Source organism: Hippocampus bargibanti, linkage group LG07, assembly GCF_051943395.1.
Source record: "Hippocampus bargibanti isolate YZ-2025 linkage group LG07, ASM5194339v1, whole genome shotgun sequence".
NCBI lineage: Eukaryota > Metazoa > Chordata > Actinopteri > Syngnathiformes > Syngnathidae > Hippocampus > Hippocampus bargibanti.
This window is the reverse complement of record NC_142740.1, coordinates 18669915-18739641: the sequence shown is the minus strand read 5'-3', so window position 1 is coordinate 18739641 and position 69727 is coordinate 18669915. Positions and strand designations below refer to the sequence as shown.

The 69727-nt window shown below is 39.8% G+C and overlaps 7 protein-coding genes across 17 annotated transcripts in view; 3 read left to right on the top strand and 4 right to left on the bottom strand.

Annotated features, from left to right (window-relative positions):
* Nucleotides 1–662, top strand: part of LOC148895694 (uncharacterized) — a 13895-nt gene extending 13233 nt beyond the window's left edge. The window contains exon 3 of the mRNA XM_089000909.1: nt 1–662. This exon is cut by the window's left edge and continues 1805 nt beyond it. The gene's annotated coding sequence lies outside the window, so the exon portion shown is untranslated.
* A 1200-nt stretch (nt 663–1862) lies between these two features.
* mydgf (myeloid-derived growth factor) lies at nt 1863–10689 on the bottom strand. Of its 3 annotated transcripts, XM_089001503.1 has the most exons (7): nt 10438–10687; nt 8987–9037; nt 8856–8917; nt 6384–6465; nt 5159–5234; nt 3744–3863; nt 1863–2949 (listed from the first exon to the last, which is right to left on the bottom strand). In XM_089001503.1, exons 1-6 carry the CDS (start codon nt 10597–10599, stop codon nt 3784–3786), a joined length of 513 nt encoding a protein of 170 aa, XP_088857629.1. In that variant the 5' UTR covers nt 10600–10687; the 3' UTR covers nt 1863–2949; nt 3744–3783. The 3 variants fall into 3 exon arrangements, with proteins under 3 accessions (XP_088857629.1, XP_088857630.1, XP_088857628.1); XM_089001504.1 differs by lacking the exon at nt 1863–2949 and having other exon boundaries at nt 3609–3863; nt 5159–5228; nt 10438–10689; XM_089001502.1 differs by lacking the exon at nt 1863–2949 and having other exon boundaries at nt 3609–3863; nt 10438–10686.
* A 6687-nt stretch (nt 10690–17376) lies between these two features.
* Nucleotides 17377–23361, bottom strand: loxl5a (lysyl oxidase-like 5a). 2 transcript variants are annotated; one of them, XM_089000886.1, is made up of 7 exons: nt 22495–23361; nt 21458–21566; nt 19803–19940; nt 18164–18320; nt 17986–18081; nt 17804–17919; nt 17377–17717 (listed from the first exon to the last, which is right to left on the bottom strand). In XM_089000886.1, exons 1-7 carry the CDS (start codon nt 23255–23257, stop codon nt 17711–17713), a joined length of 1386 nt encoding a protein of 461 aa, XP_088857012.1. In that variant the 5' UTR covers nt 23258–23361; the 3' UTR covers nt 17377–17710. The 2 variants fall into 2 exon arrangements, with proteins under 2 accessions (XP_088857012.1, XP_088857013.1); XM_089000887.1 differs by lacking the exon at nt 17377–17717 and having other exon boundaries at nt 17800–17919.
* A 2340-nt stretch (nt 23362–25701) lies between these two features.
* mibp (muscle-specific beta 1 integrin binding protein) lies at nt 25702–32344 on the bottom strand. Of its 3 annotated transcripts, none has more exons than XM_089000890.1 (8): nt 32187–32344; nt 31019–31109; nt 30255–30303; nt 29924–30098; nt 28817–28888; nt 28623–28729; nt 28402–28487; nt 25702–26757 (listed from the first exon to the last, which is right to left on the bottom strand). In XM_089000890.1, exons 1-7 carry the CDS (start codon nt 32210–32212, stop codon nt 28402–28404), a joined length of 606 nt encoding a protein of 201 aa, XP_088857016.1. In that variant the 5' UTR covers nt 32213–32344; the 3' UTR covers nt 25702–26757. The 3 variants fall into 3 exon arrangements, with proteins under 3 accessions (XP_088857016.1, XP_088857017.1, XP_088857015.1); XM_089000891.1 differs by lacking the exon at nt 25702–26757 and adding an exon at nt 26771–27478 and having other exon boundaries at nt 28441–28487; XM_089000889.1 differs by lacking the exon at nt 25702–26757 and adding an exon at nt 28043–28265.
* A 626-nt stretch (nt 32345–32970) lies between these two features.
* Nucleotides 32971–44472, bottom strand: atcaya (ATCAY kinesin light chain interacting caytaxin a). 3 transcript variants are annotated; one of them, XM_089001564.1, is made up of 14 exons: nt 43907–44472; nt 43385–43484; nt 42247–42319; nt 40900–40958; nt 40572–40820; nt 40168–40341; nt 39973–40075; nt 39758–39889; nt 38289–38375; nt 36867–36965; nt 36682–36717; nt 36547–36603; nt 36377–36437; nt 32971–35938 (listed from the first exon to the last, which is right to left on the bottom strand). In XM_089001564.1, exons 4-13 carry the CDS (start codon nt 40934–40936, stop codon nt 36404–36406), a joined length of 1008 nt encoding a protein of 335 aa, XP_088857690.1. In that variant the 5' UTR covers nt 40937–40958; nt 42247–42319; nt 43385–43484; nt 43907–44472; the 3' UTR covers nt 32971–35938; nt 36377–36403. The 3 variants fall into 3 exon arrangements, with proteins under 3 accessions (XP_088857690.1, XP_088857687.1, XP_088857689.1); XM_089001561.1 differs by lacking the exon at nt 42247–42319; XM_089001563.1 differs by lacking the exons at nt 42247–42319; nt 43385–43484; nt 43907–44472 and adding an exon at nt 42686–42913 and having other exon boundaries at nt 32972–35938.
* Nucleotides 44473–45401: 929 nt separating this feature from the next.
* Nucleotides 45402–63617, top strand: zfr2 (zinc finger RNA binding protein 2). Of its 4 annotated transcripts, XR_016115551.1 has the most exons (22): nt 45402–45504; nt 46216–46471; nt 47437–47554; nt 48048–48275; nt 50462–50799; nt 50936–51124; nt 51309–51525; nt 52688–52827; nt 52914–53033; nt 53107–53246; nt 53428–53554; nt 53652–53848; nt 54160–54328; nt 55204–55378; nt 58306–58394; nt 58730–58825; nt 59128–59239; nt 60187–60284; nt 60358–61660; nt 61738–61779; nt 62540–62682; nt 63498–63617. XR_016115551.1 is itself a non-coding variant. In XM_089000902.1 (19 exons), the coding sequence occupies exons 1-19, from the start codon at nt 45452–45454 to the stop codon at nt 60529–60531; spliced, it is 3036 nt and encodes a 1011-aa protein (XP_088857028.1). In that variant the 5' UTR covers nt 45402–45451; the 3' UTR covers nt 60532–61726. The 4 variants fall into 4 exon arrangements, 1 of the variants encoding a protein (XP_088857028.1); XR_016115552.1 differs by having other exon boundaries at nt 47440–47554; nt 62540–63586; XR_016115550.1 differs by lacking the exon at nt 63498–63617 and having other exon boundaries at nt 62540–63232.
* On the top strand, nt 61836–64111 carry matk (megakaryocyte-associated tyrosine kinase). The gene is given in 5 exon segments (XM_089001065.1): nt 61836–62521; nt 63166–63226; nt 63311–63397; nt 63500–63577; nt 63580–64111. Coding segments are annotated over 5 exon segments (492 nt in total). The 5' UTR covers nt 61836–62371; the 3' UTR covers nt 63696–64111.
* Nucleotides 64112–69727: the final 5616 nt, after the last annotated feature.

Sequence of the window (69727 nt, the reverse complement as noted above, 5' to 3'; positions counted from 1 at the left end):
CCATTGGAATATAATGGGAACTAAATCGCAGCTCAGACTACTTTAGCTCAGTGGTACACAAAAGTACGTGCAGCAGAGGGGCAAAGAAGTGACAAATGGCATCCAGGCCAGATAAGACGAGAGCAGCGTCCAGCGGCTTTGAGCTGACAGGGTTGGCGTACCCCCAACAGGGGGCAGGCAGCTGGCCATTGGCTGGTTGAGTCCTTCAAGGACCCCCGGTGTTACCAAAAAAATCCTATTGCCTTTGCTGCCTATGGTTTGATTGACCCGGGCCACAGTCTCCATCTGTTCCATTTTAACTATCAGGAGATGCAAAATAGGGGTGGGTGGGGGCGTGTGTGCATATGTGAGGAGACTGTGGAATGCAGTCCTGATTGACTACAGCACAGCAACTCCATGTTTTATTCATTGCGGTTGCTCATTGCCCACACCCGAGGTGTTTATACAGTTTATTTCAAGTAGTTTGTTTATTTATTTATTTATTTTAAAGATGAACTTGCTTGGTGACTTCTTTCGTATCACTTAAACCCAAATCCTGTTTGGTCATGCTGAAAAAGGTAAATTGGTTTTCCCATTGACAAAACACCAGCTGGGCTTTATAGTTTGAAAGGAATATAAAACAACAGTGTAATCTAACAAAATTAAATCAATAAAAACATTTGGTGAATTCAAAATATGTCAAAAGTAATTCCTGCACACTAATCTGTCCAATTTAAGGTGCATTTTATTTGAGATGCTCCACCGTTTGAGGCATATAAGTAGAATGGAGAACATACTTATTTATTTATTTATTTATGGATTGGATTGGATTTGCCTTTATTAGTCTCACAGTGGAGAAATTTACATTTCACAGCAGCAAAGTGTGCAATGTGTGCAGTCAATCTACCGTTTTGACCTTTTAGACTCAAAACCCCAAAGTCAAGTTGAGCTCATCAAAAGTGGAACATGAAAGTATTTAACAACATCTCATGACAGCCTTTATCAGATGGCCGCCGAGATATTTTGGAGGGAGCAGGAGAGAGGCGGACCAGCTGGCAAACAAAGTCATGTCTGCCCAGCAGCAACATCATGGGTGGACTTTTATAGCACGCCATCACAATCTGCCCCTCTTCTTGCCAACGTGGAGTGTATTTAGAAGAAGAAGAAAAAAATCTATTCTGTTCATGGAGAGGGTAGCGGTGGGGGTTGGACGGGAATGTTAGAAGTGCAAAAGAGTGGTGATGTCAACATAAAGGCTGCCTGGAGTGTCATAAAAAGGACACGAGTGAAGTGATAGTGATATTCAGAGCATCAGGAAGGCTTTGATGCTTTTATTACAGGGAGGATGTCTCGTGGGTGCCGTGACTGTAGTCAACATCAACTGGTCAGGTGTTTCAGGTCAATGTGACATTTTTAATAGATTTTAACAGCTTGAGGGGTGTGGGGGGGGCAGTGGAGATGAGCTGCTATCTGTAGGCTTAACATGAAATGAATTAATCCCCCCCGACGCTCTTCTATATAATGTATATGCATGAGATCATAATGATCAGCGTCATATATGTTCCCATATGTGCTTGCGGGATTTAGTCCATCGCAGCAAAGCCTTTCCCGCATGAAATGAAGATGAAACAATGAAAGTCCTTTATCTCATGGAAAAAAACATGTATCCCGGGACGATATATGCTTATGGTGCAAATACATTTTGAAACATTTATTTCAATGGAGTCCTATTTGCCGGGCAACCGTCTCGCACTGTTGCATCAATGCAGAGAGGAAATTTAGATTTGAGTGTAAAATTTGGATTCGCTTGGAGATGATAAGCGTAAAAGATTTGATAGTGATTCGTTGGGAGACACAATTTACATAGAAAATTGCATTCACAAGTTCCATTGGAGCAGTGTTTCCCAAACTTTATTGAGTGGAGGCACATATTTTATATAAATCCAAAAGAACAGCATACCAACAACAGACACAAAATTGAACTAATGATCAACTCCTCTCAATTTGCTTCCAAGTGTTGCTACGTAGTGTGAAATCTGGCCATTCTTACATGAAACATGATACTATTATTCCGTTGGCTCAGACGCAGGGTAATTGTACCTTCTGCTATCTCTTGGATTTTTTTTGGGGGGCATCTTGCACCACATATCTAATATTTCAACCAAATCAATCAAATTGGATAATTTCCGGATAATCTAACGCCACACGAATACCATCGGTGTTGGGTGAGAGATCGCACGGTAAGCTGTCGCAAATTGGATCACCATCACACAATTTGGTTGACTATTGAATTTCCAACACATCATTGTTAAGTGCTTTCTACTAAGGTGACAAGCGGAACAAACAAATGCTGTTTCATAATAGATGACGATTAATTAAGCTTTGTGTCCACTTTTATTTTTAAGCCGAGCCGTCAAATGTAAAATATAATTTATCGGTTCAACAGATGTTGAGAAATGCTACATTTCCAGAGCGATTGGAAATCGTTGCTCTAGTTGGCATCAAAATGCTGAATATTTTGTCTGAGAAATGGATCAAAAAGCTGACTTTTCAAAGCAGACGAACTCATCGAGTTGTAGCGGTATATCAAAACAGTCATCAACTGTCAAAGCGAATCAAGATGATGGTGTTTTCCCCGCGTCTGCGGAGTCAAAGAGCAAACAACAAAGTGTGAACATAGAAAAATTCTGCAAAAATATTTTGGAGCATGTGAGCGTGCAACGACACCCAAGGTTTGGATTATTTTGTTTGAATTTAATTCAACCAACCGATCAACGTGGGAGGATTACCAAATCCAAAAACAACAGAATTTTTGGTGACAGCTCAAATTTATTGAATTGGGGTTTACAAGTCGTTGGGGGGGAGAAAAAAAGCATCTTTGTACAAAATGAAGCGACATCTTATTGACTTTTCTTTTCCCAGCCCTCACGAAGATGCGGCTTACATCCTGTTGGGAACAGCGAGGAACGCCTGGCAAAAAAAAAGAAAAATCCCTCCTAAAGCCATTTCCTCAACCGAGATGAGCCGCCACCAGAGCTGATCCAGCAAAGCATACAAGGTATGAGCACCATAACGGGGGTGTTGTCTTTAGCTTATAGGTGAGATTAATATTCATCATAGAGGGACTGGGAATCCTGAACAAATTTTTTTTCAAAATGTTTTGGCTTGTTTGCTGTGCAGAATGTTAAGAATATTAAGTTCACATGAAAGAAAAAAATGAAAAGCCACCCGCCCCGTTTCAGAAAAAAAGCCTCTACCATTCTAAAAATACCTACAGACAAAAATCAACCCTTCCTGTCACCAACGTCCTCCAACCAAAATAAAATAAAATAAATCACACAGGTCGGGATTTATGAAATGGGGTGCAAGTATTCTTGAAGAAAATGTTTGTGAATATGATGCCATGAGACTGAGGATAAAAGTACAATGGAGGCTTTTTCAGTCGTCCTGAGAAGACCAGACTGAAATTGTCAAAGTAAAATAAAATAAAAACAATGATATGATTGTGATGATTAGAATTTCTCATCAGTGATTCCAAATGGCATAGCCTCACTCATTATGCCGCAAAAAAAGATAATAAGTGAAGGAGGAATGGTCTTTTGTAGAAAAAACAGTGAATATACAAAGGCTCTTGTTGATGGTATTTATTACCGGGAGAGGCAAATGCTTTGCCACTTATATTGTCGCCATCATCTTTAGTCCTTCAACCATTCTTCAAAATGCCCCTAGACCATTGACGAATGAGCTTAAAGTCAAAAGCTCACCCGGGAAGGACGCTTGACGCAGCTTCCGAGCGCCAGGCACTTAGAGCTCTAAATGTCTTGTGCGTCCGATCGCCACCACTTTGGACAGTTGAGCCTTGAACTTGCCTTCGGTGTGGGTCACTGTGGGGTCACAAATCAATACAAGATGATTGGGTTTTATAACTACAGTACCGATTCACTTTTTGAACGACTGCAATCCCAATTTCTTAAGATGAACACACAGTGTCTGAAGTTAAACATTCCATACGGAAGCGACAGTACAAAGGCTCCTCTACTTACAAACAGTTACGAACAACGGTATATACGAACATTTTTGTAGTATCATATGTAGCATTCTCTCCAGTTGTACATGTACATATCTTTATAGAGCATATATTTTATTAAATGTTTTTTTTTCAGTACACACCAATATAGGTTACTTATACAAGACTTAAACATACTTATATAAACCTTAAACCTACTTATATACGCCATAAACATACATTCCATGCAAAATATAGGACTCAACTGAATCAACTTACGAACGAATTCACCATATGAACAACCTTTCGGAACGTATCTCGTTCCTAAGTTGGGGAGTGTCTGTACTCATCGACTAGAGTTGCAACTTGGAGATGTGCTCTCCATTTTGGCAGATATACAGAGATAAGCGTTCAATGTCAGAGATGAGAAACTTCAAACCTTTCCTTCCTATAAGAACCTACCAGTATGTCAACTGAGTCTAAGAGTGACTCAACAGTGCTACCTTTTGGAGACTCTATGACAGCACTCAGTAACCTTATATAAGGCATCTCTGAAAAGAGAGCATCCCTACCTCACAGTGTATTTATTTATTTATTTATCTATTTATGGGTAATTAATTAATAAATTGACATGTGTATTTACTAATTATCTAATTACAGTAAAGTCTCGTTATATCGATATTCAAGGGAGTCCGAAAAAATATCGATATAACCGGGACTATCGATATATCCGACCCTGTTTGCATGTAATTTTCTCCGTGCGTGCATAGAAATAGTATCGATATAACCGGGACTATCGATATATCCGATATCGATATAACGAGACTTTACTGTAATTAAATGATCGACTGTTTGTTTAATGAATTAATATTTGAATTATATACATGTATATATAACAGATTATTGTTTTTAATAATCTGTCTGTGACTAACCAGTTGAGATTGACTGCATTCGATGCATTTAATTATCTGCTGTAATGCAACCATCTTTAGACAGACCAAAAAAATGGGATCAGTCTCAGGTCCGGATGGTTGTTGGGTTTTAATTAATTGACATTCTGCACAGCAAACAAGCCAAAAATGTTGATTAAAGTGAATTCTAATGTAGTCCGCTCACATGAGAGATGAGGGTGACCCTGGATGCAATAACCAATGGGAGATGATTAAAGCTCACCTGCAGACTCTTGAATTGTGTATTCCTCTGGATTAAGCTCTGTGTCCCTCTGTCCTGCTCCCGTTGCCACCTGCGACTGGAAATATACACACACACACACACGCACACACGCGCACACACACACACACACACACACACGCACGCACGCACACACACACACACGCACACACACACACACACACACACACACACACACACACACACACACACACACACACACACACACACACACACACACACACACACACACATACACTAATATGTTCATGTCCATTTTCACTTTATAGTCATATTGTTAATTTCCCCATTGTGGGACTATTAAAGGGTTTCTGATGTGCAACATACAGCACATGTCGCACAGATGATTTTTTTTCCTCAGGAGAGGAGCTTCTGCATGCCATCAAAAGACCAGTTAGCAAAATGGCAAATAATAAAACACAACTCATAAGACACTGACAGTCATGCAATCTTAATCACGTTTCTTCATACACTTTGTTGTTTAAAGCAATTATAGATGAATGCGAATATGAAGGAGAAAAAAGAAAGATGAGGTTGAAGTTCAAGGGGATGCTACATGGGGTTTTAGAGTTCTTGTTTGGTAATTTATTTCTTGTTTTGCATATTTGTGTGCGTGTGAAGCAGGTGGAGGGAGTGCCAAGAGAACATCCTTCAATGTTGGAAGGAGGCGTGGCCACCACGATCGCTCAGGAAGACTGTCCAAACACAACTCGCCCTCCTTGAAACTAAAATAAAGTTTCTACTTATTATTTTTTGCCCTCACCCTTCTCTCTCTTCATGTTTTTGTTTCTGAATGTGTGGTGGCTGCAAGCCTGATGTAGATAAAATACATTTCCAAGGAGACAAATGGTGGAAGGTAAATTGCAAAATGAAACAATAAATCCAAGGGAAAGAAAAAATGGTGTGCGTCATTCCATTTGGTTCAGTAATGTTGATACAACCCGTCAGAAGCTTGATCTTATCCCGCTTCAAAAATGAATTATGTACAAGTCCAAAAAAATTTCATTTTGTTGGATTTACAGTTTAGCATGAGCTAACAGCCATAGCTTCAAAAAAGTCCAAATTTGTTTGACTAATTTCAAGTGCGATATTAATGGGAAAATATTAGTGGGTGTGTAAAGTGAGTGTGCAATAATTCGGAGGCTTTATGTTTGTGAAATTAAAAGGACAACCACGATGACAAAAAAAGTAGTATGTTCATACTTACGGATGCATTTGCATATTCAATTTTGATTCCCTTCATCTCCACTTTGAACGAGGTGAAAAACAAGTATGATTTCCCTGTGGGCCTTTGCAGACAAAACAAACAACATTTTTAGTTGTCATGCATATTAAATCATTTGCATACATTCATTCCTTTAACATTGTAGCTTCATAATTGATCATTATTTGATCGCCTACGTGGAATTGTCTAGTGGTGAATCATGCCCGAATGCAATTGAGCATAGTACAGTAAAGTCTCGTTATATCGATATCGGATATATCGATAGTCCCGGTTATATCGATACTATTTCTATGCACGCACGGAGAAAATTACATGCAAACAGGGTCGGATATATCGATAGTCCCGGTTATATCGATATTTTTTCGGACTCCCTTGAATATCGATATAACGAGACTTTACTGTACTTGTTAATAGAACCTTTGAGAATGAAAGAATGACATTGCGCCGCGAAACCCGACACCATATTGACCTCCAACAATGCAATTTCTTATAGTCCGCTACGTTTTTTTTTTTTTTTTTTTTTTTTTTTTCATAAATGACCTGGTCAGCTGCGCCTGTAAGATGGCGTTGTCCGTATTGGCCAATGTGAAGCACTGTATTATCAGAGATCACCTGGCACAATATAAATAAACTACTAATTAAAAAAACGACAAAACGTGCACATTGCCGATGTGTAAGCAAAGTTGGTCTATGTGTATTACCCCAGCTGAGAAATCCAATGTAGTAACATGGAATCACAAGACAAGTGGGCTCGCTGGGGTATTGAATTTGTCTTTCAATGGCAAGATTTCAAATGCTGTCAGGATGAAATTGCACAAAGTCATGTGGTAAGACATGCTGCAGACAGGATGACATACAATGGACTTTCCATCATTCTTGCTATGCCAAATTACAACTGTAAGTGTTGTGTTAAAGCACTATATGAATGAAGATGTATTGTGACAACACAAGTCCTGTCATCATCAGTACAGGTAGGTATAGTTTTGTTTCCTTATCTCAAGCATTTCAATCATTTTAATTATAGTGTATTGTTCAGACAAATACTATGAGAGTTCCACCTGCTTATTCAGCAACATATTTGGGTATATGTACTGCAAAGCAGTGTCTGAAATAATGTCTGCCCGCGGCGTGCAACTTTTACGTCGGGCGTACAACTTACAAAACGTCTCCGCCCGGGTGTCCGACAACTTCTTCAAGAAAAAAAACCACCAAAAAACAAAAACAAATGATTTTTTTTTAAATCAAACATTTGCTTTATCAATAAAGTAAACGAAGATATCGAAATCGGAATAAATTATTCCGATTTCAAAATCTTCATTCGTTTTGGAAATTTCAGAATTTCGCTTCGTTTGTCAATTTGCATACTCGGCACAGCAGCCAATCAGAAGGCTGCTTCCAGCTTCCGGACTTTCCAGAGCATTATAGGAGCGTGATGTCATTTGTTATGGTCACATGATCGGCCGCTAACTTCCGGAAGGCAGAAAGCCATGTAAACACAACAGCTGTCAGTGAGTGCGATCATTGTTTTGTAAGCTTATGCATTTCATTTTCGATTTTGATGAATGAAAGTATTCGCGTTTTAGTACGATGGTGATATCGTGTGTGCTTGTTGGCTGTACAAACCGTTTTGTGAAAGGATCCGGGTTAAAATTTCACCGAATACCGATCGCTGAAGGGAGAAAACAAACCGGTTTGTTGGCAATTTGCATACTCGGCACGGCAGCCAATCAGAAGCCTGCTTCGGACTTTCCCGAGTGTTATAAGGTCGTGCATTTGCATCTCATTTTCCAAGGTAGATGCACAGAACCTCAGCCCGAGAAGATTCAAAAAAAGCATACAAAATTTATGATGCTACAAAACGTAAACGTACATTATGCCGTGACTGTAACGTGTCCTTGAAAGTTTTGAAAGGAGCTGAGAAAAAGGAGTTCATGTGGCTTGTAGCAGACAACGCAACGCAAACATTGCATTGTGCACCATGACAGTGTATGGACAAACGATAACTGGAGCAAAATCTTCAGCAAGGGATATTTACCATAAATTAAGCAAGGGAGCATTTGTGGTAGGTACATCCTTAGTTTAAAATAATCCTTTATACTTTGCAACAAAGTTTTTTTTGTGATTAGTCGTCTTATTGTGTTTCAAGTTGTGAAAAATGGGGCAGGCAACTTTATGGCAACTTTTCAGAGTGGTCTGCCCTGGTGTCCGCTAACTTTTTGTCATGAGTTTCAGACAGTGTGCAAAGTGATTTTTTTTGTGGGAAACTGCAACCATTTAGGGGAGTTGTACAAAAAAAATTGGAGTTATACATTTTAACCAGCAGCGGCATGTAAGGATAAGTGGCATTACTGCCACCTACAGAACTAACGCTGTGTGCTGGTGGTGCAAATGTTTCCAGTTCCAGTACTAATTAATAGAGTGGGTCATGTGCTTGCGTATGCGTGTTGGTCTTACCTCCACACAGTGCAGGAAAAATGCTGAGCCTCTTCATTAAGGCCCACACTCATGAGCCATTTCTAGAAATAGAGAACAAACAGTTTAGCACAAAGAAGAACTGCAATTTAGTGTGTGTTTGTGAAACCAACCTCATTGGTTCCTCCTTGTGCACTGTAGGAGAATGAGCATTCATACCCTCCCTGGCGAATGAAAAAAAGCACAATGTTAATACTAATACTAATACTGATACAAGTGATATAAGTGCCTTTCAAAATTCTCAAGGACACTTTTATTTTCTGTGGGAGAACAGCGGCAGCCAGACGCGCTAATGTTCCTTCAACCCGGAAGTAACACACACAATGTTTGGGTGGGTCCGATTTTTGAATGTTGATATTGATTTCAGCTCATTGACACACTTTCATCCATATTCCATCAACTATGTCTTCTCTTCCATTCATGTTCACTTCATAACTGAAAAGTATCACTGAGGCTGCAAATTCATTGGTATCACTAGTATAATTGAAGTGTTCATTCAGCAAATGTGCAAATCTATAATCTCATTTCAACTATGTTACTCAATAAAATTCAATGATTAAAACAAAATCAATTGTACGACAATCTGACTTGGAATTGCATTGTACAACAAAAGCAATTTTAAGAATTGCAATTACCAGTGCAAAAATTCTGATAATTTAGGCTGTCACTAGAGAATATTTTTGGAATCAATTATTCTATCAATTTGTCCAACAGCTAAAATGGGATAAAATTGAATATTACACGAAAGCATATTACAAAATAATTATTTTGGCTCTTACTGTTAGACTAGAAAGAAAAGAAACGGTGCAAAAATTATTGTAAAAAATAATGATTCGACTTAATGCTGGTATTAGATTGGTATTTTATTCTGCACTAGGAAAAAATATCGTACATGTATATGATTATTTTAATATTTGCTTGAGACCCTTTGTTATTGAGTTAGGATAGCGGGTCTTTTATATATGTATGAGGAAAATGTTTTATCAAAATAAAAAAAAATAGCATGCATTGTATGCAATATTACGACGCCGTGGTTTGGAAGTGCATCGTCCAATGAATGGCGCATTTGAAGAAGCCAGCAACGTGTCCGTCGTTCACAGGCTGTGGCATCATCAAAACGCGACCAAATATAGTTGCGCGTCCTCGCTGTAAGTGAAATTTTTGACACTTAATATTTATAAACGATAGCATTAAAGAGTTCTAGTTAAAAGTGTAGGAAAGATTAACCGAAACCCTCGCATGGTACGTTACCTGAAGATAAATCATTAAAGCATCATGCAGAAACTTAGCATATATTTGTGCACATTGATATCACAGATGGCTGGCCTTTCTGGAAATCAGTGCTTATCCATCATGTTTAGCAAGACAGTAAATAAGTGACACTGCTAAATGACATGTAAACATTAAAAAGAGGCAGTGGCTATTGTCGTTGGACAGTGACAACCCAAATAAACTAACATCTTTTTAAAATGACATTCGAACAATATGCAATATACAAGGAAATAAATGTTTTCAAGCGAATGCACGCTGGGTTACTGAGTAATTCTGACTTGAAAATACATACAATTGACTCGGTGAAAGTGTACACCGTCCCTCCTGGTTTCACGTCAAACTCCACCGTTTTAGTGTGTTCTTCTGAAGCATGAGCCCGATATTCAGACAGAACCACCACGAACAAAATACAAGCTGTCAGGTGAGTAACACGAAACGTCTTTGTCGTTGCCATTCTTGTATGTGTGTGTTTAGTCAAAGTAAACTATTGCAATGCGGAGACGAGTTTGTCCATGACATGGGTGGCTTCTTCTGATGTTTTTCCGTTCGCGACTGTCAAACTGTTTTTTTGTTCATGGTCGCCCCCAATCGATTGCTGCTGTGAACTGCTGTTGTCTTTTTTTCATCTCCCTAACAAACTTTTGACACAATTAAAACGCGAATCAGTGTCCTCCATCTTCAGAGGTTTGATTTGCATGTTTATTTTGGCCAAGCTTTTACGTCGGATGCCCTTCCTGACACAACCCACTGTATTTATCCGGGCACGTCATCAGATTATTGAGTATTGTCATCAGATGGTGAGTGCGTTACATCAAGAAAGACCAGTAGTGTACAGTACCTGTAAATATTATATTGTATATACTGTATGTTGATAGTGGACTGTTTAGTTTATTGCATTAGGGTTTTGTACTGTACTAGCAAATGGTGAGTATATAGTTTTGCTTTTTTTGCCGATGACCATTTTGTGTTTGGGAGTCTTTTACTGAGCATCTTCGTCTTTATTAAATTCATAGAGTTTTTGGATCCGTAGCCAAAAGGGGACATAAGCCAGTGTCTTCTTGTGCCGGTCCCAAGCCCGGATAAATACAGAGGGTTGTCTCAGGAAGGACATCCGACGTAAAAGCTTGGCCAAAATAAACATGCAAATCAAACCTCTGAAAGGTGGATGACACTGATTCGCTATGGGGACCCCTTGAAGGGAAAAGCCGAAAGGAAAAGAAGAAAAAGGTTTTGTTAAAAACCCTATAATATTGGAATTATTTTAAAAATTACATAGAAAGCTTCAAAGTAATGAACAGAACCAAGCCATTGTCTCCATTCTGAAATGCTACTTTTTTAAGCATCCTTATTGTGCCATTGGCATTGGACTGAATCAAGTGAATATTTTTGGGACTGGTGACCCCAAAAATCAGGAAGACTGAAATAGTGAAAAATAGCAGAATGCTACAGATCACGATTTTTATGCCCAGCACAAGTCTAGCTCAAAGTGGGGTTATCTTTTTTTGTATTTTCATAGATGGGCATTGTTGTGCGAAACAGAGTTTGTGCTCCTTGTCAACCGTCAGGCACATTTAAACAAAATAACAATTCAATGTCTCATTCCCACATACAGACGGTCTTTAATAACATGTCTGGAATGTGAATGGAAACCTGGGTGCCAGCAGAAAACCCCCGCATGTGCAAGGAGAACATGCAAACACAACAGAGGAATTGCCACGGCCGAATTTTGAACCCAAAATCTCAGAACTGTGAAGCAGACGTACTGACCCCACCGTCACACGGTCTGTGAATAACATATGCCGACAAACAAGACGATAACTTATGGCAACTTATATATAATATGTTTGCTGTACTAATACTCCACCTCCATCTTTGCACTGCAAAGCAAAACAGCAGGCAAAAATAGACACTGTCCTGTCACTGTTACTGCATGTCAGCATGTGTGTGTATGTTTACATACATGTCTATGGAGCCATAAAGCATCTTCCCAGCAACGTGTGACAGGTGAACATATGCCTGGCTCAAATCGACAAACCACAACGTTGTCTGACAGCCATTTGTGAAGGCTGTGAACACAACAGGAATATTAAAAACAAAATTGTCTGTACAGTAAGTCGCCTTCTCTTCTTTGTTATCCTCACATGTTCACTCTGTGCCTCTCTTACAATCACAAATCACCCGATCAAAATATGACAAAAACAGCATTAAAAAAAGCCGTCAATAAGCAGACATCCATAAAGAATGTGGAACTTATAATTTAAACGAAATACATTAACACTTTATACTTTAAAAAAATATGATTTTTTTTTACACTTTTTTATGTATTTTTTTTATACAGGACCACAATTGCTGATACGGCTTTACAATTTAATTCCCCCTCTACAATGTAATTGCAATTAAACATGTATTTTATTAAAGGTCCTCTCCTGATCTCATCTCATTTTCCGTACCGCTTATTCCTCATTAGGGTCGCGGGGGTTGCCGGAGCCTATCTCAGCTGTCTTTGGGCACGAGGCGGGGGACACCCTGAATTGGTTGCCAGCCAATCGCAGGGCACACAAAGACATACAACAGTCACTCTCACACTCACACCTAGGGACAATTTGGAGTGGTCGATCTGCCTGCCATGCATGTTTTTGGAGTGTGGGAGGAAACCGGAGGACCCAGAGAAAACCCACGCGGGTCTGGGGAGAACATGCAAACTCCACACAGGGAGGCCGGACCGGGACGCGAACCGGCGACCTCTGCACTGTGAAGCCGGTGTGCTAACCACTCGACTACCGGGCCGCCCTCCTCTCCTCATGTATTTTTTTAAATAAGCACACAAGCAACAAATTAATCTGTACTACAATAAGTAATACAGTATCATGTTAATCATACATTAATGTTTTGGTCCTTATAACTTTGGATTAGACCAAAAATAAAGGCACTGTGCTCACGCATGTTCCGTTATATATTGTTTCTTTTTTGGATTTTTGTTTGTTTGTTTGTTTTGCAGTGTTTTTCTCACAGCGTTCTGGAGAAAACGACCAGGTCAGTGGCACAAGTTCTACTTTAAACAGGGAACAACACTGACATGAACAAATGCTCCATGCGAGCGGTTTCCTCTCACAGGATGTCGGAGGCAGGGAAACATATTTGTTTATTTGCTCCACAGTCACCCGAACACTAACTTCTTCTCCTGACTGCAAACAAACCATCTGGATAGGCAAACACACGCAGTGCTTTCAGACAGAGCAACCGAGCGTTTCACTAATGACGCTCATTTCCCAGACTTTGAGCACACACTGGGAAATGTGAAAGAAATGTCAGCATGTCTGTGTGGTTATGTGTCAGCATGATTACATTCGGCTACTTCAACAGTTGTAAACAGCGCCAAAGGAAGGAAACTTCGAATTTATAGTCTTGACTTAACCAACTGTGCATAATCGATAGCACTCATCCTCATAAAGGCTGCCCGCCTCCACAGGTTGGAGAGCAGTTAAAGCGTACATTTTGACAAACAGCTATTCCAACAGTATTTACCTTTACACCCATGGACAATTTCGAGAAAATCCAGACATGCCTATGAGGCAAAAATAATTTAATGTTTCCATGTTTTAATTATCATATATATCGAGGATGGGCAAGTTGAATGCTGGAGGGGGCGAAAAAGTACTGTATTTTCTGGTGTATAAGGCGCACCCAAAAGCCTTGATTTTCTTCAAAAGATGACCCTGCGCCTTATACGCAGGTGTACCTTTTATGTGAAGTCATATTGAGCCACAACCGGTCTCACAACTACCGTCTTCAGAGAGCGACTCAATTTCCCCCTGTAAAAGAGGGAGTGCGTAACCCCAGCCTCTACTGCCACGCCTTATGATGTGGTGTGCCTTATATTAGGAAAACTTTTATATATTTATATATTATATTTGGAAGACTTTTTTTTATTTATTGAAGGTGCGCCTTATAGTCATGTGCGCCTTACACAGCCGCTCCCCAACGTACGAACAATATACGTTCCGAACGTGAATTTGGTGGTGAATTTGTTCGGAAGTTGCTTCAGTGCTATGCTTTGTATGGAATGTATGTTTAAAGGACAACCGATGTCACTTTTTTGTTTCTAAACTGACACCAGAAAAACGTTTTATAGCATCTAAAATACCCAAAACACGCAGGCTGATATTTTTAGTCAAAGGCAAAACACCAATAAAAATGACTTAAAGTGTCAAAAATCTGCAAAAAAATGAGCTGCGAATTGGGCATTTTCAGATAGTCGTGCCCCCAGTTCGTGACGTCACGCCAAGACGTCTTGCATTGCTAGTGAATCAAGACAATGGCTTTAGATTCAGAGAATATGCTTTCTTGTTACACATCCAGTGATGAATATGATTCAAATAGTTCTGAAGAGGAAAGCATACATGTTTGCAATCGATTAAAGAATTATATGTGCCATTTTGAGGCAACATTGGGGGGAAATCTCTCACCCAAAAAAGAGGCACAAAATGGCGACCTCCTGTGGCCACCTCCGTTTCCACAGGCTGATAAATTCCTTATATGGCGCTTGGACGCCCTCTCCTGGCCTTCTGGCGGCTTTTGGGTGCAACACGAGGTCCCCAGACCAAACAAGTACAGCAAAATACATTGACGTGATGGAAGGACCGCTACAATGCATCTTTTTTACGGTCAAGGGCGGTCCTTTAGTGACGTCACGTACAGACTGGTCACCAACTCAAAAACAACACTTCCTGAATATTCAGCGCAAGTCTTAACACGTAGAATATAGCTATATGCGGTGTAATCTTTGTAAAATACGCTCAATAGAAGTCATTTGAAGCCATTTTACAAATTATGGACACAACTTGTCGGGAGACGTCGGTTGTCCTTTAAGGATTATATCAATATGTTTAAGGTTTATATAAGTATGTTTAAGGGTTGTATAAGTAACCTGTATGGGTTTGTACTGAAAAATAAACATATCATCTGGAAAGATATGCACATGTACGACTGGAGAGAATACTACATATGTTACTACAAAAATGTTTGTATGTACCATTGTTCGTAACTTGATTGTTCGAATGTAGGGCAGTGTCTGGATATGAAAAAGTTTAAAAATACACCATTCATTGGGGGTGCGCCTTATACTCCGGTGCGCTTTATACACCGGAAAATACGATAAACTGAAAAAAGCGCTACTGGGTGGCCACATACGACTCAAACACTTCCTAATCAGATGTAAAATGCTGTTTTAAATATACCTGCATATGTACAAAGTAGACTTCCTTAATATATTGCAGTTTTCATCATACATTTTATCAATGCAGGAATAAAAGATACATTTTCATGATTCACAAGGTAATGTTTTGAAGCTCACTATGAGAGGGCCGCTCGCATAAAACTTACCACTCAAAGAGAGCAGAAAATGACTGAACAAGAAGGCAGCATTAATTACAAGTACCCTTTTTCCTTTCCAAAATGCAATCAAAATGTAAATATTAATAAGTAACTATATTTTTCCTGGACTTCATTCCAAAGCCACCAAAAAATGATTAGGCTTACTCACGTCAGTAGTGTAGGCCGGTACAAAACCCAGGATACGCACAATTAAGACATCTGCCATTTAGTAGTGATTGGTGATATTAAAAGTAAAGTGAACCACTGTATTTTCAGAGATTGGAACATGCGGATGGATATATTTTTAGCTTTTGTCATTGAATATTTCATATTTTTATTATTGTTTTTTTTCTGTGATATTTTTTACCCATTGCAACTTGTTTTTGTGAGAAGCATAAATGGAATGTTTTGCAGCGTTTGAAAAATAAAAATAAGGGGGCAACCTCCCACCCCAAAAATTATTTGGTTATTTTTATGGGTTGTACTATATACAGTATATAGTATTCATCTAAAACACATCCTTTCATCTGTACTTTATCATCTGTTATGAGTTTGTCATTAGCAATTATTTACTGGTCTTAATTCCGAACTGCATTAACTTAGCATCACGTTACTTATTAGCATTAACTAGCAGGTATTTGTGCAAACAAAACGACCCCTCAGGTCGAGAGAGGACTTCTGGTGTTCTTACATCGCCGTTGGCCCCTGACATTTGTTGAGTGTGAGCTCTTCGCGTACGTCAAGATAAGCACACCCTGCTGACGTACATGTTTCGCACTACTCCTTTCCCCTCTGGGCCTGCAGAGCTGTGAAATGTCTCTACCGCTTGCCATTTGGGCTGCTGAAAGAATGCTGACAGGCATTTCTGCCCATCCCTCTCGCCCCGCAGGCTTAACACGACGACTTGCTCTCAGCAAACAGCTTCTTGAGGGGAAAAAGAGGAGGAGGATTTCTTTTAGTTTTTAAAATTCACCCTTTGACAGCCATAAGCATCGGGGTAAAGTTCGGCCCAGACATGTTTGCACGATTATTTTATTTATTATGTTTTTATGTGCTAAGGTCAAACTAAAACTGACGTCTGGGTGGATAACTCATGCATACAAAAAATAAAAAGTCAAAGTCAGCTTTATTGTCAAATATGCTAATGTGCATGACATACAGCACAGATGAAATTACTGTCCTCTCGGACCCAGCGTGCAAGGCACTTATAATGACTTTAACAAACATAATAAACACAAAAACGCCAATTTGCCAATTTTTAAATACATTCTGACTGATTAATCGGGACTGGGGCAACCTGGAGCGTCAACATCACAGTGTAGAGTTCGTGGGTTCAGATCCCGGCCTTCCTGTGTGGAGTTTGCATGTTCTCCCCGGACCAGTGTGGGTTTTCTCCGAGTCCTGCGGTTTCCTCCCGCATTCCAAAAACATGCATGGCAAGCTAATTGAAGACTCCAAATTGTCCCAAGGTGTGAGTGTGAATGCTTGTTCGTCTCTGTGTGCCCTGCCATTGGCTGGAAACAGATTCAGGATGTGTCCCACATACAGCCTGAAGACAGCTGAAATAATCTCTAGCACCCCAAATTAGAGCGCACAACAAATTAATGAGTAACTAGTTTTCAAATTTGAAGTAAAAATCATGACTATTATTGTGTTTTATATCGGACAATTTGAAATTTTGGTTCAGACCTTAGCAAGCATCATGGAATTGAACAAGTTTGATTTGCTTTCGCGGGCCGAATAAAATGCTGTGGTGGGCCAGATTTGGCCCCCGGGCCTTCACTTGCCTAAAGCAATTTCAAAACGCTTGTTGCGATCTGCCAGGACTTTTTAAAAAGAAGGAGAGAGTAGAATAGCACTTTGTTGAATTATTTATTAAATAGTAACATTTTATGCATTAAAATGTACTTTTATAAATATACACTTGTCAAGGTAAATAAGAGGTACATTAAAAAAAAAAGACACAACATATTTTTTTCCGCCTTTACTATTCCATTCTATTTCATCAAAAAAATAAATAAAAGGGTTCAGTTGCATACTTCTTTTGTTATCTTATTGACATAATTTTCATGAAATAAAAGATAAATAATTTAGAATTTCACGGGCATAGCTGGAGCAACACTGAAGTACGTACTAAATACTTGAGCAGCAGGACTTGCCAACAGCATGTACACAATGTGCTGTTACTCAGGTCAGCTTCTGTCAAACAAGGGACCCATTTTCAAGTATTAATATTTGTAAACAAATGGTCAATATGACACAGTTACATGTAAGTGGCCCCCTACTTTGTGATCCTGCAGTTTGTTGCTTGCACGTAACTACCCGTGTACCGGATGTCACATTTGGCCACGTTGTTGGAGAAATCGGACTCCTCGATGAGTTTATAAGGGTTCACTGTCACCTGAAAAAAAAGTGGCAAAATTGCACAGAGCATACTAAATTTTACGTCTCGTTGTATTTACATTACCTGGAGTGTGTAGTTTCCCGGGGGAACGTCAGTGATGTCAATCCATTGGCAGTCGATGTTGGCGTGGTAGGTGTCATAGCAACCAGGACTAAGCCCCTGACAGAGGTTTAAAAACAAGTACAGCTTGGTTTTGCAAATTATTGTTTCTGACATTCTTCTACTTAATCTGTGAGCAGACCTGAGTGTGAGCAGTGCAGGCGAAGCGTCTCCGTACACCGCGGTCACATGACGTGTCCTCCAGACAGAAACTGGCCTTGTGGCCCTCGGCCACTTTACGTCTGTTGGAGGTATCCAGCAGATCATAGTTGCTGAAGGCCTCCATGCTGTGGTAGTGCCTTCGAGTGGAAAATCCATAACCGACAGATGAAACCAAAGATAGGTTGACAGGTACACAGAATTTCAGGTCTGGAATAATACATACACTCAATGGAATACAACACAAATTGAGCTTACAAGACAAGACAACAAATAAACTTGAGCAGGAAAAATGAGGTTGAAGTAAAAAAGGATTCAATTAGTCGAAGAAGAAACTAGGGGTGTGGTACAGCCAAACAGAGGGTACATTGACTCCAAAACAACATTCAGACTCACATTAACATCTATAGACAAGTCTTCATTTTGTTGAACAAGAATGTTTTGAGGAAGTTAGAGGAAGCCACAGAGAAAACAGACAAACCAAGACCTTTGAGGCAGACATATAACCCAGTAGTCCACAGAGAACCGACCACAACGAAAAAAGAAGTACAAGACAATACAATACAGATTTTGTTCAGTGGAGATGTGGTGGGGCTGTTGAACAGTTTGTGTTTGTACGGTTGGATGGATGGCTGCTAAAGGTGAGGATGGTGAGAGAGGAGCATTGACGCGGAACGCAGATTTTGGTATTTGGAACTGAGAGTCGCCTCTTGGATTGGATTTACATTGGACAGGAGAAGTGAACGATCTTTTTGTTCTCATCAATTGATGCTGCAGCTTTTTGTTGACTGAAACTTGGGCACATTTTAATTACGTCTCCGATCCACTGGTGAAAGAACATTTTGATTGCACGACTGTCCGTGTTTTATGTTATGTGGTTTGTTCATTATTTTACTTTATGTTAACTGTTTTGTTAAGCATTTTATTACAAGTTCAGCTGTTGTGATAGTGCTATATTACAGTAATAGGTATGTATTGTATTGTATTGTATTGTATTGTATTGTATTGTATTGTATTGTATTGTATTGTATTGTATTGTATTGGTTTTGACAACAATACTTAACAATATTTATAATTTATCATGTATCTATGGGTGAAATTTGAAAAAAAAAAAGCTTGCATTCTCTCTCCATATGGCATGAGAGCAACGGACCGGATAAAATCAGTGAATAGGGCGAAGCAAAACGTCCCCACTCTGTAGTTTTATTTTCGCATATGCCATCTTTCAGGATCAACCTCTTTCCTTTTTGACTGTTACGCTATATTTTTAGCATTCATTAATTGTGATAAAGGACAATGCACGGTATGTGTACTAATCACATTAAGTGATTACCAAGTAACAATCAGAAGAAATGTTTTTCCTAAATTCAGTTTGAGGATCAACAGCTTATTTACATCTCAAAGAGAAATCGGCTCATTTCGGATACCAGGTGATTATAAGCCACTTGTTGAAACAAAATGTTCTGGCCATTTCCATCCCCAATCGTTTTGCAAACCCGATAAAAGGACATCAAAGGTTTTTAAATAAACACATTGGGGCATTGGTGCTGCTATTTCTGACAGGCAAACTATGAACAAACAAAACAAACTACTTAACAGTAGCGAGAACAATGAAAACTCACTGATGACAGCTGTGCCATTCCCACTTGTGTCTGGGCTTCTTTGGGAGAAAGTCCACTGTTCCCTGGTTCTTTACACGCTGGGGGAATCTGAGAAGAACCCTATAATCCAGCTCGCTCACCCTCGGATGGTATGCAGACCTGAATGTCATAAAATGTCAGTAAATACTTTGGTCTCATTGTATAATGCATAAATGGGCAATGTGGGCAGTAGATAAGTGGCCTGGATTTTATTGGATTTGGGGCAATATGATATCCGTTTGCAGTTTTGCCGGCTAGATTCATCTCGGGCGTCATTTGTTTTACTTGGCAAAGAGATTTTTGGCAAATGCCAGCTGCTGTGCTACTCAGCCTCCAAATGGGCAACAGGCCACCCCGCATCATCATGTGGTACAACTCAATGGGAAGACAATGCTTCCTTCCTTTTAAATTAATCAGCTGCATCAAACTTAATAACATGGTGTAAAGGGGCTAAGGTATCACATACCAGCAGTGGGATCATTGTGGCAAGCCAGTCTCCAGCACATTTTTCTTATCACTGACTATAATGCAACAGGTACTAGTTTTCATTCTGGCCAAAAAAAGTCCATCCTCGGTTTCATCAGGCTACATCGGAATTTGTTTGGCCTGTTGTACGAAGTTGTACACAATCACCCCACAATCACCCCAACATGCAATCACCCTCTCTCATTTGTTTACCTTTTAAATGTATGTTTGTTGAGGCCTCTGGCAAGTATATTAAATATTCTTTATGTTTATCTACAGTAGATCTCCTAGATACTGTAAAGGACAACCGACGTCTCTTGACCAGTTGTGTCCATAATTTGTAAATGGCTTCAAATGACTTCTGCTGGGCGTATTTTAATAAGATTCCACCGCATATAGCGATATTTTACGTTTTAAGACTCGCGCTGAACATTCAGGAAGTCTTGTTTTTGAGTTGGTGACGAGTCCTCACATGACGTCAGAAAAGGACCGCCTCGTGACCGTAAAAAAGACGCATTGTAGAGTCTTTCCATCACGTCAATGTATTTTGCTTTACTGTTTTTTTTTAACCGTGTGTTACATCCAAAAGCCGCCAGCAGAGGGAGTCCAAGCTCCATGGAACGAATTTATCTGCCTGTGGAAACGGGCTGATTAATTTCTCACAGCTCGGTGGCCATTTTCTTGCCTCTTTTTGGGTGAGACATTCTCCCCCGCCCGTTTGCCTCAAAATGACACGGAATAAATTCTTTAATCGATTGCAAACATGTATGCTTTCCTCTTCAGAACTATTTGAATCATATTCATAACTGGATGTGTAACAAGAAAGCATGTTCCCCGAATCTGAAGCCATTGTTTTGATTCTCCAGCGTGACGTCACAAACTGGGGGCGGGACTTTCTGAAAATGCCCAATTCGCAGCTCAAGTTTTTGCAGATTTGGGACACTTTAAGTCATTTTTATTGGTGTTTTGCATTTGACAAAAAATATCATACTGCGTGTTTTGGGTATTTTAGATGCTATAAAACGTTTTTCTGGTGTCAGTTAAAAAACAAAAAGGTGACGTCGGTTGCCCTTTAAGTACTCATAACATTTCACAGTAACCTATAGTATATCCTGTTCAAGCTAGGCACGGAACAAGATGATGAGTACTGTATTAAAAAAACAGATGTGAACCTGGACAGGCAGTTCTCCTCAGCAGCACAGCGCAGTGCAAACATTTGCACTCGTTGGATGTATGATGCAGCTTGGATGTAGTATGGATCAGGAATCAAGTCTGGGAGACCTATGGAAGACAAAACATTGGCAATGTAAAGTACAGTATCATCTGTATAGTCCAGCCTGAAAATGTCCAAGCTGGAGGTAGAACATTGTATGTGATGATTTTAAAACTATGTTCATGGTTATTACAGTATCATGGCAGGATGCTGGTTTGGCATTTGTCTGAAATTCGGAGTTTGAATATTAGCTTAGGCCTTCCTTCTGAGGAAAAAATGACTGGTGAGGCATAGGCATATATTGTTTTCTGATTTTACGAGTACGTACATCCTTGTCTTTCTGGTAGAGCAAGTGTCTGACTAAATTTTTGTCGCAGGCCACATTGTAGTTATGGTTTCCCCTCGAGGGCCGTTATGAATTTGGGGAAGCCATTACAATGTTTAATACCCTCCACATATTACATATAGAGTGCACAGTAAATTAATCTATATCTAGTTATAATAATTTGAAGTCAGAAATAAAAAATAATAAAGTCAGAAGTAAAAAATAATAAAATTTATTGTGGTTTACATGGGACAATTTGAAATTTTGGTTCAGACTTTCGCAATATATATGTGAAGTAATGTTGAGACACAACAGGTCTCGTAACTACTGTCAGCAGCCACTGACTCCCTTTCCCCCCGTAGAAGAAGGAGTGCATAACCCAGCCTCTACTGTAGTGCCTTATAATGTGATGCGCCTTATATTTGGAAAACTTGTACATGTTTATATATCATATTTAGACAACTTTTTTCATTCATTGAAGGTGCGCCTTATACTCCAGTGCGCCTTATATATGGAAAAGGTTTGAAAATAAACCCTTTATTGGGGTGCGCGTTATACTACGGTGCGCCTTACACACCGGAAAATATGGGTACTAACTGGTCAGCAAAGTCATGCACTGCACGTTTGGATACTAAATAAATGCTCAAACAGCTTTAAAGTGTGCATCGTACCATTATGGAAGAAGCTAGTACCATGGCCCAGTCCTGGTAAAGCCGGTGTCGAAGGGGCCGTGTTCCTTTGGTCCGGAGAGTAAACGTTATAGAAAATAGAATTCCTGTGCTCAATATTGTGCTGATCTCGTTGAGGCTCACTCTCATTCATGGTGGTGCGGATCGGATCGGTCCTCTGTTGTGTATAATGTACCTCAACCACATTTCTAGACAATATCGCCGGTGGGTCAGTCCTTTGTGGTTCAGCCCTGCGCTGCGTGTTTGGAGCTTGTGTTGTGTCCCTTTCATCATCAGTGGCCACTGTAGAACGTGGTGTCGGTTTCACAAATTTGGGTCTGTGCATAAAATTCGGAGATGGTTGCGTGGGTGCGCCTGTGTCATCTGAAGAGGAGCTTTGTCCTCCGCCGGAGAACTCCTGATTGGTGAAGGCCGCTGCAGTGCGGGGTGACCAGGCTTGGTCCCTTGGCACCAAGGCGGCAGCAGTATTGACATGACCCAGATCTGTGGATGTTCTTCTCGATGGCGGTGGGAGTTGAGCTCGGTTCATGGTGGTCAACAGCAGGTGGGTACGGTCCCTAAACTTCGTTGGTGCTCGGTACTGGCTTCCTGTGGTTAGTAAGCTGAACACCCGCCCGTTGTTTTCCCACTGGAACCTGTGCTTCCACGGGTGGAGTCGTGCACGCGTAGGATGACGATGCTGCGCGCTACTCAGGCGTACCGCAACATCCATGAGGCAAAGCAGCAAGAAAGCAAATTTCTCCATCTTGGACTTTTTCTTTTGAGAAGGATGAGGAGGTCCGGTACAGTGGTACCCAAATGTGGAAGTGGGAATGGGCTGCAGTCGACTCCTGTTATAAACACTCAAGCCATTCCGTCACAGGTCCGTGACACATTTTGAGCAAATGTTTGGCTTGAGACTATTATGAGTCACTTGACAGCACACAGTCAACAAGCGTGGACCTCCCCTAAGAAGGGTCAATGATTTAGGACAGGGGAGGTGGCCAAACTTTTCCTCAATGAAGGGCCTCATTTTAAAAAGTGACAGATGAGCCTGGTTAATTCATTGAGGAGGTTTTTTAAAAAAAAATGAATATAAAACAAAGTAAATGAGTCAAATAGTTTAGAATGTTAAAAATTTATTATTTATAATGAAAGCATTTTTACATATTTACTCCTTAATTATTGTGAATATTTTTACTATTTATTTTACTGTGATTGCAAATTGTATTCGGCACCGAAGCATGAAAAAACAAAACCCAAACGAATTCGGGAATGGCGCCCTCCATCATATTTTCAATTCCCAAATACATTTGTGAATGGCAGTGAATGAGTTAAAACGACAAACAAAATCAAAGAAACCTTGGATTCTATTCGCCACCTGGCCTAATAGCATAACTGACAGGTGTTTTGACTAACTATCACAAACCATGGGACCCATCTGTTATTACGAGGCATTATAAAACCTTCATCAGTAACGATTGAGACATCCTAAACACATGATATTCTGACGAAAGAATCAGTCACGCATATGATGATGACAAAGTGGAAGTACATTGGACACACTTTACAATGAGAAATCGACAACATAATAAGCACTGTTGGTCTCTACGTACATGCTTTACGCGTGACCTTATAAGGGGCATAAGGGCCCCAATTTACAAAATTGCAACGAGTGCTGATTTTCTGGTGGTATGAATCACTCTCGCGTTTACATTGGGAATTTGCGCCCCCTTGTGGTTTTACGATCTATGACAGAGATGCAGTTCTGGGTAGTAATAACAGAGCAATGTAATGGGAGGGGGCACAAGAAAAATAATCATACAAAGATATCATAATTTTGCATGAATTTGAGGACAGAAAATGGAAGTGAAATTCTGTCCGATGAGCGTGCCTGTACACTGTACAGCTTTAGTTGTCATGAAGTCCAAGACTGCGCCCGAGTAGGCAGCCTCAGCAAGTGCTCTCATGAGCCAGATTTATGTGCAACAGGAGATGTGAGACAATCTCTTTTCGTCAATGGCTGCGTGTTTGCTTTCAACATTTAGCTTGTAGTCGACGTGCACATTCCACCATGATATCCCTGATCCACTGGTGGAAAGACGCTTTGATCCTCTCCTCTTTCACCTTGAACTGCTTCATGTCATCACAAAGAGGGTACAGCAAGTCCTGAAGAATGAATGTCTCTCTGTGTCTTTGTTTTGTCATATTGTCTCTATGTTGTCATATTATTTGTTATTTAGTTTTTTTTGTTCTTTTGACTTCAAGACGGCGCCCCGAGAGTGGCTGCCTTTCCACCAGCTCCTGTATTTTGTTTTTCTACTTTCATTCCTTTCATCACTTTGCTGCTGTGAAATGTAAATTTCTGCACTGAGAGACTAATAAAGGCAAATCCAAATCCAAATGTCCCTCAACATGCCACATGGTGGCAGTACACGCGCACTAAAATCGACACCAGCACAACGAGTCAAATGTTCTTCGATATCCAATCTAACATACTCACTACAGTACACCAATCATTGTCTTTTCGTTTATTATTGTGGTTCACTGCATCGTTCTGACCACTTTTTCTTATATCCTTACTAATTTGGTAGTCATTAGTAGCACTAGCAAACCCACCCTTACCTTTTCTGTAGCACCTGCCCAAAGGTGAAGTCTCATTAAATGGAAAAAGGTAGAGACGGGGTGGACATCACGGACAGTTGTCAGCCAATAGCAAGACACATCACAAAAAACAACACTGACTTATTACAGCAGAAAATTGGGAGTGAACCACTTGACCATCCTGCCACATGAGCAATTATTTTTTGGAAAGTGGAGAGGCCCAACAAGAGGTCTGGAATCTGGACATTGTGTGAAACCACAAGGGTCTGTTCCTCCACCAGGACAACAAAAGTACATATCTAAATATATCAACACGTGTGGTGTTAACCACTCATAGCCTGTAAAGAATTTGTAAATATAAATCCACCAAGTGTGAGCAACAGGAGTACTTGGGACACGTCCTGCCATGGTTGAATCACAAGGTTCAGACAGGCAGTGGTCTCGTGGTCGTCTGTGACCACATGAGCATGATTCCTCCACTATATCGGGATGCTTCTCATTGTTCCGTCTTGTACTCACACTCCTGGCACGTCTCACATGGAGTAATGCGATACCATCAATGAGTGACGCTCAAACACGCTTTAGAGACTGGAATGTCAGACCATAAAAAGGTCAAATGGAAACCAAATTTATTCGGGAACCTTCTCCGCAAGGTTCTCCAAAATTAAAGGGGAAGACAAAAATGTTCTCAAGAATAAACAATACGTTCTCAGCACCTGCACTAGTGTAAATGCAGATATTATGGACTCATTAACATATCCATCTTAGTGTTTGAGGGTCGTGCGTTCAAATACTGGCGACTCTCCATAGCTACAAGCGATGGTGGACCGTCAGGGCCTGCAAGGCCTTCTCTGCTTGCCTTAAAATATCTGAATCGCAGACTGATGTTAATTTTATTTTGTCCAAGAATTCTTATTAAATAATTCCAAATTGTCTTTCAGCTTCCTTTCATTGCTTTTCCTCTGTTGTGCTGCTTCCAGATGTGTGTTTTCGTGTTTAAGCCTTTAACCAATCACATTTAAGCCATCATTTGTTCCCAGGGTCAGAAATCTTCCTGGACGCCTTTAGGAACAGTTATGCGCGCTCTGTAGAATCAAATAAGTGTCGATAAAACTGTTGTGTTAACCAATCAGATTTCGAATTGGCGACACCAAAGCCTTCTCGCAGACCGTATTTCCTGGCTAACGTATACCCTCTAGTGGACTAAAGGTTGTACAATCATAAAATAGTTATGGGTTGGATTGATTGAGATGTAGCACGACTGAAGGCCTACGTGTGAAATGCGCGGCTCTCCACTGGCTGCAAGTGCAAAATTTTTATGTTCTCAAAAAGTGAATTCAAATGACCATCCATCATAGACATGCATAGTACATACGGATAAACTATATTCTTGAGTTATTATTGTTGTTCCTCTTTGTGAATGCGCTTTAGTCCGAGGGTCCACTCACTGTGGTGTAGTATTCAATAAAAGTGTCTATTCAACGCAGCACATACAAGTGAGTGACATGTATAGGTTGCAACCTTGATGACTTTACTTTGTTTGAGTGTACTTGATGAGATTTTAAACGTGAGCATGTGCTCGTCTGAAGGTTAGACTCACTCACTCTGCTGTCACTTTTAGCACCGGGAAGCCAAGCCAGGGCATTTTCCGACCGTGTCCACCTGTTAGGGCGTCACAACAATCCCCTTGTCACTCCATTTCCACAAGACATGCATGTGCCACATTGCGCCAAGCCAGAACTGATGTGAGGAATACTGTTTGAATTATGACTGCCGATAATAAACACACCTATGACACGTACTTGAGGTGAGCTGCTGCATTTGGTAGAGGTGTCGTTGATTCAATATGTGACATAAGCGATGGAAAATTACACAACATTCACACTATGCCAACTTCTCTTGGCAGCATGCTCACGAGAACACTGGCATGGACACGAGTTCAGAACATTCAATGTCTTCCATTCCATTCAATACATTTTAAAGTCATCTTGGCTTGATGATTAAAGGGATTGACCTTTAACTTTACTCATGTTTTTACACTCATCTGTCATCTAACTATACTGTGGCTTGGTTCATTTCATATAATTACACACATTTTATATTATTTAACTTCATTAATTAGTATTATATACACGTCTGTTGTAAATATGATTGTTAAAATCTGCTATTAATTTTGAGATTATGTTTCAATGTAGCGTACATATTTATATCCAAATTAATACAGGTCTTCCAGTTGTACAGTACTCCCGTTTTCGTTGTTAATGGGGACCAGGACCACCTGCATAGAATAAATAAATAATAACCCACGAGACAAATCAGGGCGGGTGCTGGCCGGGGCTGAGAAGATGTGCATGGCTCCACATGGCTAAACCATGAGATATTTTGCTGTCATTGGGTGACATCAGTGATGGGAACCAATCAATCTACAGCCATGTACAAAACTTTTTATTCTGTACGTTTTTTCACACTGAAAAAAAAAACATGCGATAAGTTAGACGTAGCTGATTTTTATAATTTATAGTTACAAAACAATAGATTCAGCGAACACGTGGAAACAAATTTCAAATGACCTATTTCTAATTGGTCCTAAATTATCAAGCTGGCATTTTTTTTAGCAGAAAACTAGTCGTGTTAAGAAAAAAACTCACTCATTGTGAGAAATAATTTACATGAATAACATCTTTTTAGTATTTTGACGATGAAACTAATTTCCCATTTTCCATATTAGAATATCATGTCCTTGCGTTTTCCTAAGGCTGTTGACTGGAGTAACCTCAGTCCCTGAAAGGGTGAAACAAATGAGAACCTACAAAGCCAGGTTGCAAGTTATAATATGCATCAAAACATGAAAACCACAATTTTTAGGCGAAATTTATTCTTTGATATTTAAACAAAAATCTCCAATTTATTTGTGCTTAAGATAAAAGAATGACAATGTTTGATCATCTCAACATGAATCCATGTTTATTGGAAGAAGAAAAATGTGATTGGCCCGCAAAGGGATTTGGCGTGAATAATAGCTAAAAAAACATTACATCAATCAAGACAAAACTGATAAGTTAATATGAATTCTTGCATTAAAAAACAAAACAAAATAAAATTCATTAAAAAAATTAAATATTTGGACCTATTTACAAGTCTTTGTACAGCATTGGAGTGTTGTCTTCATGCTGAAGAAATCAAAAACTGAATGTTAGACAGTTTGCAATGCAAAACCATTTTGAAATTGCATGCATCCCCTCTTCAACCATTGACTTCTTTCAAGATTGGTGGCAGAACTCTAGTAGCTTGAGGCAGTGATCTCACCTATAAATGATTAAGGAGGTTGTTTTGAATGTCCTCGTGCACTTGGTTGTAGATCTCTTCTTTAGATTTCAAACCATCCAGGTATTCTGTGAAACGAAGACGACCTACCATTAACATAAAACTAAAAGGACGCTTAATGGTGAGCAGCTTAAATATTGAGTTCATAAATAGTGGTGCAGGAAAAAAAGAGAGAAAACAATAAAGATTCCTGCCAGATTTACCAATATCTAAGCAGCTGTTTTCCATCTCCCTGCGGTGCTTGAGGTACATTGGCCAAACATGTCCATCGAACAGACCAGGAGGATCTGGGAGTGTGTATTGTCTTGTACTGAAAACAAAAATATACTTTATTTTTGGGGAAATGATTGGCACAGAATTTGATTTCAGGATTTGAAATGTGAATAAAACAAGCTACCTTCTTCTTCTTTTGCACTCTTCATAGGGAATAGAGATGTAATAGCACTTGTCAAAAACATCCAGCAGCTGTCTGCAGGAGCACACGTGGAAAGGTGATTAACAACACTGACGCATGTTAGAAGTGCGCATGTGTCTGCACTCCTTATCGTTGGATTCATATTGAACAAACATTATCTCACGCTGCAGCAGTGCATCCACGAGATGCATAGACAGATTTGAAATCAAGCATGTGACACCAGCAACGGCTTGCTCATCCTAAGCTCATTTATCCACTGAGAATAAAAACAGCACTTCAATGGCAGTGGTTACATAAATTAAAATAAATACATAAATAATCAAATAAATGGGTGGTGAATCATACAAAGCTTGTCATTCAATTGAGATGTGTCATTTGTATAATTCAACAATTCATTTCAATACATTCCACGACTCAGTTGATAAATTGAGGCGACGTTTGCCATTGAAACGAACGGTGACTATAACCCGTGACGTCTGGTCACACAGTGGCATGTTGCATACAAGGAAGATTTAATTTGAGCATGAAGCCTTGCTCGCATACCACGGCCAAAAGGTAGAACCTCTCATTGTCCGGCCCATTTGTTTGCCGCGTGATGGGTGAAGCTATGGTCGTTTATACTGTGTCAGCACAAGTACAACTATTCTGATTAATGCCAAGAATGATTACAATTTAATTCGTGATGTAGTTTATTTTTTTGTTCTTTTGACTTCAAGATGGCGCCGCGAGACGAGCTGCCTTTCCGTGTATTTAGTTTTCTTACTTCTTTCATACATTTGTGGCTGTGAAATGTAAATTTCTCCACTGCGAGATTAATAAAGGTAAATCCAATACAATTGGAATATAGTTCAGTAATGGAGGCAATTTCTGTTGGAATTTCTTTGTGCGCAAACCAAATTGTTTTTAAACTATCACAGGTCATTCATAAAACTAGTTCCACAAGTCGTTACTTGTCACCAGGGTATTATAAGATGGCACCGAACACCTGTCTAATGTCTAATTATTACTCAGAGCAAAACCAATCAATGGGGTTTTCAGCACATGAGAGGATAGATACATCCAATAAAGCTCATCTCAATCGATACTTACGGGTCATTGTAGAGTAGGAAGCCCTCCACAATCAGAATGTGGATCTGATCATCAGGGTCGGTCACATTGGGGGAATATGACGACGGGACACCATGCGAACGGGCAAATTTCACTGGATTCTCCAGCCATCCTTTGATGGTGTTGGTCATGGCCTCCATGTCCAAAGCTGTGATCACTGCAGAATAACATTGCAGACAGAAATGGTACTTGAGCAAAGACGAAAAAAGAATTGTAAGGGTAATTGTTTTTGACCTGTCCAAATGACAGGACTCAATTAGAGGTTTAACAATATAATGTCGTAAGGGACTGGCACTCTTCAGTGAGGTCTTACCATCCCATTGTTTAAAGCCGTCCCCCCCGACTTCTATCTGATCGGGTTTCTGAAATAACAGTCACCAAATAAAACATTGCTGCAACCTCAACATCCATCGAAACACTTGAAGAGGGTGTGCAGTACGTCAAGAGATGAATGAGATGCTGTTGGCAATTTCAAGTAAATTATATTTGAGTACAGTGTTCCCCCCACTATATTGCAATTCGTGTTACGTGGCATACAGGCATGTGCGAACTTCAGTTCTAAGCAGTACTGAAGTCCACTACAAGCGATCTAATAGTTGAAATCTAGAAAGAAGAATTATGTAATTCTGTAACATAATTTTCCATTTTTATATTTGTTGTTCCCAAAGAGCTGAGAATATTACTAAAATAATGGTCATTATTTTGACCATGTGATGATATGGCCAACGCTCAGTTCTTCAGTGATGCTGCATGCAATGAAAAGTATACAGAGTGCAGGAATAAAGTGAAATGTGTGTGGGATGGGTATAATAATATAAACAAATTACATTATCTCTACTTCATGAATTTTCACGCATTTCAGGTGGTTCTGAAAAAATGCCCACGATACATGGGGCTCCACTGGACAGTGCAGAAGTACAGTATGGCTAAAGCACTTGCAAAGATAAGCAGGGAGCATGACAATGGAGTTGGGTGTGTGGAAAGAGTTTGAAATATGTTGGTACACGCAGGCTAAATTCAACTGGTGAGAAGTGATTGGAGGTAGAAAAGAAAAAAAATCGATTTGCTAAACCTCACCTTGTAAAAGTCATCCTGGTGCACTACACAACAGTTGGGCAATGCCTTGACCAACTTATTAGTCAAGGTAGTTTTCCCACCGTTCGTGACTCTGCAAAACAGAAGAGGTGCAACCATATGATACTGTGACAACGTTTTTAATGCAGCCACTTTGTATTGCCAAACAAAATGTAAGCATTAAATGATTCAAAGTGACCTATGATATTTGACCTAGAAGATGTTAAAAATGCATTTTTTGTAATATACCGAAATAAGCTATGGTGTGACCAAAGGCAGGTGCATGGCAATAAAAAAAACTCGAGCGGGACATTTGAAATGTTAGCATGCGAGCCTTCTCCCAAAAATGGAGGGAAAATAAACAAATATTAACCAAAACCAGAAAGAGCATGTGTTTCAAAAAAACGACATTTTCTCACATTTAATGTAACCTGCAGACCATGTACGTAGTTTCATTATGCTTTTAGGTAGCGTCTCGTCTTTGCTAGCACAATGCTGCTGCTGTTTCCAAGTGCAGCTCGTATTTTTATTTATTTCAGCAGTTCTAATAAGGCGCTTAGAAATGAAATTGATTATTATTATAAAAATAAGTCGTCCTAAAACATTGTTTTCACGTTCCAGCGAGAAGGGAAATGCGATTTTTTTCCATTAAAAGACATCACCAAAAAATCCCCTCAAAACATACAGAAAATGACATTTTAAAGTGGCCTCAACTTTGGGACGGTGGCATGGTAGACTGTACATACTTATTTTCTCGTTGAATTACGTTACTAAATTTCCTTGGCGCCATACATTTTGCCGCATTATGAGTTGCATTACTAGACAAGGGAATAGCGAAAACATGTTTCTAATGCATTTTAAAAAAGACGTGTCAAGCATGTGAAAGGATAAATAGGGATATGTCTGAACCATTTCTTCGAAGTCCGTGTTTTGAATCTCCCTCCATTTTGGGATGAAGTCTCGCGCTACTTTTGAACTGTCCCGCTCATTCAACTGAACGCCGGGCGCTCACATTTCAAGTCACGTAGTCGGTTAAAATACGTTTATGCGTAGTCTCACTGCAGTTTGTACCTCACTGTTTGTCATTTTGTTGTCATGTAAGCGAGACTTCGGCTAAGTAGTTAAATTTTGCAATGATCAGACGGTTTGCGTGACAATTCCAAAGACTTACCCGCCAATTCCTATAACGTACTGCATCTTTTCGTCTCTTCTCAGTCAGTAATTCTTCTCGAATGAAGAAAGGCGATGTTCCGCTAGTTATAAAGAAACTCCAAATGGTAGACGAATTACTACTACTACTTCATTCATTCATTGAGAGTGAGCCCGGGCCACGAGAATTTATATCCCCTCGAAGACGCCTGACGTCACAGCGTACGCACGTGAGCGTCGGCCCTCTCCTCAGCCAATCAAATGACTTTAAAACGGAATCTCAAGCCAATCAAAACCATGAAATTCCACTGTATTTCCATATTGCTCTGCACCTGTTTATGTCGATCATTCTCTCGGTACTGTAATATTCCTCTCCATCTGCTCCCTACAGCCCCGTAGACGTTTCAGCACTGTGGAAAATTCCGTCAGTTACACTAAGCCGTAATATTATCAATAACAGAATTTTGAGGGGAAATATTTATCAATAAACTCGACATTTTAACAATTATTAAAAACTATGAAGTATGGTAATAACCCCCAGTCAAGTCTGACACTTAGTTTATTTATTAAATGTACAAATTGATTTTACTTTGGATCCATTCAATGATGTGAGTAGTTCATTGAAACAAATAATATTTTCGGAATTCTGAAATTAAACAAAGCAAAATAATAGCACACCATATATTAAAATGTTTGAATAAGTTTATTTTGATCCGTTGATACAACATATGTATCAGTATCATTAGTATTAGTTAGTATCATTACTAATTATCATTTGCTACATATCCTTTGTATTTTAATTATTATGATATTTATTATACATACATCGAGGCAAATAGATGCAAAGCATCACATACAAAAAAGCAACATTATTACATGTATGGATTTTTTTTCATGATACTTGTTAATTATTTGAGTTGGTGATTGAATTTGCTCCAATATCAACATGCTTTTAATCCACCTATCAATCCATTTCATGATCAGTTTATCGTCAGGGTCGCGGGGCATGCTACAGCCTATCTCAGCTGTCTTCAGGCTTGAGGCGGGGGACATCCTGAACTGGATACCATCACTCGTGGCTAGTAATTATCGTGGTGTGAATGTGGCCCGTACTCACACTCACCCTGAGGGACAATTTAGTGTGTACATCAGTTTCTTCTCCTTCAAATTAAATTCCGCAGAACGCCAAATTTATCAAAAGGTAATGCTCGGGTCATTTATAAAATTGAAAGAAAGAGGTCAAAATAGGTGGGAATACAGGAATATTTTACATCCTGTTCTCTCATTTTGGCTTTTACCTCTCACCTTTGAACAGAAATTAGCTTCTTCCCTTTAGCATGTCTCTATTTGTGTCAGTGTGTGAATTATGTCTCAATCATGGGGGTTATGGGGGTTGCTGTTGAAGCCTCTCCTCATAAGAGTGCTCAAGATTAGGGTGTCGTGTGTGTCATATAACCATGTGATGTCACTGGACTCGCTGTGACTCGCTGTTATCTCAAATCCACATGGGTCTTGTTAAGCGATATATAAAAAGTTCCGAATGAAGCTTTGGTTGAAGTTTATGTAATCAGTTTTACCTTGGTATTCATCTTCTTATTTAATGCCACAGTTCCTGAATACATTTCACTCTGGATTGTCAAATTAAGATGGAAAATAGCTCCAAGCAAAATACCAACAATATTTCAGGGAGGGATTATTTATTCAGTTCTATATACAAAGCAGAGTTAATCTTCTAACTATATACAGTGGGGCCTTGGTTTACGAACTTAATTGGTTCCCAGACAGAGTGTGCAGGGCTAAAAGTGTGTATCCTAAACATTGATTTCCCATAGGAAACCATTAAAATGAGAATAATCCGTTCCCAGGTCTCCATGAAATATAATTTTCAACTCTATAAGCCTTAAAACTACACACAACATACCTTATTCTATGTATAGTAAATGTGCTATTGTATTGTCATCACTTTCATCACTTTGCTGCTGTGAAATGTAAATTTCTCCACTGTGAGACTAATAAAGGCATATCCAATCCAATCAATCCAATCCAATTGTAATGAAAGAAATACACTGCACTGAATAATAAAGTCACTTTATTTACATTTGTGATGGTCGTTGATGGCTCTTAATTGACACTTGTTGCTTTCTGACTTGTAAGGTCTTACGAAACTGAGCCAATCCAGCAGACATTTAAACAGCTTCTTCCCCCAAGCCATTAACTCTTTGAACTCTTCAACAGTAGCCAAAATGGAACTGTATAGTGCCACTTAGCAGTTTTTTTGACGACGATACTAGTGCAGCGTGTTCTACCGGAAACAAATTCCTTGTGTGTTCTACATACTTGGCAATAAAGATGATTCTGATTCTGATTCTAATTCTAATCATTCATCATGTTGATGATTCTCATAGCCACAGTCTTTTCTGGATGGAACTGTTCAATAAAAGCCTGCACATCACAAATTCATCCATGCTGCTTTGAAGGATCGAAGTTTAAGATCATGCCAAGCCTTTTCTATCAGCTGAACACAATGATACTGTCCAAATGCATGATTCCAAATGCATTTTGTGCTTTTATGATCAAAACGAAAATCATTTTGCAGAGTTGTGAGTTTATGTTTGTCTACACAGCATTGCGATAACAGCAGAGAATTTGGCGACGTGACAATTTTTTATGGCTATTATTATTTTTCATCATTTTTAATCAACGACTTTGATATGAGACACTAAACAAAACAAAATAAAGATCATCTTTGAATTGTCACAAAACATTTACCGGTAATTAATTGAGAAATTAAAAGTAACAAATTTAATTTGCGTTGATAAAAATAAAAGCCCGCAAAATGTGCATGTGCTTTGAAAAGTCCTGCAAAAAGCACAGTATGTAAAATACAATGAACCAAAACGAGCAAAACTAAGTGACACTAAACCTAATCTATTTTATGTTCAATCTATTTGTATGCTCATAAACATGCTATGAAGAAGAAAGGAAGCACTAATTTGTGTTGTAAAACCGGCAAAATGATCCCATTTTGTCAAATACAGTGCAAATGGCTGCAGATTAAATCTTTGACGTGTATGATTTCCCAATATGGAGAAATTACAATGAAGGTTGCAAAACAATGTGTTCATTACCTTTGTGAGATAGTTTGTTATTCTTTTATGCTTGTTTGCATTTCCACAGAATTATTCGAAATTGTTCTGTTTTAATTGGTGATTATTTGTACCTCAAACCAAAAGAGGGTATGTGATTACAAAACTGGAAGTAGTGAATATAGGAAAATAAGTTCACATATCTCAGCTTTTTAAACTCAGACAATAGAGGCACATGGTAAATAAGTAAAAGTAGAGATGGAGGTCATAGGGAATGAGCTTATCGGTGCATCATGGACATTCTCAATTCTCCGGTCAGTGGAGCAAATGATAGAACTTGAAAGGCTTATGAAATCACATGGAGAATAATCAAATCATGTAATATAGTATTTACACCAAAAATCACTTTTTTTTTTAATCCAACCTCTCTTCCATGTTTACTTTCTGATTGGTCATATGATAAACAGAACCTCACTTCAAGAAATCTGTCGTTCAATGACAGAGTCGTTCGAAGATTAAAGTGCAAAAATTCACCAGTTAAGTCCAAGGGAAGCTCCTTTGTAAATGTCACATTAACACCTCTCATCACAAAGGGGAAGAAAGATGAGATCATGCATTTGCTACTGCGCGAGGAAGCACACTGAGTTTTTGAGGCTTCGATGAATAGATGGATGCTCCAATTGTCACTCTGCAATTAAAGAACGTGTGAATGAATTAAACCGAAATACAAAACAACAAAAAAGAGGTGATAGGACAAGCTCACATGATCCAATGCAAAGTTTGAAAAGTTCTGCCTTAATGCAAATAATTCTTTAATGTGTACTGTTGGCTCTTTGCATCGTTGGAGAATTTCATCGCATCATACATCATTTTTGGTCCCTTGTGTATTCAATGTAAATATAAATACCATACTAATAAACATCATACCATAACACAATATATATTGTCAAACTCATACCACTCCGATTGCTTTAATGAAATTATATTGGTTTGAAAATGTGTTTTGATTCAGCTGTCGTATTGGATTTTATTGTGTATGAAATCCCAATCAAATCAAATCCATTCCAAATTCATGGGATAACATCAATGTTAATAATTTTAATTATATAATGACATGTCATATTACCTTTTAATTTGACACTTTTTTCCCTTTTCATATTCCCTGTTCGACAATCATTGACTTTGGCCTGCAACAAGAGGAAGATCCGGTGAGGATGTTTTTAAAAAAATATCAAAATAGTGTTCAATACTGTACTTGAAAATCTGCAGCGAGTGGAAAGCACTTCGAAACAGTACCTGTCTGACTTTTTCTTGACTGGGACTGACCGTTGCTCCACCTCCTCTTGCTCCATTCTACACACATTAAAAATGACCTGAAACAATACTGTAGCATGTGCATAATGTGAGACACCAAGAATTGTAAAACTTCACCTCTCCTTGCAAGCTTTAATCCTCTCCTCGTCAAACCTGCAATGAGTCAAATGTGTTCTGTTTACATTTAATCCTGTCAGGACACTTCCAAATTATGACAGAGTTAATGTAAGACTGTAACTGCTCAAAACTCGGAAATCACATTTAGGGCTCTTTTTCGCGACTTACTGTCAAAGAAAACTTACTGCTTAACACATTCTGGTACATGTACGTGCTCCATAGGGACCATTAATGCCAGTTCATCCAGGCTGTGAACATACTGGATCTTATTCATAAACTTCACACTGTAAATGACAGCAAGCGAATTACATAGTCAATAAATGAATGGCATATAAAGTACCAAAATTTTTACCAATATACTTTGATATGCATTGAACCAGATTTCCGCATACCACTAAAAGCCACCACCTAAAATAAGAATGTTCTAAAATACAGTGGGGCCTTAGTTTACGAAATTAATTGCTTCCCAGACAGAATGTGTATCCCTTTTCTATCAGCTGAACACAATGATACTGTCACGTTCCATGCGTGAAAAGGATAGCTGACTCGTCGGAACGTGAATAAAAGGGGTTGGATCCCGAAGCAGGCGGCAGAGACGTAGGTGCTGGCAGAGATTTTATTACAACAAAAGGCGCGAGTCCGATGATTCCACGGACCCGGAATGACGCGCCAAAAGAAGACGGGCCGGGGCAATCAACCCAGCCTATCAAGCTAGGCAAAATAAAATGGCACGCGGGGGTGAAAAAACTCGCGATCCCGGAAAGCAACAAACTTACGCAATCGCGGCTAACAATCACCTTGGGCGAAGCAAACTCTTGTGCTGGCAAGTCCAAGTCACTGACTGGCGAGGCGTCGTAATCATGTCACTGGTGAGGTGACAGCGACTCGTTGAAATGTCCCAGTATCGGTGATGAGGGGATTGACATCAGCTGGCGGAGGTCAGAACCAGCGGCCCCGCCCCAGCTGTCAACTCGCACGTGACAAGTTCGGTGTCATTAGTCACGTGAATAACGCCTTTGTGTAAAGCTTTGTTACGAAGGATAGTAGCAATGGTGGACTTAGCATATCGGTACCGGGCTCTTTATTTGTAGAATGGTGGTAGAAAGTTACTCGCAGGGAAGTGACACACAGAGTGGGAAATGTGTCAGGCTGAGATTCACATGAAAGCCGCGGTGCGCACCTGTGACGCCACAAACGCACACCTCGTTTGTGTTTCTGAATGATCTCCTTCTCCTCGACTGTAATTTTGTTTTGTGTCGTCTTCAGCTGAACACGAGCCTGTGGTGGGGTCTTTTTAGGTCCCATAACAGCAAAATTATCGTTGAAGACGATCGACGTGTACACTCATAGAAAGGGGGTGTGGAAAGGAAGGCCGGCTGGGGCGCTGTTCGGTTGTGTGCTTTGGTGTTCTTCCGCTGAAGATTACTTCGCCAGTCGTGGTGGGGGGTGTGTATCGCGAAAAGTAGCGCTTAATCCAAGGTTTAATTTTCATAAATTTAACGTTGGTAAACTGAAAGGTTCGTAAGGCAAGGTGTTCGTAAACCGAGGCCCCACTGTACTTTTGTAAATTTTAGCATTAACTTTCGGTCCATATTGACTTGCCTCACCTGATAAAGGGCCTGGAAATTGCCAACACGGTGCGTATGAACCAAGTAGGATGAGCAATGACCAGAGACTTTAAGTTCTTTCTCAACCTGTCATCAAAACACAGAAAAAGAAAGACTCAAATATCTTACTGTTCTCTTTGAATGGGCAAAGTTGATTGGTATTCACCGCTAGACACCAACAGGTCTTCAGATATCTTTCTAAAGGTAGAGCATTTGATATATTGTTTTCTCATTCTCTTTGAATGCTGTGAGTTCACATCGTAACTGAGAAGTGTCATGATCTGTGTTTTTGTTGTTAGTTGTTTATTGTATTTAGTTCATGGTTTCTTTCTGTCATTTTGTCGATGAAAAGGTTTCTTTAGCCGTTATCTGTACTTCTTTGAAGGTGTCGGACGTTTCGCTTCTTATCCAAGATGCTTCGTCAGCGAACTAAAGTCTTACTGGTAGTTTCAGCCCTATATACTGTCCAGACGTGGCGGTGCCGGACTCTGCTATGATTGGTCCCTGCTCTCAGGTTGGGGGGAGAGGAGGACTACTCACTGCGGCTCCACTCATTACCTCTATTGTCCTGACTGATTGCTTCTATTGTCCTACCTGAGTATGAGGTCTACGACTGGCCTGATTGCCCCATTTGCTCTGGTATCACCTCATCAGCGTAACTAAGCCTAAGTTGCTTAAGCAGTCTCTTGTACGAACGATCCAATTTGAACCTCACCCCTCCATGTCGGTTTAATGAAGGATTTTGCTGTTTTATGAAAATATCTTCTTTTACTCCCCTTTCAAACCATCTATTTTCTTTCGCTAAAATGTTAACCTCATTGTCGTCAAATTAGTGGTTGTCAGCTTTTAGGTGCATATGTACTGCCGATTGAGGCCCACTAGTATTATCCATGCGATCCTGATAAAGTATTTTTTTGAGAATTTGTTTAGTCTCCCCAATGTATTGCCCTTTACAATTATCATTCTTACAATGTATTGAATAAAGTACATTACTTTGTTTTTCATTTGGCAGCCTATCTTTTGGATGCACTAATTTTTGCCTTAAAGTGTTTATCGGTTTGAAATAAGTAGGCATTTTGTGTTGCCAAATGACTCTGTAGTTTTTCAGAAACTCCTGCAATGTTCTGTCATTTTGGTTCATATTTTGCTGTTTCTGTCAGTCATTTGTTTTGCTGTTTCCTTTTGTGGTTAGCTGTGGTTGTTACTTTTAATCATTTTTGTGGATTTTATTTGGTTTGTTTTTGATTCCTTCCAGGAGTGTGCCTTAATTTAAAATGGAATCCCTTTTCTAGAGCGCTCCTGCCTTGCATCCCTGCTTCTCAGATTCCTACCATGCAGAACCACACTAACAAGAATGAACCGATAAAAATTGAAATAACCAGGGAACTATAATTTACTGAAGAGAAAAAATAAAGCGCCTGGACAAGATGTTTGTCTTCATCCATTTAATTAATATTTTTCTTTCCCACCTTCTGTCAATCATCTGGTAGCATTTCTTGAGCCAGCTGATTCCAGGCATCTTACTCCTTGGTGTGGCTCCATTCATATAGATTATTAGGTAGTCTTCAGCTACGAGCATCTCAAGACTGCTCACCACGTACCTGGAAGAGCAGGCCAGGGTGATTCTTTTTGTTTTTGTATTGACTATTATAAAATAATACTCTATAACTCATTGTCGACTCACAGGAAGAGGTTTTCCATGATGTAGTGGTACTCCGAGATGCTGTTGTCAGGCAGGTAGCAGGCAGAAAAGACAACAATGGCATTCAGGCCTTCCCCAAAATAACCTGAGGAGAGTTTTGAAAAAAAAAAAAAAAAACATTACCATAATTACAAAGCAGATGACTCACTTAACATTCCCCACTCAATCCTCGCACACCTCCATGTGTGATGACTCTCTGGTAGGGTCGGATTATCTGCATGTCAATCCTGTGTTCCTGTTCTCCAATGATCACCGTCCTCCACAGGTGTCCATTGTTGGTGTTTACATCCTCGTATAAGTCTCCTGTAGTACCAGTCGGACCCGCTTTGGCTGAGGCAACTGGAGTATCATCTGGAATGACAAAATTGTGTTTCTTCTTGTCTATTATACTTTTTAAAAAATAATAAATATCCACAAGATAAATGACAATGATTGGTGTTTTTGTGTTGCTGAAATGATAATGGAACATCTTAAATTGAGTAGAAAAAAACATACTTACTCTACAGAGTAAACCCAAACGCTGCACTAATTTAAGTTTACGGAAACCAATATTCAAGACACTCATCAGGTTTTCCTCCTACCTTCCCACTCCAGTTCATTGCCATTGGTGATAAATTCCAACGAGTCCGTCTCATCTGGCGTTTCGATGTCATCCACGTTAATATCCAGGTCGTCAGGTGTGTCCAGAAAGTCATCTGACAGCAGGGATCCCTCACTTTTGTCCAAGGACAGAGTCATCTCCGGGGCAACCAATGTACGCCGTGTACCGTGCAAGGACGATACACCCGCACCTCCTTTCGGTGGGCTCACATTCAGCGAGTTGGGAGCGGCTAAGAAGTGAAAATAAGAGAGTTGATGCAAGCGTGTTCCAAAAATGAGCAATCAAGAGGTCCTTAATGACTGTCCTACTAGTTCTGTTGTCTGTGAGGCCACATGCAGGGTCCATGTCTCCGTACTCAGGTAAAAGTCTGAGGGACAAATAACAGACTGTTAATGTATAAAACTCAAGTTAAAAAATGATTTTTTTACTTGCGCTATGTACAGTTTTTGATTAAACATTTTTTGCACAGTTACAGTATACACCTGTCTTATGACATTTTTATTATGCTTACAATATCTTGTTTTTTATCTTTTCACCCCTCTTCCCCTTTTGAAATTGCTGCTGTGCACTGCAAATTTCTCCATTGTGGAACAATTAAAGGCTTTCTGATTCTGATTCAGCATGGTCATACTGTATATTCTGACAAGAAAAATAAAAAGATCAGTTGCACTTTTTGTTTGAAATTTGCTTGGTGTACTCAAGTTTAGCACAAACCTCCACCATTGCCCCAAAATGCTATAGTTTTGATCAGGACCAAAGTATGAGTCTTTAAGGATACCTCAACACCAGGAGTGTCAAACTCATTTTTTTGCCGCGGGTCACGTTGAAGCTACGGTTTCCTCTCGATAGCCGTTACGAATTTGAGGAAACCATTAGAATGTTTCATCTCCTCCACATATTACATACAGAACATGCAACAAATGAATGAATAACTAGTTTTGAAATCTGAAGTCAAGAATAATCACTTGTGTTATTGTGGTTTACATGGAACAATTTGAAATTTTGGTTCGGACTGCAGCAAGCATCATTGAATTTCACAAGTTTGATTTAAAGGAGACAGAGAGGAAGACCAAAGAGGAGGTTTATGGATGTGGTCAAAGAGGACATGAAGGTAGCTGTGTGAGAGAAGATGATGCACAAAACCGGGTTAAATGGAGGACATTGATTTGCTGTGGCGACCCCCGAAGGGAAAAGCCGAAAGGAAAGAAGAAGAAGAAGAAGAAGAAGAAGAAGAAGAAGAAGAAGAAGAAGAAGAAGAAGAAGATAGTAACTATCAAAATTTAGCATTAAGGCCTTGAAAATAACTTGAAAATAACTTTTGATAGTGAATTTGTACAGAACTCTCAAGTAACCGTGCTTGTATACCAAATATTGTACCTAATACAGTAAAGTCTCGTTATATCGATATTCTCGGGAGTCGGAAAACATATCGATATAACTGGACTATCGATATATCCGATCCTGCGGCATTTAAATTTTCTCCTTGCGTTCATAGAAATAGTATCGTAATAAGCAGTACTATCGATATAACCGATATCGATATAACGAAACTTTACTGTATATGCATGCTATACCAACATTTTGTCACGGAGAAGCACTGTAGATGATTAAAATGGACCATTTAAAACAATAGTTTGGCCACTAATCCGTCTCACCACAAAAAAATTGGAGCCCGAAGAAGAGGATGGTAATTAACTTCTCTCTAGGGGACAGATGAAGATGACAAGGCTGCCAGGCAGATCAGAGGAGGGGCAGAAAGAAGGGGGAAGACAGAAAATGCAGTTTAAGGGTAAGAAAACGTTGAGTGCAGCCCGAAACACTTTGCATGTCTGGACTGTGATACACAGAACCACGTGAACCATTTCAACATTTGTAAACAATGCAAAATATGAACACAGACTCTGTACCAGTAATGCAGCACGTTTCCACATGTACTGCATTCCTGCGTATGCTTCATCATCCCTTTTGCTGTAGAATGGTGAGCACTTCCCTCTGGGCCACCGATTAACAACCTCTACCTCACCCTTCCCCCTTTGTAAAATGAGCCCTACATTTCAAACCGCAATGTGAATATCAAGCAATGTCAATGCTTACCTTATAAACGTGATGTCAAATCAGTATATTGGACGTCAAATGTCTTGTTCGTTTTTCCAATTCATCCCCTGTCTGGTGTTGCACGTCTCAAAGGTAGAGCATCTGCTGCATCTTATTTATCCTTCTCATTCTGTCACCCAGTAAAATTTGACACCATTGTGTTGTGTTTTGGATCGATGACTTCTGCTGCGTCACATGATCATCCCCACACCATTCACAGAGTATCGCACCTGCTCTCAGCTTGAGGCAGGAGGAAGGAGGAGCGTTCTGTGCACCAAGCTTTGTATCATGACATAACATGTTTGTCCAATCAAATCATTGCGAATACTTGCACAATTAAGAGTTGCATAAAAATTTTTCCAATTATGGTGTCACATTATTCTGCATTTCTTTTACCTATGCCTACTGTATTGTTTGTTGCTTGCACGTGAGGCCAATCTATTTTTATTTTTTAGTATGGTTTGTAAAAGGGCATTTCAAGTTGACAGTCCAAACATATCATCATGAATAATTATATTTATTGTGTACAGTACAGGAAAATATATTCCTTATTGCTTGGAAATAATGTTATTTCGACTTCTGCCCAAAGAAGTCTTACAGTGACAAATATGACATGCATGTCAACACACACAAATGTTGTCACGCAAGAAGAGCGAGAGGATTTTGACCAGTACAAAGTAGCAGTATGCTGTGTCTCACCTGGGGAAGTCTTCATCCTGCCACTCATCTTTCACCTCCATGCTCTCCATTCTTAGGGTTGCCTCTGTAGTGCCCATCCCTTAAGAAGGTGATCAGGGGCCTAATAATAAAAGCAGACATGTTTATAAAAACAACATATTAAAAAAAACTGTGAGGAATTAGTTAGCCAGCTCCATTGAAGACATGTCATATTTAAATTTAAAAAGAAACTGTGTGCTATTTTGGTTGGATAAAATTCAGCCAATTCATACTTTACAACAATTAACATAACATACAAACATCGTCAATCCAATTTGATCATTTCACTTTGCTGATTCCACCCAATGCAGCGGGGAGACAGTATGCACAAGAAGGCTTACATTGCCAAAAAGGAATGCCAATTGGCTTGTGTTTGTGAAATGTGGCTATATGAATAGCAGTAAATTCTTCATCTCAAATCTGGATTCCATTTCTGACCTAGAACAGTTGAGTTTCGAATCAGGTCATCTCAGCACCTGGTATGATGTCGATGACAATACTCACATGAGATCGTGGAGGTCTTCTTCAAATTTTTTAGATCGTCTCTCTGTCCATATGCATATACAGTATGTCCTTCCTTCTCGATCATGGGAGCAAAAATGTGTGTTGATCCTCCAAACTGACACAAATGCATGTGTCTCCTTCTGCGCTACTTCTCATGCGCAGACGCACAGACAGTGTCCTCAATGTCAGTCGCTGTCCAGCAGCAGGTGCTTGAAGACAGGGGGCACCTCAGTTCTCTGTGCTGTGAACCCCCACCCGCTTCGTTTCCTTTCCTTCGCTTCTGTCCACCTTTGTTGGGAAGATACTGGCTGTGAAGAGCGTGTCGACGAGCTGCCTCTTAGTAGCTTTAATGTGCCCATCGAATTTCTTCAATCAGAGTGTATCGGCTATGGCATCATGATCTCGTCACTTTTCTATCGACTGGCTTAAAATATCCCCTTTTTCCTGACCCTACTTTTAGTGACTCAATTTTTCAATTTGAAAAGCTTTTTTAAATCCTGAAGCGGCTTGAAACACTGATCTCAGGAATAATCGCGCTGCAGTTGTCAGTGTTTCTCGATGTCTCGAGTGTTTCCTGGCAACAGCATCCCTATCTCCCCTCCCACCCAAGTCTCTTTCACACCCACTGCCCCATCTCTCAAATCCCATCTGCACACATTTATTATTCAAGATGCTTACTTCCAGTGTACTCAGCCAATCAGATCATCTTTGGACCTAATGCAGCGGACTGAGAAGTATGCATCCATCCATCCATCCATCCATCCATCCATTCATTTTCTGTAACATTTATTCTCATTGGTGTCATTGGTGATCTGGAGCCTTTCCAAACTGACTTGATACGAAAGAGACGAAAACTGAACTGCTCGGCAGTCAATTGCAAGGCAAATATTGACAGACAACCAAAGTCTGACATGCGCATTGCGTTTTTAATTATGATAGGCATAGGTGAAGGAAATTTTTTTTAGGAAATTTAATTTCAAATAAGTGGAATCCCTTGCTATTTTTTCAGCTTAAAACAAATTTTAAAGGGTTATTTCGTTTCAAATTCTAGCAGATATTGTTTGAAAGCAATTTTAAAATGGGGGCCATCATCCTTCATAGTCACATATTTCCCACACAAATCCCCAAAAGGCTGTCGAAATATTAGTTGTGCTATATCTTTTCCTGGCCAGTGATCAAAAATATATATTAATCAAATTATTGCTTGTCGTAATATGTGATTGTCTTAAAATTTCTATCCCGAGTGGTGTTGAGTGACTGAAAGTATGCAAATGGCATTAAGCACTGTTGTACAATATCAGTTGCTGGATACCTAATGGGGTCTTTTCATTATTGTTTTTCATCATCTATCTTGTCAGCAGATTTGGGAATCATATACGTATTTTATTGCAGATTACGGTACAAAGATACAGTATGTGAATAATTTGCAAGTGGTCGTTTTGGAGTTAGGCGTCACTGCTATGAAGGGTGGTGAACGATCTTGCGTTCTGCTTTTCAGTCACTCTCTGATGACTGCCACCTTTGTACTGTACCGGAGAAGCCAAGATGGCTGCAAGCAATTATTTTGGCTTCACGCATGCCACCGGTCCCCAGTACAGGTAATTCATATTCAGTCAAATACACTTAAGTCTTTGTAACGGGTCGTTGTCGTGGAAGGAGTTGTTTGTTAAAGCTTTCAAACGGCGCTCTGCTGACACAAGATACTTTCAGCCGCTAAAATAAGCTGCGTTAGCTAGCCGAGTTCATGCTCTCTTACTGCAATCAGTCCGTCGCATGCTGACTTGATTAAATGTCACGTTGAAAAAGTGTGCGTGAAGTACAAAGTGTCAAAGCTGTTACAGTCTGCAGTTGACTGAAAATAAGTTGACTAGTAGTTAAATGGCCTGGGTGTGAGCTGTCTTCGCCCCAGGGTCAACCACTTATGTTTGGAATAATATCGAACAGGATAACACCACGGCAGCAGTGGCGGGTTCGATCTATTTGTGGTTGACTACGTACGTGCTGATGAAAAATAATGAACATGAGGTCAGTGCGGCTCAGTCAGTCATGTAATGCCGAAACAATGGATGATGATGGCTTAAAATAATTTACGTTATTGTTAAAGCGAAGAAAACTTAAATAGCAAATAAAACGACTTGTTGGAATGCGTTGACATGATGGTTTTCACCGTCCGAGTCGTGAGCATTCAAACCCACAAACCTAAGGATGACAAGTTGATAAAGTTGATGGATTGATTAATGGCTGAAAAAGGTATTACAAAGTGTTCATATTGTTCCTTCTCAATGTTCTGACCAAACTGTTTCTTCCAGCACCCAGCCCCCCCTGGCTTACACACATCCCTCGACAGCCACCTACAGCATCCAGCAGGCTCCCGCTGTGCCTCTTGCCGTGACCGCTTCTTATTCTCCGGTCACAGTTCAGGCAGCCCAGCCTGTCGTTAGTGCTCCTTACGCCAGCTATCAGAGCCACCAGCCCACTCAGGACTACGCTTATAGGCCGGCAGACCCCCCAGCGGTCCCGCATCCCACCACCACGCCCCAAACATATCAGGTGTACTCAGACACGGTGAGCTCATGTTTCGGTGCTGTTTCCTGCATTGCTTTGTGTGTGTCTTTTTTTTAATTAAATACAAGAACAAATCAATGCGGACTTTGTATCAATCTGTGGTGGTGAAGAAGAAGCTGAGCCAAAAAGCAAAGCTCTCAATCTACCGGTCGATCTACGTCCCAACCCTCAGCTATGGCTTGTGTCCGAAAGAACGAGATCCCGGATGCAAGCGACCGAAATGAGCTTTCTCCGTAGGGCGTCCGGGCTCTCCCTTAGAGATAAGGTGAGAAGCTCGGTCATCCGGGAGGAGCTCAAAGTCGAGCCGCTTCTCCTCCACATCGAGAGGAGCCAGATGAGGTGGCTCGGGCATCTGATTAGGATGCCCCCAGGACGCCTCCCTGGTGAGGTGTTCTGAGCATGCCCCACTGGCAGGAGACCCCGGGGACGACCCAGGACACGCTGGAGAGACTATGTCTCCCAGCTGGCCTGGGAACGCCTCGGGATCCGCCAGGACGAGCTAGAAGAAGAGAGGGAAGTCTGGGCTTCCCTACTGAAGCTGCTGTCCCCGCGACCCGACCCGGGATAAGCGGCAGAAGATGGATGGATGGATGGATGGATGGAGTACAAATCAAACACTGTGATTTTGTTATAATCTTAGTGACACACATCTTAGATGCTTCAATTTGAGTTAGTATCAAGTCATTTGAACTGCTTAATTTTCCAGTATTCTTTTTGAAGTCACTTTGTTCTCAAATGTATTTGACATCATTTTAAGGCCTAATAACAGAGATTGTCACTCACATTATCACACATTTGATATAAATGTGTCCCCAATAGGTTTTTGTTTCACATTACTATGATGTCAATATTTCAAGAGATGTCTTTATTTTTTGTGAGCGGGTGGGGCACTACGTATCTGGATTTGATAATGTAAAACCTAAAGTCATTTCTGTTAATGTGTTGCTCTAATATGTTATTTATAGCAGGACAACTACAACTATGCCCGGCCTGCTGTTGTGACCACGTATGACAATAAACAGTACTATCAGACAAGTATCGCTTCAGCCCAGAGGAGTACAACTGACAATTACTACCAAACCGGTGAGACATTTCTAATTTAGCGCTCACATTTAAAATGTTCATAATGACACAGCAAACCCTCAATTATTGACCTTTGAATTTGAGCCCTCCTTAAAAAAACAGCTAATTTCCTAAATTGTCAATGAGTGTGGATTGTATCCTTTGTGTTAAAGGTGGTTCACTTAATTGAATTTAGTTTGACAACTCGGTGGACAATAATTCTACCATTACAGAGGCAATCCTGACCAAATTTGACCGATACTATCAGAGAGCTACGTGTCAGAGTGCTATGTATCTTACTGCAATGCTTCTAATATTTTGCTCCTCCCATTCTTGCAAAGGTGACTGTAAGTTCACATCATTCAACTTGTATTTTTAGGTCACATGATGCACGGTGTTCATGGTACCAATTAAATGCTCACCCTGTCAAACACTTTGACAGGAAACCCTAAAAGATCCATCGGGCGTATCTGATATCGCAACGGCCTTCTCACTGCCTCCTCTGCTCTTTCAGTCGGAGTGAAGCGTGCGTACACTCCAGCCCCCACCACTGGGTACAGCCACCCGCCTCCTGCTCAGAGGCAGGCAACAACTTTGAAGCCACTGACACCGAGCAACTTGGTGTCCAACACCTACAACATCTACCCGCCGTCCAGCACCGCACAGCAACCACAACCATCTGTTTCATCCTACACCCTTGGCTCCACCTTCAGCTCCACTACTTCAGTTCCCTCCTTCTCAGGTGATAGTCAACACCGATCGGACAAGGATGAGGTTTTCAAATCCACATCCGATTCATCCTTAACATTTTTTAATTGGTAATCTTAAATGAAATGATGAAATGCTAATTGATGTTTTAGTTTTTTGTGATTACAGATTTTTATTTTCCCAAGTTATTTGTATGCATTTTAGGCATCTCTAACACAGTCTCTACAAAATTAACTTACTTACACACCTTGAAAAATTGCATACATTTGAACTCTGACACCACTTTCACCAATCCCCATGAAATTTGGAAGGAGATGTCTATCATAGCTGGATTCAGTCGTAAGACTCTAGGACTCATGCCCAAAGTGTAACCACAATTTGGATTTTTTTCAGTTCTCACCTTTGCTTTTTTGTAACTTGCATCTTTATTTTTACAACATATAACACCATTTGAAATTGAACATTTGAATACAGAATGCCTTGTGACCAATTTGTACAACAACATCCTTTTGTAACTGTGCAAATTATTCAACAAGGAAAACAACCAATCAACCCATCAACAAAAATAAAAACAACAACAACAACAAGAAAGAAAAAGAAAATAGTGACAAGTTACCCCTATTTTGGATTTATATTCGTGAGCTATCTTGACTGTCTCAATTTGTGGTGTCATTCATTCATTCCTTTCATCACTTTGCTGCTGTGAAATGTAAATGTCTCCACTGTGAGACTAGTAAAGGCAAATCCAATCCAATTCATTCATTCATTCATGTGATTGTTTTTATATTCATCCCATTTTCCCTATCTTGTTTTAAACTTCCCTACTTGGACCATCAATATGTGTGTGAATCTATCCAACTCAAATATCTCTTCCACTATTTCCGAGCCATTGGTCCTTTGTTGGTGGGTCAGTTTTAAACCATTTTCTTGTTATGGCTTTCTTGCTAGCTATCAGCAACACTTTTATCAAGTACTCATCTCTTGTTTGCACGTTTTTTTTAATGTATGTTAGCTAGATACATCACCAAGTTGGTCTTTGGTATTTCGTCGCCAATTATCTTCTTCAGTTCTCTCCAAACTTCTTCCCAATAACCTTTAAACTTTTGACATTTCCAAAATATGTGTGCGTGATCTACATTTCTTTCCTGTCCACATAGCCGCCAGCATTCTTTCTGTCCTGGTTTGTATTTCCCGGTCACCTCCAGGGTCGTAAAAAGTCTTGTGATATTCTCTCCAATGTCTCAAAGTGGTTGTTGCTTGTTGTATTTTGCACATATTTGACCATTCTTCCTCTGTAATGTTGGTTTGAAGTTCCTTTTCCCATTTCTCTTTTATGTACAGAGTTGAGTTCCCCCTGTTCAACAGGAGTCCTTTGTAAAGGGACGAGATTACATACTTTATTTTTCCCTCCTTTATACGCATCCATCATTATCTGTATATCATTATTACCATTTCTTTTAGTTGATGTATTCATTTTTATTGCTTTTGTATAGTAGTCCCTTACTTGTAGATATCGGTGCCTTGATTTTCTTCCAAAGATGACCCTGCGACTTATACTCCCATATACCTTATACACCGGAAAATACGGTACATGTATTTTTATGCAAGCATCGCACTCAGGTACAGTACTTTGTTAAACTTTAAATTTCTCACAATCAACATAATCCATAAATCCATTTATTGAATTATACCCATTCCTGCCACATACAATTTTTCGACTTTATTTTAACCAAATGAAGAGGAAAACTAATAATAAGAAAACCATCAAACTCTACGTCTGTGTAAGCGCTCAGTCGTGCAGGAGTGGTCCATCGATGAAAAGGTTTGTTGAGCCGTCATCTGTACTTTTTTTTGAAGGTGTCGAAACATCCGACACCTTCAAAAAAAGTACAGATGACGGCGGAAGAAACCTTTTCATCCATCAAACTCAATGTTACTAACACACACTTGCAATAGCAGTTTGAGTGAGTCTATTCCCATGTCATGAGATTAAATAAAAAAGCTGTCTCAAAATGTGCTTTAAATTTGGTATGTGGAGATGAATAATGAGGTTTTATTTCGTTACTCAGATAAGAGGTGAATGATAGATCCGATTGGCAGTTTGCTGAAGGTTCATTCATTTATTTGCACTTTTTCCTGGCTCGGTTTCATCTTCTTTTGATGTAAAAGGTCTTCTCGTGCCTGTTAACATTCCTTCCTGTGCTTCTTGCTTCCCCACAGGCCTCAGCTACCCGAACTATGATTCAACCGGCTACAGCGCCACATCTGCCGCCACCTATTACCAGTCGGCCCAGCAGACTTTGTCCCAGCCTCAGCAGCAGCAGCTACAGCAGCAGCGGCTTCCCCCATCCCAAGAGCCTCAAAAACTGCAAGCCCCCAAGCAACTGACAAGTGCATCTTGGAGCAATCCCGGCAGCAACATGGTGACGAGCTCGGTGGGGAGCGTGTACAAAAAGCCGGCATTTCATTCGAACAAACTGCAGAAGCCCAGAGGCCCTGTCAGGCAGCCCCAACTTCATTACTGTGACATTTGCAAAATAAGCTGCGCAGGTCCTCAGGTGAGATGCTCAAATGTTGCGTGTTTGTTAAAGAAGACAAATTTTAAATGTTTTATGCTCTCTATGACACCTATTCATTTTTTACATTAGTTGATGGTCTTGAGCTTTTTTTGAACACTTGTTCTTATTGAATCAGACCTACCGAGAGCACCTGGAGGGTCAGAAACATAAGAAGAAAGAGGCAACTCTGAAGACTGGCAGTGAGGTGGGGGCCTGCAATGGGCCCAAAAGGGTCCAGACTCACCTACGATGTGAATTGTGTGACGTGTCCTGCACTGGAGTTGATGCCTACGCCGCACACATCCGTGGCTCCAAACACCAAAAGGTTAGTGCAGCTGTTGCGGTTCTTTGTTTGAATTTGAAACAAAACGCCTGTCAACATGCTTCACCATGTTGATTTATTCATGGGATCTTCCATCCGTGCTACTATATATTGTATCAACCTACATTGTCAGGAAGAAAATATAAATATCCGCTAATTCTATCTGTGTTTCTGTGTCTTTCTAAAGGTGGTAAAACTGCACACCAAGTTGGGGAAGCCTATCCCCTCCACTGAGCCCATGTTGGTGAACTCTGCATCAGTCGTCACAACATCAGCGCCTGCCAAAAACGTGACTACCAACGTGGCTTCAACTGTTACTGCTGCACCCAAACCAACTGTAACCACTGCGGCTAAAGCAGTAGCAACAGTCAAGAAACTCACTCCATCCAAAACAGCTTTCATTTGTAAGTTTTGAAGCCGCTCTTTCCATTTTTTTTGTTCACAATAAATAACTTTATTTTGAACATACACTTGGTGAGTATAGTTTTGCTTTTTTGAATGTTGCTGTGCCGATGACCAGTTTGTGTTTGGCAGCCTTTGACTGAGCATCTTCATCTTTATAATTCATAGAGTTGCTTGTTCTGTAGCCACAAGGGGGCATAAGCCAGTCTCTTCTTGTGCCGGTCCCAAGCCCGGATAAATACAGGGGGTTGTGTCAGGAAGGGCATCCGACGTAAAAGCTTGGTCAAAACAAACGCGAATCAAACCTCTGAAGATGGAGGACACTGATTCACGGTGGCCACCCCTTGAAGGGAAAAGCCGAAAGGAAAAGAACATTTTCTCTTCCTGTTCTTTTCCTGTTAAAATATTTGAAGATTTTGTCTTTTGGCGAGGTGTAATTCAACCTATCACATGTGTGTGTCGCCATTCACACTTTCACGAATTGATTTGCTAAAATAACCGAAATGTGTGCTGATTTTTACAGTAAGAAAGCTTGCATACATTCATTAGTGTAATGTACATTATTATGGTGAGTCAATCTATTAAGATACAGTGACATATTGGTTTACGAACTTAATTGGTTCCCAGACGGAGTGTGTAAGGCGAAAAGTGTGTATCGCAAAATTTAATTTCCCATAGGCAGTGTCTGAAAAATCCCAGTAATTGTTGCTTGTAGTTTTTATTTTTTATTTTTTAATTTGCTGTGCCAATGACCATTTTGTGTTTGGGAGCCTTTTACTGAGCAAGTTGCTTGTTCTGTAGCCACAAAGGGACATAAGTCTTCTTGTGCCGGTCCCAAGCCCGGATAAATACAGAGTGTTGTGTCAGGAAGGGCACCCGATGTAAAAGCTTGGCCAAAACAAACATGCGGATCAAACCTCTAAAGATGGAGGACACTGATTTGCTGTGGCGACCCCTTCAAGGGAAAAGCCGAAAGGAAAAGAAGACATTATGGCACAGATATATTGAACCCAGTGTCTTATTTGTGTTCCACAGAACCATCATAACAAAAAAGTTAAGCTACTGCACATACTAATATTCTGCACTTCAGTTAGACATACATGTCATGAAGGTTATTTTAAGCTTTGTTTAAGCTTTGATGTTATCCTCTGACCTCTTTTACAGCCAATCAGCCAGCTAGCACTCCTGCAGCCGTGACAGCGGCGCCCCCTGTGGCATTAGCAGTGAAAGTAGAAGAGGAGGATTATTGCCAGGTCATGGGCCAGGGGGACATTCAGCCAGTTGGGAATGACTATGTGGAGAAGGTGAGCCAGGAAAACCAATTAAAACTTTGTTTGCAAAAGGTTTCAATTTATTTTGTGCAGCAAATGACCATCATTATGTTTTTCAGGTGCTTAACACTGATGGCAAAATCATTCGATTCCACTGTAAATTATGTGACTGCAGCTTTAATGACCCAAATGCGAAAGACATGCACCTAAAAGGAAGAAGGCACAGACTGCAGTACAAGGTAAATACGTTTTCCAATAAATGTCAATACATTTCCAATAAATCTTCTATCATCTTTTTTTTTTTTGCTGCAGAGGAAAGTGAACCCGCAGCTCCCAATCGAGATCAGACCCAGTAACCGACCCAGAAAGTTGCAGGAGAATACATTGAAGAAGCACAGGACAATGCTGAAGAGACCGCAAGACGATGAGCAGCTCTGGCACATAGAGAGGAGGTCAGGATGGTTTAAAAAATGTTTATTTTTAAATGCGGATGTCCCGAACGGACTTACTGTAAGTTACCCTTCTGCCATAAAATGCTTATCATATTTTACGAGACCTGTGATTAGGATATTGCTATAGTTTTCGGTGTAAATGAAAGTCTTCATTCACATTTCTCACTACTTGTGCACGCAGGCGATATGAGGACGACATCTACTGGAGAAGAAGGGAGGATGAGCAATTGTACTGGGAGGAGCAGAGACGCAGAATGGCACCCCCACCTCTCATGAGCCGCCCGGGTATGCCTGTGCCCCCTCTGCTGGTGAGTTTTGCTCAAGCAGGTTCCTCATCACTGCCCTGTACCTCTTTCTCCCTTGTGTTGAATTAATGACAAGAGTGCTTTCATGCTTTTGTGTCAGTTGTGTGTGCGGCGGCCCGACTCGCCCGACGACCGTCTTGTGATGGCCAAACACGGCACCATTTACCCTCGGGAGGAAGAGCTGCAGGCTATTCAGAGGATTGTGTCCCACTCTGAGCGAGCACTGAAGATGGTTTCAGATCATCTATTTGAAAAGAACATCACTACTGCTTCTGCTAAGAGTGAGGACCCAAAAAGGTACAAATTTAGAAGTCAGGTCATCTAGCGCATACACAAATGACATTGAAGAGTGAACTTTGTCAGAGTTCTGTTCCGACATTAATTGGAATAGTCTCCAAATCGACTTAAACTGAGGCTGTGGGTAAATTGGAAAAGTTAACATATAATGCGAGTTACTTGATTTCTGAGCGAGTTACTTGATTTCTGACTGAGGAGAACTATGCCAAAGGGCACCAAAACAACACTCCCTCAACAAAACCAAAGCCTGCAAAATAGTATAAATCCAAATGGCATACAAGCTATCGAGTTTTTGCCTTTGTCCTTGATAGCGCTGCAAACTCAGAGCGCCTGCTCAGAGGTGTGATGCGGGTAGGCATCCTCGCCAAAGGTCTGCTCCTTCGGGGTGACACAAATGTTCATCTCATCCTGCTGACTTCTAAAAAACCCACCATCTCTTTACTGAAGAACATTGCTAAGCAGTTGCCCAAGGAACTGGCGGTAAGAAAATTTCACTTGTGAATCACAATGTGCATTGATTTTTTTTTTTGCAAATAAAGGAGCACCACTGGATGAATCCTGACAAACATGAGAAAACATTTTTCCCCCTCAGCACTTTGCAGGATTATGCATTTTCTAGCTTTCTATTGACTAAAATGTTCGGTACTGTAGAATTTCATAATGAAAGCATTATACTGTACAGGTCTGTACCAGTGCTATGCCAAAGCAGCAAGATCGTCTACTAAGTTTAACATTCTAGGAGACCTGAAAGTTTTGATTCTTAATGAACTGGGCTGCTTCTTTCAACACAGGTTTCTCTCATATTCCAAATTAGTGTTTATCCTCCTGAAGAAAGACTTCAGGGTTTTAGTCACTGTTATTGATGGTGATAGAAGTAAAACATCCCTTTAAACTGTGTCACAGTGAATAAATTAACAATTGAAGACAATAGTATGCCTTTATAAGTAGTGGTGACATCACTACAAATTGAGGCTTTAGAGAGAAACCCAATTTCTGTCTGAATGTCCACTTGAAGACAGAAAGTCACAAGTCAATGACGTGTTCAAATAAGCTTGCCCCTCCTGCTGTAAATGTAACGCTTAATCCACTGATCTTTAGATGCACTGCCTGGTTATGACACCTGAATCCTACAGAGTGAGATATGGGGTTTTATAAATTGTTCATGTCCCTCCCCTAAATATTATTTTTGTAAATATATTGTCAAGAGAATTGTATTTTCAGCGGCTTTAAAAAAATGAGAAAAAAACAATTGCCCTGTACTTTTGCCTTTGAAGGCTCATTACCCCCCCCCCCCCCCACATATGTACCCCATCTCCTCTGTAGTGAGTAATTCCAAGTGTCCTTTTAACCGGCAGACATTTTCTGAAGATCAGTATACGGTGCAGGCTCATCCAGAGAAGGCCAGCGTCATCATATTGTCGATCAAGGAGCCCATAATGCAGGTGACCGTTTCTCTCACCTCGCCGCTCATGAGGGACGACCCTGCTGCTGAGACGGACAAGCAGGCAGGAGGAAAAGAGGCTGAGAAAGGTTAGAGAAGCCAAAGCTTTAGTAGCAGAGAAGCACACCCTGGCACTGTATCTAAAACACTCACAGTATCACCCCAACCTTGCAATACGCCTCCCAACCCCCCGCCGCCCTTACGGCTCGATAATTTGCACCCAATAGTTGCCCAGATTTTAGCTGGATTGGGTGTGATTTACAATCAAGCTTTGTTTTCACTAGCCAACCCTAAAAAGGAAAGTCGCACTAATTTGTCCCAATATTTTCCATCACTACTTTTTTTTTTTTTTGCAGCCGCACAAAGCCCCACAGCCCCAAAAATATTTTGTTTACTTTCCTTCACGTCAAAAGCCGGGGCTCTCCGACCTTTCTGTGCCACTAGGGTGTATGTTGTGCCCCCCGCCCACATACACACACCTTCCAAAATGTGACAAAACCAAATGCTGATTAACTCATTCACTGCAAGACGCAGTGTCAGTTTTTTTTGTCATTTTTACTCAAATTGCATGACCTGCAGATTATTGAGTTTTAGGACTACATAAACATTTAATGCAGCGTAAGAAAGCTTAGATTCTATTCTTTTGTTAGAAAAAAGTTAATTCCTAAATTATATTGGTCTGGAGTCATCCAAGCTTGAAATGGGGGCAGCTACACAAAATACAATACAATACAAAACATACATATTGATTTATAGAGCACTTTAACAACAGCTGAAGCTGTAACAAAGCGCTAACAGGGACAAAAGGCAAATGCTGCCCTCTCGTGGAAGGGAAAAACATTACCAGAGGTCTGACCAGCGGTTTATCAGCACCCCCAGCAAGACAACCAAAACCCGAACAAATTCGGGAATGGCTCTGCAGGTGATGCTTTTCAATTCCCGAATAAATTCGGGAATGGCAGTGAATGAGTTAATTGGCCGTCATAAAACCGCCTGCCTGTTGCCAAATACTTCTGCCCACATTGTTTGCAGTATTTCCAGTTTTGTTCCATTAATACACCTGAGCCATGACCCTGCTACCTTGGAGGTGACGTCTTCACCCCAGTCGTTTTCCTCCTGCTGTCATAATGATACATTCTCAGCCTTGAGGAGTTTGGGTGTTTTCCTCACAATCATCTGTATTCATTCAATCACTGCATTTGTTCATTGGCAAAGTAAGCCTCTGCCTTTGTGACCTTCCACATTCAACATTGTAGTGAATTTGAAGACCATGTTGTGGTGTAAACACTCTTGATCTGTGTTTCTTTGCGTGTTTTTCTTTGAAGGAAGCATGGTACAGGTGTTTTTGATGGCTGCTATCATTCATTTTCTGTTGCTGATCAAGGAGAGTTAATTGTTGAACAGATCACCTCGATGTGACACTGCTGTCAAGGCCACACCCATACCACTAAGCTTGGGAAAATGACAGCAACAAGCATCCCGTATTCAATGAGCTTTGTGGAGTGACAAATAAGTTAATGTTGTTTTGCCTTTTGAATATGGGTCATTTATTCTCGATGGAATGATGATTTAGACTTCAGAGATGTGGCTTTGTTTTCTTCATATAGGTTGAAAAGTGACCATATCAGTATTTTTCTAATAGCATTAGATGTTTTGCAAAAATGCCTTCCATTTATTCATGAACTATTTTCCTTACCCGCTCGCTGGTTGAGCAGCGGCAGCCAGAAGCGCCAGCATGCACTCAAGCTTGTAATTCCTCTCCAAAGCATGACACCCATTGCTCATGTTAAATTGATCATAAACTGAGCCTTCTTTGTTTTAACGTTGTACGGAGAGGATATTTGGGAGTTAATACCATCTACAAACATTTAATGCTCTCCGGACAGTAAAAAATGCACATTTCTGTTGTTTCATGTTTCAAAGAGTCAGAAATACAGTAAAGTCTCGTTATATCGATATTCTCGGGAGTCGGAAAAAATATCGATATAACCGGACTATCGATATATCCGATCCTGCGGCATGTAAATTTTCTCCTTGCGTTCATAGAAATAGTATCGTAATAAGCAGTACTATCGATATAACCGATATCGATATAATGAGACTTTACTGTAGTTTGGCTGAGGCTCCCTCAGTAAAGCAGCGGATGAAATGACACAAAAAAATTAAATACAGGGATCACAAAAAAAAATCCAAGACACAATGCAATCTGTAGCAATATAATATTGTACATGCATCTGCAGCTTGATAAACTGTTTCACAACATGCTCTGCTGGGCTGACAACAATATGAATTTAAAGGACCTGTGTGTCAGGCAGAATGGGCTTTATTACAAAAACAAAAACGGGGTGAAATGTGAGAATTCTTTGTGTGAAGGTTTTCTAATATTCAAATAGTCCTTCAGAATTGAAGCACCCAAAAAACACCCAAAACTATTACGGTGTCTTATAGTCAAGGCAGCATCAGAATCAGAAAGGCTTTCGTAGCCTTTCTGATTCTGATCTTGGGCAAGTGAATGTATCAAATCCCATTAAATGACATCCGATATGAACAGGATCATATTGAGATCATTGCCTTATATTTTACTCCTCACGTGGAACTCGAGAAGGCAGCGCAAATATTAGGAATCTTTCAATATGCGAAGTTCTGAATTTTCACCACTAGATGCCACTAAATCCTTCACGTTGGTCCTTTAAAGTTCAAAGTCCAGTTTTTTTTTTTCAAAAATGTTGGACATTTTTTTTGGGCTACGCATGTGCCTTTTTTTTCTTTTAAATTTGTTTCATTCACCTCCTCAAAACCAAGCAAAAACGGTGAAGCTTCTTCTTGACACTTGCATACTCTGACTGTTTCTCTCTCACTAACAAAATGGACCAAGCACATTTTAAAAGGAGCAGAGGGGAAATCTGGTCATGCGCGATACACGATTTCATTCCACATTTGGTTTATCAAGGACACGGCTACAACTTGCGGTTTATTTCTGCTGCTAATCATTAAACGTGCTTGTTTTCCCTATTAGATATTGATGAAAATGACCCACCTGATCTTCTGAATAAGAACACTTGTTTGGAACACTTGGCCGCACTCCGTCATGCTAAATGGTTTCAGGTAAAAATTTGCATGCATTTAAAGCACGATTTTTACCAGTTGTTTTCATCAACAATGATGGAATTAGTTCCTTTATGGAGCTTTTTTTCACGATGATAATGAGATGTCAATCAGCTGCATGTATTTTTACTATTTTGAATTAAAATTCAATAAAGATGAGACCATTTTTAGTTTTCGTCAACTACAAGTGAACCTATCATAAATAGGAATAACTCAAATGCGGCTAAATCTAATGGCCATTTTTATCCAAAGACTAAGACTAAATGTAAAATGGCTGCTGACTTATTTTGTCTCAAATTGAATATCACTCATCTCCATGTACGCTTCCTCTGAAGGCTCGTGCCAATGGATTGCAGTCGTGTGTCATCATCATTCGAGTCTTAAGAGATTTAGCCCAGCGAGTGCCCATCTGGGGGAAGATTCCAAGCTGGGTGAGTCCTTGCTGTAACTCAAAAAAAAGTTTACTGATTGTTTTGCAGTGTTCAAAATTGACAAGCATCAACCCACTCTTGCTTCTGTGGCCAGTGTAGACAAATATGTAGTTGTGATTGGTTACACATCGCGTGGTGTCATCGTGGTTGCGAGATCAGCCTCTTTGTTCTGTCATGGAGTCCCCCTCTCCAGATTTCCTGCGTGGAGTATCACTGATGACCAATAATCCACATCCTTTGTCTGTACCCAATTTTGGTATTTTCTCACAAAAAAAAATAAAAAATAAATCCTTCGGTCTCAGGCATTGGAACTGTTGGTGGAGAAGGTCATCAGCAGCGCAACTGGCCCACTTAGCCCGGGAGAAGCCTTGCGCAGGGTCCTGGCGTGCCTGGCCACAGGAATCTTACTCCCAGGTACATTGTTCCCCCACTGTGCTATGGTTCAATCTTTCGTATCTCCCACCTATACATTCAGGTTTATTTTATATTAATTTTCTATTTATTTATTTTAATTAAACAATTGCTTGTCATGCGTCTTTATGAGGGATATTTGATTTGGATTTGCCTTTATAAGTCTCGCAGTGGAGAAATGTACATTTCACAGCAGCAAAGTGATGAAAGGAATGAAAGTAGAAAAACAAAATACCACTGTTTTTCCAACAATGTCAATGCCAGTACAAGTACTTAACTCTGGACCTCTCCCAGATACCAAGTAACTGATGCCTTCGGTACCTTTGAGACATAGTTTCCATTAAACCAATCATAATAATGTCAGAATAATTATATGACCATTTTAACGAAAGCCCTTTCATTCATTTTTGTCAAAAGGCAAACCAGTCACTCTACAATATTGAATTTCAGTTCTAAACAAAACAAACTTCTGGTTTTGGATTCTTTTTAAAAATGAACAAAAAGTAAATCAATAAAAGTGCAAATTAAAACTCACAGCTTCAAATGATTATGTGAAGCGTGACACTTGGAACATTGGAAAATGCGGCTTGGGTGATGCAGCTGAAAAATGTATCACAATGTAAGATTTTCTTATCAAATGGTGTTGATATTTTTTTTCACCTATTTTTATTTGGCCAAAATGGCAAATGGAATTAAGGATGAAATACAAATATATTAGATTAGATAACCGTTATTGGTCTCACAATGGATACATTCACAATTCACAGCATGCAGAGTAAACTACTTGTACATCAGCCTCTCACAAAAATAATTTCAATCTCCAAATTTCCATCTCGTACCCAGGTCAACAACATATTTTAAACAAGTACAACTCATTTCATACTCATGGATTGATGAGCTTTGGTTCTCCAAAGGCGACACCTTCATGATTGTTCGTCCCCTTTTGTCAGATGGGACAGGGTTGTTGGACCCCTGTGAGAAAGAGCCAACCAATGCTTTAGAGAGCATGAAGCTTCAAGACAGGGAGGACTTAACTGCCAGTGCGCAGGTATAGTATACTTTCTCCCATGCATGCTTATTGTTGACAAACAAACCTGGTGATCTTTTCAATTTTGCTTCAGCATGCACTACGGCTGCTTGCCTTCCGTCAAATCCACCGGGTCCTTGGCATGGACTCCATGTCCATGACTAAAGCCGACGCTTGCACCCGCAAACGGAGACGGGACATCAGCGAAGCAATGGAAGGCGAGGGGGAAGGCGAAGTGAAAAAGGAAAAGAAGGTTGTGAGTGCTTGATGTCCAGAAGGGCAGCTTGCTATTTTAGGATCTGATTGAATGTCACTATTAAAAAAAAGAAAAAACACAGAACTGAATAAAATCAAGGTGGGTGACTTCTTGTAAAAAAAAAAAAAACAACTGAAACAAAAGTGTGACTCCTTTTTCCCTTATTTATGTATAAAGATGTTACAAGTGTTTAAACAGTAAAACCATATAGAGCCGATGATTTCATCATGACATTTAATTTCATTTTAACTGCAAATGAACTTCATTAATAATTTGTCACAATAGACAAACCACAGCTGTCAACTCCTTAAAAATGTCACTTGACAAAGGTTAGAGAAAACATGAAGAGAGAAACAAAATGTTTAAAAGGGATCATAATCATGATGGGAAATATGAGGCTTTATATACCTACCGGGTTCCAAAGTATCACAATTCCTTGCTGTAAACGATTATTCTGCAAGACAACAGAAGGTAAAGTAGAGACTCCTTAAAAAAGCCAACATACGACCACAATAATCAGTGGACGTCCAGCCTTTGATAATTCCTTTTGAAAACAAGGCACTGAAGAATGACCATTATGATATATCTTCTGTAAACAGCAATAGTTCCAAGTTAGCAGATGAGATGATTTGAAAACGTATGTCATGCCCTTGTGGTTATGAGCTCTTGTGCCCGCATGGTGCAGGCTGCAGTACGCTGAAGACTGCAGGAGAAAACATGACATCTTTTGACATGGGTGGCTCGGGGTGATTGTGTAAGTTTTGTTGAAAAGGTCTGTAAGATAGATTTTGTTTCAGTTGCAACTGTTTGGAATGTTACCAATGACCATTTTTTATTTTTTTTCCTCCCTTCTTTCATTTGAACTTAATTTTAGCCAAGTTGTTCACGAAATGAAGAAGTTTGTGTTGTTCATGATTTTATGCCATTGTAAATAAAAAAAATGTGGAGCAGAATCTCCATGTGACTAATTGTGTCATATGTCAGACGATACACATTTAAGAAAATATTGAGGAACTGCTGTGATAGAGACACGGACGGGAATGCATCTTTGGCCAGTATGTCCTCTCCTCACTTGTGATGGACAATGTCCCAGCAGAATCAGATGACATTTAATTCCTCAGCAAGCTACCTTCCACATCAGGTAATAAAACATTTTTGACAAAAGAGACTGAAATAGCTCTTTCCTTCTTTTTACCAATTATTCTTCTTATTTGCTAGGTGCTCAACCGAAATTCCAAACCTGACCTATTCATATCAAAGGTAGGTTTCTCTATTTTTTTTTTTATGCTAACAAAATATCCCATTAAACATTATCACATCTAATATCCATAGTGGTATAGCTGTCTGTTTTTGAGAGAAAAAAATGTACATATAATTTTGACATCAGATTACAGCATTGCTGACAAAATTGCACATGCAGTGTGACCACCTGTTTCAACAAATATTTTTTTCCTTTTTTTACTGCACTAAGAACATTAGACCTGAAAAATGTAAGACATTACAAGAGCTGTATCAAAATGATTTCATTACACCTACTAAAATGCTTTTTGTGCTTGTAGTTTAGCCATGACGTGCATCGAGAGCTTTTTGTAGCAAGATATGAAAGACACTTTTTTGACTCTGTTGAGATTACCAAATGATACGATTATCCTGGTATATGAAAAATAGTCTAGAACCGTGGGGTCATGTGACTTTTTTTGAGCATGTTTTCATTTGTTAAGGAAATGTACAAATTTGTGTTGCGCGTACATTTGGTCCTATCACATCCATAACTGATACGAACATAAGTCACTCACAACACTTGAAAAAACAAATTGTGAGTGAACCAACCCTTCCACTTGATAATCTGCAGATGAGTTGCACAACAGGTACACAATGTGTTGCCAAGGGAGACCGCAGGAAGCCCAAACCTGGAGAGCTTTTGTACCACAAAGGAGACACACTCACTATTGTCGCTATGACCACGGTAAAAAGCACATCATTGAACCTTTTTTTTTTTTTTTTTTTTTTTTTCAAATAGCTACCTCATCCGGGCTGAAGAATTCTGGACTAGTTGAAGTTTGTGGAGATGTTTCTGAGTGACACCAAGGAGAAGTGAATTGCAATAGTTTATCTGGGAGGTGACAAGACTATGAACAAGGCAAGATAGGAGTGGTGTGAAGGGTGAGTGACGGGCGTAGACCATTCATATTGCGTAGGTGGAAGTACGCATATCGGGTTACGTTATTTATATGGGAGTGGAAAGATAGTGTGCTGTCAAGGATGACACCCAGGCTCTTGACCTGATGGGAGGGAGAAATGGTCGAATTGTCAATAGTGAGAGAGAAACTGTTAGCTTTGCATAAGGTGGATTTGGTACCAACGAGGAGAATTTCAGTTTTTTCACTGTTAAGTTTGAGGAAGTTATTGGTAAACCAGGATTTAATTTCACAGTGTGATGTCACAGCCCAGGCTTTCCTGCAGGAGGCCACAGTGATGACGTGAGTCTGGAGACGTCCATTTCTATTCCCATCAAACATTTTCTAGCTCAATTTCATCAGAGTAAATTCACTGCAGAGCGCCTTTTTAACCACAGAGAAATTTTCCCGCCCATTGTTTAAACATGGTGTGTTTGATTGGCTCCTTCCAAGGAAGCTACAACATTAAAACTTGGTGCGCATGCTGGGGGTCATTCTGCACAAAGGCCTTCTCACCTCATGGCAAAGGTGTGTCCAACAATGCCACTCAAAACATTAACTTAATCCTCGCTGCAGTCTTTTCTTGTACTTTTTATTGTCGATGATTGAATAAGAATTTTTGTTGCTGGGAAATCTTGCAAACTTCCTCAGGACGAGAGGATCATTCGTTGGCTCTGTGCAGCGTCTTTGCTTTGCGCTAGAAGTTATATCAACGATTGCGTGTATGTGTACATGTATGTAGTAAACAGGCAGATTTGAAAAGTCTTTCCGTGCATTTCAGAGTATGTTACGTGTCTTTAGCTATGTGTGTGAAGGAATGGCGTACCTGGAATCCGAGAAGCTGGTCCACAGAGACCTGGCGGCCCACAACGTCCTGCTCTCAACGACGACGTGACCAAGGTCAGCGACTTTGGGCTGACGAGAGCGGTTTCCAGGGTATCAGATGACCACCGTGCCACAATACCCGTCCGCTGGAGAGCCCCTGAAGCCACATTCTGAGGGGTGTATATTTTGACCCTTATCTGTACGTTAAAAGGGCAATCACAACATTAGAAACACCTGTTTAAAATTGCATTTTCTGTAGCTCTATCTCTTGTTTCTATTTATTATTGTATTGTATTTATAATTGTATTTTATTTATTATTGTATCTATGCATGTCTGTGACTGTAAAGGGTCCTTGAGAGCTTTGAAAGGCGCTAGAAATAAAATGTATTATTATTATTATTATTATTATTATTATTATTATTATTGTTATCATTCTATTGTCCCTCGTCTTTCCATCCATTCATCCATTCTGTTGTTTTAGCATTTGGCCATTTTATTTTGGAGGAATGATGTTTCCCCATCCGCAAAGATGCTGACAAATTAGGTCAAGCTAAATAAATAATTCAGATATAAATTTGGTATATGGAATAAAAATAAAAGTTATGTGTAAGTGAACCGAACTTGGTCTGTGTTTTGATTAGTTCTCGGCCTTGATAACCAGTGACGTGCGGTGAGGTTCATGGCTGGTGAGGCACTGACGTCATCACAGTCAGATTTACAAACATATGAACTCCACAGAGTAGTTTCTTCACCATTTGATTGGCAACAGTTAACGTGTTTTGTTTAAAATGTCATGTCAGCATTCTTTATATACTGTATACAAACTAGCATAGAAAAAAAATAATTAAGAAAACATTATCGTGTTACCTTTACTTATAAATGAAGTCCAAGTCTCTCTGTCTCCATGAAGATCACTGCCAGTGAAGAAAGTCGTCCTTGATCAGTCTTGTTCCGACTGTGTGTTTTCAGTCTTTTTAGTGCTGAGAATGACCGCTCCACTGACGCTGTAGTTGCTGGAACAGTGAGCACGAGCTGGAGCAACTTTGTCGCTTCAGGAAGAGTTTCAATGAGATCCTTCTTGGCCAAAAAGCTGAGAAGCTGTCCAGGAGATTTACATCCATCCCTCACCGTTTGTGAGCTATACAGTCTGGTGTTGTTCCTCCTTTAATTATTATCTCCTTCTTCGATTAAAAGTCCAGTTTAGAAAATTCTTTCAATTTAGATATGTAATCCTCCATTCTGAAAATAAGGCGAAGCAACACGAAAAAATGACTGGATGGTTGCACTTAACATGCTAACTGTTTACTGTAGCTTGTTCTCACTAATTCTATTATTGTGCAGCCGAGGAGTCGCAAGAAGAATCTCTGGAATCACCAGCGCCCCCTGTCATGAGGCAGGAGAACTGTGTGCCTCACCTACGCACACAGTTTTGCTAGAAATAAAATAAACACTGTAGTACAGTGTTTATAATGTACAGTCAATGTACATTATATATACCAGCTAAACTGTAGAAATTTAGTTAATATACTAAAAGCTTTTGAACACTTTAATAGCGAACACTTCAATGCGGTCTCACTGCAGAGCAAGCCAGCACAGTTAGCATAGTGATTGCGCAATCCATCTCAGCCAGCTGCTGCCTCACCGCTCGTCTACTTAGTATTTGAACGCTAAATGTAAAAATTCAGCGATTTTGAAAAAAAAAACAAATCCAAAAATGGTAAAGTTAAATGGAAAAGAATGTTAAAGTACAAATCACTAAATAAATATAACCGTTTAATTTATTTTGTCATTTGATATTTCCATGATGACAGGTGAGGCACAGCCTCACCTGCCTCCCCTGAATGCACGTCACTGTTGATAACCTACGGCATGCAATGCAATGTTATTTTGTTGCTGGCCCACAAACTGCTTCACTCGAGGACTCGACAGAAAATGAAGTCCTTTATTGCTGGATTGTTGTCACATTGGATGAGCGCGGTGAGGAGATTTAAGTCAGTGTAAGCTCAGTGTTTGTCTCTGTCCCACGAGATGCAAACCCAAATTGAGGCTTCAATCTCCTCACCCAATGAACCGGCGTCCTGTTGCATTGCTTCAATCTGCTCTGTGTTTTACATTTTGCTTTCCTCAAGACCCATAATGGGATGACCTGCCATTTTCTACACAAGGATTTACTGTAAACCAAATGTAAAAATTATGATAATAATAATAATAAAAGATTGGATGGGCAAAGGATTTACTTTTGCTTGCTGTGCCCTCGGGTGAGTTTTTGTGTCACAGGACAGACCTGCTGCTTTTATCTCAATGGCCATATGTTATTGGTGCATCTAATCCCTTCTAAGGTGGGCTTTCTGTTTGACTCTGGCGGACAACAAGCTGCCTAATGAACATTAAGTGACACAGAGCAAGGGAACCTTTTCACTCGTGTTTAATCTCCCTCAGTCTTTCTATTTACTTTGTCTTGATCACGAACGGCTGCATCCATCCCATTTTAAATAATACACTTTTTGTCGGTTTTAAAGTTGTACATCTATAATGATTTATCCAGATACACCGTTTTTTTTAAACTCAGTCACGGTCATTCTCAAATTTATTCGGGAATTGAAAATATGACCTAGAGCGCCATTTCTGAATTTGCTTATTTCATGCTTAGGTGCCGATAAAGCGCTGACCGTGGCCTCTGGCGATCCATTTTTTCCATGTTAGCGCTTTGTTCCAGTTACAGCTGTTGTTAGACCGCTATATAAACCATTGTGTATGTATTGCATTGTATTATGGACAGCCGCCCTCATTTCAAGTTCATATAACTCCAGACCCATATACAATTTAGGACTCTTTTTTTTGTTCAAAGAAGAGAAGTCTAAGGTTTCTGTAGTGAATGTTATGTAGTCCTAAAACTCAATATTCTGTGGGTCCTGGAATTCAAGTGACAATGACAAAAACACTGGACAGAGCATGTTTTAATAACAGATTGATAGATAGAAAAAAAACCCTGGTACCGGAGTGGACACATTTTTGCACGTCTGGCAGTTAATGAGTTAATTATCAAGTTTCAGTATTGCTTTTGATGGTGTATCTCTATCGATTTAGATCGAGGTGGTTTTTAACTTTCATGGAATAATTTTGATCATTAAAGTGGAGCGATGGAGTTTGGTGAGTAGTTCTTGCATGTCTCAATCTATGTTAAGAACACCAGTGAATCACATGACCATCACCTTCGCTGCCTCACTCTTCCCTCATCTTCCATGACCCACCGTCCCTCCCTGCAGCCTGTCTGTGCACAACTCGGGTAAGCTGACACTGCGCATTTACACGTTAGCTTCTTTTACCTTTAATAGGATCAGGGCGACTTATGTTGTCATTTGATGAAACCAAGCATCTTGAAAACTACGCTGCTGCTCCCTTAACCAATTTATGCGCCGGATAACAAGCAAACAGTAGAAGGGCAAAGACTTGCAAGAGCAAAATTGGAACGAGATAATCGCCACAATCCTGTTGTGACTGAGTGGTTGTCAATTAACTAGCAAACACTGCAGTTCTTTATTTCTTTTCCTAACCAGTGAATGAAAACAAACTATTTTAGCTATCATCTGGAATATGTTTTTTTTTAAATAACACTTGTAAGAGTGACAGTGGTACCCACAATAGTTGAGCCCGATTAATATTTTTACAAACATACATTGCAACATCAGAGATTCAAGCAAAAATGAAATTAATAATTACAGATTTTACTCTGATGTAAAGAATGATAAAAAAAGGCAACTGTTCTGATACAGATATAATTCTTCAGCTACTTCAACTAAAAAAATATATATTTGCCTTATGGATTGTCTTAGTTTTGAAAATGCTTTTTGTATTTTGTGTATTATATCTGTATTATACGACGCCGTGGTGGCTGTGGCACACATGCACAGCCACTATAACTTTTAAGCAATGGATGAAACAAAAACAGTGCAGTAACACATGGAGATAGGTAATTAAAAACAAAGTATATGGATTTTTATCTAAATTTACTGTCAACTGCGGTAGTTTTTCAGGTGTCTAAACATCTTCAACTATGCGTTGGGTGGTAGTATGCTTAATATGACAGTGACATGTTAACAGAACTTCAGAATATTACCCCAAAAAATTAAAAAAAAAAATATATTAAAACTGACCAGGAGTCAGACAAGGAAATGTAATATGTGCATGAATCTATTATGCCGTTGACATAGCAAACTAATCCCTAATGTGATTAAATGGAAAGCACATCATACACAGGAGGATGCAGTTAACTCACTTGTTGGTGGAAGAAAATCAAGACAATTACTGACATTTGTCACAGCAAGTAAACACTGAGACGGTCTCTCTAGTCAATGTTCTCTCTTTAACTTTATCTTTAGATTTGTTTGAGGTCACAGGAAATCTCTTTAGTGTCTTTAGAGTCCTGGCTGATTTCTAGGACACTAAGCTGGCATCAACTTCTTCAACTCTATGTCCTCCCCTTGTTTAATGCGGCCACTTTTGTACTTTTCTACAAAGCACACACGCATGTGCACACTCACAGTCAGGATGTATTTAGCTATCATATTATTGTCGATGGCCGCAAATGGAATCAAACCCCGTACCTCCGCACTCCGTAGTCTACGTGCTAACCAGTCGACTGCCGCAACGTATTTAGATTCATTTGTGAAAAGTAAATAAATATTTAAATTAATAAATAACAGACCCAAGCAAAGACTACAATTATATACTGCACAACACAAAATGCACATTATTTGATACACATGGGATGTTGTTGGAGCAGTTGTGAAACTGTTATCTCCTGTAAATAACGATGTATTGTGTTGTGCTATCACATTCTAGCTGACGTTAAATCGGAGTCAGCACACATCACCATTATTTAAAGTGGCTTGCTCAACCTCGAAGAGAGTCCAGGTGTTCTACTTGACTTTTTTTTTTTAAAGCTCAGATTACGAAGTGGGGTGGGGGGATTCATCAAACTTGTCAGAGGTGGGTGTGTAGGTCTTGCAAATTGTTTTTCTGTTGTATGTTCTACATTAATTAACTACAAGTAATGTTTTTATAAGGAAAAAAAGATGAACAAATAGATTGGAGTCAGTTGTTTGAAAAGTTTATCCAATACCTTCCTTAATGCTCTTGATAATGTCAATGCTTGTTGGCCAAATCAAAAATTTAATTATCTTAATGGAATCATGTTTTAACTCATTCACTGCCAGATGATGTGCAAAAATGTGTCCAGTCCAGTGCCAGGGTTTTTGTCATTTTCACTCAAATTGCATAACCCACAGAAAGAAAATCATTAGATATGTTGCAGTAAATTAGAATGTTAATGACTGACTGATACTGTATCATATAAATAAATATCGCTGAAAAGGTTTCTTCAGCCGTCATCTGGACATACATACATACATAAATATGTACATACATACATATGTATGTATGTATGTATGTATGTATGTATGTATGTATGTATGTATGTATGTATGTATGTATGTATGTATGTATGTATGTATGTATGTATGTATGTATGTATGTATGTATGTATGTCCTGTTTCTCAGCTGAACTACTGTATTCTGCTAGTCTTGAAGGACGTTTCAGCTCTCATCCAAACAAGTTTCATCAGGTCATGCAGCACAACTTGGTTAGGTTCCAGGCTGAGGTGATGGCATGGAAAACCCAACTATTTTCACTGCAACTCCGACTGATGCATCATTCAGGAAGATCTCAGGACGTCATTCTGAATACGTCGTTAAACACCACACGTCACTGAACCGCTTACATAGAAAATACAGTCCCTCCAGATTGAAACCTGAAAAGCTCTCAGGTCGGCTACTTTAAGATTACCGGCTCTTCTCCGGGGTTTAAACTAAATATGGCGAAGCTTCCCTGAGCCACCAAACTGACCAAATTGGCAAGAGAAGGAAGACAATTGACACAGTTTGGCACAGACACTAACATTTTATCATCAAATTTGACATTGTGAATTTTCAATGGAATTTATAGTCTTAGAAGTTATTACAATATTTTAAATATACTATATATATATATATATATATATATATATATATATATATATATATATATATATATATATATATATATATATATATATATATATATATATATATATATAAATCTCTACCAAAGCCTATAATGTTATTTTTCTGTTGTCACCAATTCTTGTTGAGTGTCTGGGGAAGAACC

Coding starts and splice junctions, on each gene's coding strand:
- mydgf (XM_089001503.1), bottom strand. CDS start 10,599: ATGGCAACGACAAAGACGTTTCGTGTTACTCACCTGACAGCTTGTATT. Junction 8,918..8,986: donor CACAAGGAGGAACCAATGAG/GTTGGTTTCACA, acceptor CTCTATTTCTAG/AAATGGCTCATGAGTGTGGG. Junction 3,864..5,158: donor CACAATTCAAGAGTCTGCAG/GTGAGCTTTAAT, acceptor GTGACCCCACAG/TGACCCACACCGAAGGCAAG.
- loxl5a (XM_089000886.1), bottom strand. CDS start 23,257: ATGGAGAAATTTGCTTTCTTGCTGCTTTGCCTCATGGATGTTGCGGTA. Junction 21,567..22,494: donor TACTAGCTTCTTCCATAATG/GTACGATGCACA, acceptor TGTCTTCCATAG/GTCTCCCAGACTTGATTCCT. Junction 18,321..19,802: donor GAATGGCACAGCTGTCATCA/GTGAGTTTTCAT, acceptor TTCCACTCGAAG/GCACTACCACAGCATGGAGG.
- mibp (XM_089000890.1), bottom strand. CDS start 32,212: ATGCAGTACGTTATAGGAATTGGCGG. Junction 30,099..30,254: donor CGGCTTTAAACAATGGGATG/GTAAGACCTCAC, acceptor GTTATTCTGCAG/TGATCACAGCTTTGGACATG. Junction 28,488..28,622: donor AAACAGCTGCTTAGATATTG/GTAAATCTGGCA, acceptor TTCGTTTCACAG/AATACCTGGATGGTTTGAAA.
- atcaya (XM_089001561.1), bottom strand. CDS start 43,461: ATGGGCACTACAGAGGCAACCCTAAGAATGGAGAGCATGGAGGTGAAA. Junction 36,966..38,288: donor ATTTCCAGGCCCTTTATCAG/GTGAGGCAAGTC, acceptor TGTCATTTACAG/TGTGAAGTTTATGAATAAGA. Junction 36,438..36,546: donor GTCAAGAAAAAGTCAGACAG/GTACTGTTTCGA, acceptor CTCTTGTTGCAG/GCCAAAGTCAATGATTGTCG.
- zfr2 (XM_089000902.1), top strand. CDS start 45,452: ATGGCTGCAAGCAATTATTTTGGCTTCACGCATGCCACCGGTCCCCAG. Junction 53,555..53,651: donor TGCCTGTGCCCCCTCTGCTG/GTGAGTTTTGCT, acceptor CTTTTGTGTCAG/TTGTGTGTGCGGCGGCCCGA. Junction 58,395..58,729: donor GTCATGCTAAATGGTTTCAG/GTAAAAATTTGC, acceptor CTTCCTCTGAAG/GCTCGTGCCAATGGATTGCA.